We start from the raw sequence: 71,682 nt of genomic DNA on the forward strand, positions 1-71,682 counted from the left end.
TTTAGCGTTAAATTTGATAGATTTTCTAAGGGAGTCATTCACTTTAGCAAATGCATTAAACTGAATAGAGAATTTAGAATTCTTACCAGGAACAAAAGAAGCCCCATTGTTGAATGTTCTCCTCTCTTTTCCAGGTTGCACAAAGTTTATTTCATCAATCTCCTTGCCTTTCTCTTGCTTTTGCTGAGCTTCATCTTGCACACATTGTGCAATAAGTTCATCTATGTCCCAGCTTTTATCTTGCCTGTTGTAGGAGACTTTTAACTGACTATACTTTGTGGGAAGGGCCTAAAGAATCATATACATAAGCTGCTTCTCACTGATATTAACATCCATGAAGTTCAATTTCTTAGCAGCATCTGTTATCTTCATTGTGTGATCCCTTATGAAGCCAATGCTCTCAATTTTGTATGTAGTCAGCAAGGACATGTATTGGCTTACTTTTGCTTTCTCAGACTCCTTAAACTTCTTCTTAATTGCTTTTAAGTAATCCACTGCTAGTTTTAGTTTCTTGATTCCACCTCTGATTGTATCAATCATTCCACTTTCTAAGATAGAGAATGCTACTTTGTTGGCCCTTGTCCATCTTTCATGATCAGGCTTCTCAATCTTAGTGCTTTGATCATTAACCAAAGGTTTGAGACCATCAATTGCTATATCAAACTCATTAAGAGTCAACAACAAATTGATATCCCTTCTCCATTTTTTGTAGTTGCTGCCACCAATGAGGATTGTGATGTTTGCCAAATTTAAAGTCTTCATTGATATTGCAGACGCTGAAGAATCAAGAAAATCACAATATGAACTTTTAGAGTCCTGATTTCTTTCACACTTATCCACTTAATTATCGTCAATATATCAATATTTTGTCGATATTATCACGATAATATCGGAGACGATATTTTCAGCATTTTAATGCATATATTTGGGCAATATATTGCGATATATTTGGGCGATAATATCGCGAGATGAAACCCAAAAATACTTGAAAAATGCTGAAAAGTCTCAATCTTGCGAATAGAGGGATTCAAACCCTTCCCTTTGTCAACCACGCACCTGGGCCTTATCCAACTCGCTACAGATGTGTTTGTGATTACATATTCAGCCTGTAATATTTATATGGTCGTTAAGATAAGTGATTTAAATATCGATATTTTCGCCGATAATATCGTTTTTTTGAGAGGGCAGTATTTTCATACTTATCCACTTAATTATCGTCAATATATCGATATTTTGTCGATATTATCGCGATAATATCGGAGACGATATTTTTAGCATTTTAATGCATATATTTGGGCAATATATCACGATATTATCGATAATATCGCGAGATGAAACCCAATAATACTTGAAAAATGCTGAAAAGTCTTAATCTTACGCATAGAGGGATTCAAACCCCTACCTTTGTCAACCACGCACCTGGGCCTTATCCAACTCACTATAGATGTGTTTGTGATTACATATTCAGCTTGTAATATTTATATGGTCGTTAAGATGTCTGCAAGGCTTGCAAGCTAATATTTATTATCTAGGATAAATTTCTATACTTAAAAAAACACCAAGGGGATTCAAACCCCTCCCATTTTACTCCTTCAACACCTTGACCACCATATCACTTATGTTTTTGTGAAAATATGCTAAAATATTTATATATATGGTTTTGTTTTGAATTCTTTTTGCAAGAAACAAATTTGCACATGACAGTGAATCTTTGACAATTTCTTTTCAAGTATCTACTTTTGAACTACTCACCATGTTCACTCACCTAACTAATTAGTTGTAGTCATATTTCTATATATATATGGTTAGGTAGTTCTATTTCTATATATACAAATAAAATCAAATGGTCTCATGCTGTCCCTTATTCTCAACATCTCTCCAAAACAAAACATAATGCTCATGTTATTCTCAACATCTATCAACCTCAATTTCCCCCCAAGTTAAAAAAAAACTGAACTATAGTTTGTTATTCTCATTCATTATTGTTATTTAATTTGCATGTTTGTTATTATCTATTCCAAATTTTTGGTGGTATTATATTTTAAATTGTGTCAATTAATTACTTAGTCAATGGTGTGGTTTTTAATTTTTCTATTTTTTATTTGGTCACTTACATGTGTGTTTATTGTCTCTTAATTCGTTATTAAAGACTTTATATGTTTTCATCACATTTTGTTACATTTGTGTAATTATTATTTTATTGTTGGTCCATGCAGATTCTATTTGGCCTTTACACAAAGGGTTCCATATTTAAGGTAAGTTTACAAACTTATATTTATATTATTGTAATTTATACAACAACAAAAAAATTTGTGTGGACCTGTGCATGTGATCTAAGAACCAAATAATACTTGCATGTTAATTTTTTGAAGTAATTAAGTAATGTTGTATAATTATTCCCTACGATAATTTTAATATGTTTAATGTTATTTATTATTTTATTATCAAATTGGATTATTATTCATTAATATTAGGTTTTATTATTCCATATTATTTTTATAATTACTTAAATTCTTACAATCATTTTCTTTACTTCCTATTTAATTCTTCTGTAGAATAACTTTATTATTTAGGTTCTCTTATATAACCGTCACTACTATATTTTTTGGCCAAAAAATAATTGCCTAATTTCCATGAAAAATAAATATAGGTACGTTTAAGATGTCTAGTGGAGTTACTAAACGTGATCCAGCTTGGGAACATGGAGACCCAATAGACGGAAACAAACATGGCACAATTTGCAAATATTGTGGTCGGGTAATGAAGAGTGGCGGAGTGACATGACTTAAGTACCATCTTAGTGGATTAGATCCAGGAAATAATGTCCAACGATGCGATAATGTCCCCCCAGAAGCGAAGGCATTCATCACCACATTATTAAAAAATAAAAAACACCAGAAGGAAAAGAAAACACATGGAATGGAAAATATTTGAGCTGGGCTACGAGGAGAAGTCATTGGCCAAGTGGTTGACAGTGATGATGATGACGATGAGGACGAATGTGATGATGAAATGGGACCTGAAGAACGACGCAATTTCAAACAAGCATTACGTGCCTCCAAACAATCAGCATGGGAAAGAGAACACCTTCATAAAATTCCTAATAGAGCACAAGGTTCCGGGACAAGTGGTGGTGCACAAATGAGATAGGGAACAAGTGTTAGAGAATCACAACCAACACCACCAATAGCCCCAAGTTTATATAAGTTATCCAAAGCACGTCAAAAGAGTGTTTGGAGTTATTTCACTGGAGGTAATGTGAAGGAGGGAATGGGGCATCTAATTAGCAAGTTCTTTATGTATGAAAATGTCCCTACTAAGAAGGCATCATCACATCATTTCAAAAATATGGTATTAAGATGTCAATAGGCCGGTGTTGGAGTACAACCTCCCACTCCCTATGAGGTAAGAAACAAATATTTGAAAATGGAGTATAAAGACATTGGCGAGTATGTTAACAAGTTGAGGTCAAAGTGGGAAACTAATGGTTGCATAATCATGTGTGACGGATGGACCGGCCCGCCCAGATTTCTATCGTAAACTTCATGGTATACTCCAAGGGAAAGATAATTTTTTTGAAGTCCGTTGATGCTTCAGACCATATAAAGAACTACAAGTATATTTACAAATTATTGAGGGATGTAATCATGGAGGTGGGAGAGCATAATGTTGTCCAAGTGGTGAACAACAATGGTTCTGCATTTGTCAAAGCTAGAAAAAAGTTAATGAAGCATCATAATGTGGTTTGCACATCATGTGCAGCATATTGTATTGATCTCATGTTTGAGGCAATGGGGAAGAGAGAGAATATTGCTAATGTCGTAAAAAGAGCTAGAACGATCACAAATTATATTTACAATCACGGTTGGTTGTTGCAAAGATGCGTGAATTTTGCAAAGGAGAAATTATTTGTCCAGCTACCACTTGATTCGCCACCAACTATATTACATTAGACAACCTACTTAAGAAGAAAGTAGGGTTGAAGCAACTATTCACTAGTGACGATTGGGCCAACCACAATTTCAGCCGCTTAAATGCAGGTCGTATGGTGGAAAGTATAGTGTTTGATCATGCTTTTTGGACTCAATCAGAACATGTGTGCCAAGTGTTTGAACCTTTTTACAAAGTTTTACAGATCGTTGACACAGAAGTGTATCCTACTATGGGGGCAATAGATGAGTTGATGCGTGTAGTGAAGGATTTCTTGGAAAGAAAACATGGTGCAAGGTGGGTCATAAAGATAATTGATGACCGATGGTATAAAACATTATACCATGATTTGCATGCAGCAGGTATAAATTATGTCATAATTTGCAATTCATTTCTTTAGTTGCATAAGTATTATTTCTCTTATTAGAGTATGTGTTTCTTTGAATAGCATATTATTTGAATCCTTGATACCAATACAGACCCGGTGTTGGAGATGATGGTACCTTTATACGTGTTGTACATAATGTATACTCTAAATTAGACCCTGCATCACCAGCAGTTGGCCAATTTTGAAATAATGTGCACAATTACATAAATTATAATAATTACATTGTTGGATTAAACTAACACGATTTATTGAATTCAGCTAACATGGTTTAAAGATGCAAGAAGAACTTTTGGAGAACCAACATCAGTTGCTACTCGAACAAAAATGTCTCCTAGTGAGTGTAAACATATTTCACTATCAGTTTATAATAGAATTTGTTGGAGTTATTAGGCTTATCAACATTGTTTTTCATTATAGCTGAATGGTGGATCACGTATGGGACTGATGCACCAACTGTGAGAAAGTTAGCAATCAAAGTATTATCACAAACAGCTTCCTCATCTGCTTGTGAAAGAAATTGGAGTACATTTGCACTCATACACACAAAGCAAAGAAATAGGTTGGCTCATAGTAGGTTAGAAAAATTAGTTTATTGCTACTACAACATGAAGCTTCAAATTCGAGATAATGAAGCAGAAATAGATCATGTCGATCATGGTGACCCACTAGATGTGTTTGATATATTGCTGAAGATGATGAAACATATGGTAACCAACTTTATCAATGGATTATACCTCTTCATTTAGATGATCATGAAGGCAACCCAGCTCTAAGAGTTGCTAAAGAAGCACGTAATGAAGGGATAAATGTAGAAAAAGTATTAGAGGAGGAGGTGGGATCTAGCAGTGCTAACTCTTTGGAAGAACTTTTGCGCCTAAGACCAAGAAACACTGGAATTCCACCTTCTTCCAATCTTACACAACCACAAGATCCTGCTGATACTAATGATAGCTCTAGTACAAGATCAGGAGACTCACCTACCATCAGGGGTGGGAATGATGAAGGATATAGTGGAGCTGGAGGTAGTGGTGGATATGGAAACTATGTTGGACCACCTCTCGGATTTATGAGCCCCTTCACTGGTGAGGTAAACTTCACACATGCAACACAAGATGAGGACCATGGCAGTAGGCGGGCAGGACTAGGAATTGGTGCCATAGGGAAGGACTATACTCGTAAAGAAAGAGGTAAGGGGACTTTGTCAAGTCAAGAAGATGACTCATTATCTATAACTTCGGACTCTGTTGGAATGGGAAGTAGTAACTATGGTTATACTCATAACCAACCATTTCCCTACCCTTTATATCCCATTACTGTTGGGATGGAATCGAGCAACTTATGGAAAGAATCCGAGACTCAATCTTTAAATGGTTTTGCTTATGGACAACGTCAACCAATCTCGGATCCATATGGGTGGCATGTTAACAATTACATGCAAAACTATTTTGGGGATTTATCATTTGATGACTACTCTTGACAATACACTTACTCTACAAATACAGATGATGAAGATAGTGAAAATTTTGAACCTCATAGGAACTTTATGTGGTACTAAGTCACTTATGTATCTTACAATGCAATGTATAAAGTGTAAAATATTGTACTAATTCATTATATATAAATGATTATGGTGTGTTTAAACTTCTTTAATTAATTACTACATATTTTCTACACTCACAATGTTTGCCAGCTCGCTATATATAATCAACTTAAATCAGTTAAATCCATCATGCAATGCATTTCCTTCCAGTTTTTTGTGATAAACTAATAGATAATTGACTAAATAAACATCTTGCAAAGTTTCAATAAAAATTTCCAAGTTTTTCTTACAATTTCCGTGGTTTTTATTCAATTTTTATCGATATCGATAATATCCTGATATTTCCATCGAAATTTCCGTGTTTTTGGACTACCGATATTTCCGATATCATCGATATTTTAGACCTTGATTGCACATCATAAAATCATAACTATTATCCATATATATAATTTCAACAACTAATCAGTTGGTAAGCACATGTAGGATGAATGGTTTTACCAGAAAACTGAATATCATGTAATCATGAACAATCATCTTATTCGAAAGAAAATATTTGTTCCATACAAAACAGTCATTTAATTTAAGATCCCAAGATCTGAATTTTCCTTTTCCAGTTAATCAATATGCATGTTTATCAGATTTCAAATTAACAATTGTATTTTTTCTATTCTAATCCATTTTATCAAATAGGGAGATTCAAATAGAATTGAATTTGAATTTCATGCTTCTTCTCTGAGTTTCAAAATACATACCGTGAATGATGAATATCCATATTGTGCAACGGAAGCTTAAATTAATATGGATTTGTTTCTTAATTCCTAGATCCTTTCTCCAAACACGAAATTGAAGACACCAGAGAGAACAACCGAAAAGGTTCTCTTTCTCAAAAAAGCCCCAAAACAAATTCTAAAGAATTCGTAACGGTTGACAAAATTCAAATAATCATCTTTTACTGAAACGCACCGTTTTGTATAATTCAAATTTTTAATCCCAATGACCAAAACCAGTTTCGAAACGTAACAACCGAAACTTTCTCCTAATTTTATTATTAGTTTCTTTTATTCTTGTTGACTGAATATATATATATATATATATATATATATATATTCAATTCAGAATTCGTGTAGCCATCCAAATGTATGAAACAAATAAACGGTGGGAGTATTAAGTAACATGTTTATAATAAACTGTCTATTTATTTATTTGATGTACATATGGATGTTTAAACTATCTCTTATTAGAATGGTTTTTTGTACGAATAATCTCAAATGGAGTTTAAGATATTGAATTGTTATAATTATGAAATTTATACGATGAATACATGTTATTCGCAAATGGTGAGATATGTATCCCATTTTTAATAAAAGGAAAGTTTGAAAAACGCGTGCAATCAATGTATAGCTTAATTTATGTGATTTAAAGTTAGGAATCCAATTATGTAATAGAGTTAATCCCCTAAGATATTGAACAACAGTGCAGCATTAGATCCCAAAGATAGCAAGGTCTTTTCATTCTTACGAAGGAAGATATTTTTCAAAGATTCTATATCAATTTATATATGAAACCGAAATAATTACCTAATAACTATTGGCTCGGCGTAATTTGGCCTTGTTGGTACATTGAAGCGCCTTTTCTGCATTAGGTAATACCAATCCGCCCTAGAGATCCACTTGACACCTATTGTAATGATAAAAGGGTGGTGCCAAAACTCAAAATGACTAAACATCAGTTCCAAAGCCCACAACTAGGAAAGAAAATAGAGTAACCCACGTACACCAACTTTATACTTTATACAGCGCAACTCATAATAGTATTATTGATATTACGGTCAGGTATTTTTTTTTTTTTATTATTTGTAACTCATATGGGTAATGAGTTTAATATAAATCATGGTTGACTAATTGTGTGATTTTTAGTGTAAATATCGCTGTATAAAAAGAAAATATGACAATGATACAAGCCAAAGTTATTTTCAACGTAGGCCTCCAAAATAGCCAAAAGCATTCCAGGTAAATAAAAGTGTTTTTCATATTGTTCGTCATAAAAAGTTAAAAGAATTTTTGGGCCACCAGGGCAAGACACACTTGCATTTATAATGGTGGAGACTCTCTTAAAAGTAGAATTTTCATGGATTTTTGGTCACTTCATATTTTGTGTACATTATTTTATAATGTTGGTACGAAAATTAACTTTGAATTGTGAGGTGGCAGGGAGTTCATAAAAAGTCTCACTTTGAGAAAGTCTCATTAGCATTTCTCTTAAGAAAATATATGCATCCCCCATTCAGAGAATGCATTTATCTTACCTGTTGTGAATATTGTATCTTCACTAGATAAATTTTATATAACTTCTATTTATTTAAAAATCATCACAAATTTCAAACACGATATCATTTAATGATCCAAATGTATGGAACAAATGGACAGTTTGAGTATCAAGTAAATTTTTCATGATGAACTATTCATTTATTTAATATATTTGAATGACTAAATGATTTGTAATTCTTTTTTTTTTTATGAGGAATGATCTTCAAATAAAAATTAAGAAATTAAATGGTTCCGATTATGGAATATATACTGTCAAGATACATTATTCGCAAAACGGTAAGATATGCGCATTCGTCCCATTAGAGTTGACAGTATTATTCCATGTTTAATAAAAATTTTGACATACTTCTAATAAAAGTAATTCCAACTAAAGTGTTAGCAAGTACTTTTTACAAAAGCACTCTTAAACATGCCTTAACGTACACGGTGGCCCTTAAACATATGGGTGAAGTGTGATTAAGGAAGGTGTATCTAATTGATACAGTAAAGAATTTTGAGGGAATTTTAAATTCATGGATTTTGAGACAGTTTGTGAGATTTTAATGGACTGTCATAATTTTTTTAATGGCCTATTTAATAGACATTTTCACTAATTCAAATTTTCAATATTCGAAATAGTGGTGGATCATCATGTGTGATGTTGGTGGGGGATGGAGGCTGCAAAGGTGGTGGCATGGTGGTGGAAAGGATGGTGGTGTAAGTGATGGTGGTGATGATCATGACAAGGTGGTGTGGCGGTTATAATTGTGGCGGGGGTTATGGTATAGTGGAGAGGGCTTTGGTAGTAGTGGTGATGGTTGTGAAGGTAGTGGTAGTGGCGGCAATGTTGGTGGGGTGGTAGAAGTGGTGGATTGTATCATGTGAATATTAAAAGAAAAATTTATCAAAATCTTTGGGAGAGAGGAGAAATTTTGGGTTAAAATACATTATAAAATTCCTCTTTGAAATCCTTTAGGATAAAAGGTTTTTCCTAATACTACTAGACTTTTATAAAAACACAAATTTACTTCCCCTTCCCTAAATTGTTGTAATAATTTTGAATCATCTCCCCTCCTCTTAATAATAATAAATTTTTTAATAAAAAAAAAACTAGCATTTGACGAGTTTACCTCCACCATGGCATCCCGGTCCAATAATACATTGTTATGTAGGGAAAATTTTACACACAACAATGCATTATTGGAGAGGGATGTCATGTGGCAATGTACTCGTTCCATATGAGTACAACTTATACACCTGAATATTTGTGGACATTTATAAACTCATTTAAATTCTGCATGTATACACCTAAATTTACATATATTCTCTTAAAATCTTGAATGAATAACTAAATTTTTTTTTTAATTACTTCAAACTAAATACACCTAAAAGCATTATGAAGCGAGATGTAGTGCATATATGTTTACTATCTTCTTCCCGGAATGTGTCTACAACAACCCTGACTTTTGATTTTGCCTTCATCTACTATCATTACTTCAAATGGTTTGGTTGTTTGTAAAGACCACCCCAATTTCTTAGTGAACCTAGAATCAATAAAGTTGTGGGTACTACCTGAGTTGAGGAGGATTTGCACGGGTTGGCCCTTAACACTACCCAAAACCTTTATAGTTTGTAGGAAGCGCTTAGCATTCATGCCATAAAATGCACATTCACTCAGTGCCATTCCTTGCAACTCAGCATGCACAGCCTCGTCATTCTCCTCACACAATTCCCCATCATCACACACATCCAACAAAAGCAACTGTTTATGTGTGCATTTATGCCCCATTACCCATTTCTCAGGGCAAAACCAACATTCCCCCCGGTCTTTCTTTCTCTGTACTTCCTCAGCAGTGAGCTTACAATATGGTAAATTGGTAGTTTTAGGTCGAGGTGGCATAATGGGCAGTGGAGTGACCTTAGGTGCAGGAAGAGTTCTAAGATTGTGGCTACGCAACGTAGAAAGTTTAGCATCAACCTAAACAATTATAGAGATTGCATCATGAACGGACGCAGGCCTCAATAATTTGACATCATAAACCAATTCCTTTTTAAACCCCCAAGGAAACAACTCTTGAGGAGAGCAGGACCAACACCGAAAGCACGATTGGCAAGCCAAAGAAATTCAGTCACATATTCCTTCAGAGTACCAGTTTGGCGCAACTTAAATAATGACTCAGTACAATCCTCGAACTTAGAGGGTCCAAACTCCCTACAAAGTGCACTGGTAAATTCCTCCTAAGTAGGAGTAATGAGTAAGAGATTACGCCATTTGAACCACTGCATCACCTCATTTTCCAAGTAAAAGGAGCCTGTAAAGACCTTTTGTGGATCTGGAGTGTTGTAACAAGCAAAATATTGCTCAGCCTTGTAGATCCAAGTGATAGGATCATCACCATCGAAAAATCGGGGAAAATCCACCCGTTGCTGCCACGGAAGTTTAGGCGGCCCGCCCCCTGGCTCAAATTGATCATGACGAAGGTGTCTAGGAGTCTCCAACAGACGGAAATCAATATCATCCGTGACTAGAACTAGAGGTGGGATAGGATCGACGACGAAGGAAGCTGGATTGGAAGATCCAACACCACCGACAAAGGACTGTTCACGCCGGAATTGCTCAAAAGAGAAAGCTAACTTAGCATTGAAGTTAGTAGATATCGCGGCGACGATGGAGTTTCGAAGGAGGTTGGGGAGGTCCGCCAAGGTAGCTTCAACGGCAGTGAGACATGCATCCATGGTTGTTAAACGAGTCGTCGGAGCGTGACAGGGCATACAAGAGGGAATCGAGGATCGAGCAGGATGATACCAATTGTTATGATCCAAACTCAAAACCTTAACTCATACATGCAAGTATATGACAATGGCGGATGGAGGAATACAGAGAAGAGCTAGAGAAGTAGAAAGAAGAGTATTTTTTTCAATATATTTCTTTTATGAATATTCATACCCTTTTCCCTTTCACAAGTGACTACATATATGGTTCCCCAAAACTCTCAAAACCAGCTGGCATAACTAATTACAAAACAACTTAATCAAAAGGCTTATTTAATTGCTAAACTATGATTAAGATAATCATAGATATAACAAAGGGGTGGGGGGAAGCTGGTGAGGAGCTGGGTTTGGGATTTTTTTTTTTTTTTTTTTTTTTTGGGGGGGGGGAAGATGGCACCGGAGCTTTTCGTTTTTTGGGGGTTTTTTTTTTTTGTTATTTTATATTTTTAATAAATTTGTTAATTATTTATTTTGCTACTGTTTTCGTGTAGCTAATTGAATTTTATGAGCATATGTGGTTATCAAAATTAACCATTAACTAGCATTAATCAATAATCAAATAGGTTTCAATTGCGATTTATGTGAGTTAGTAAACAACTTTTATGTAATCAACACCATTTTTACTCCGATTCCAGATAATTTAGTAAACAGCTTCATCATGAATCCAATTCTGAATGTACTCCATTTCATCTCCTCCTCAATTCAATTCCTCATACTCTGATTACGGATTAATAAACGAGCCATAAGATCAGTGTCAAAGGAACCAAAGAATTCATCACACCATATTCCAAGGCCCACCACAATAACAAAAGGTAAAACTAGATAGATACAAACAGGCTCTCATGTTGTCCATGTAGAAGCCTTCTTTTGAATTCCCGGTATCCTATATTCGTATTTGCTAGTTCTAATCACGCTTCATTTCAAAAGTTTAATACAAGGACTGAGATAATTGAACAAATAATTGTAATTGACAGACAGTCATCAAATAACACGGGCACAATCACCGGTCTCGCATATCATAACTGCTGTGTCTTGGTTTAACTGACTAGCCAACTCAGGATGGACCTTGCTGTACTCTTCCCTGACAAATGATGCAGCTTCTTTGGCATGATCAGTATCTACAAGTGCAACACAACAACCCCTAAATCCAGCACCACTGAACCGTGCTCCATACACACCAGGAGCCCTTAGAAGGATCTCACGCAATTGTATCAGCGGTTCAGATCCTTAAACAATTACAACATCAAGTTAAAACCCCCTTGACCAAGTTACAAAATCCATTTCTTAAATTTGGCTAGCATTTGAGGTCAAATTTCAACATAATCGAGAAAAATTCATGAATTTTGCAGAGCAAGTTGAAAATGAAGCAACCGGTGGTAACATTTCAGATGCAAAAGATCGCAAAGCTAGCAAAGAAACAGCATTGTCAAAGCAGCGTAGCCCATTTCTAATGGTGATTTATATGGAAAAAATACCAGATAATCAGTTAAATGTGCATGTTAGTACAGATACCATCAGAAGCAAATCACCATGATCCTCTACTTTCATGGGCAGACAAGAGTTCAAGGATCAAAAGAAAATCAGTCAAATGATAAGGGTAATTAAATATAGTCCCGGTGCTGCCCAAACAGCAATATAAAACTAGGTTGTTTTAAGGCCATCATTGGTACTAGTGATTTGCCTTGACGATGCTTCATTCCTTTAATGATTTCAATTGGATATCCCTATCATTTTCTGTGCACTGTGATTAGGAATATTAAGGAGGATGCTTAAGAAAACAAACCAGTAGCTATGAACCAAGGAGAGTAATTAATACCGCATTCATAGTTCTCAATAGAACTTAGGCCAGATTCTGAAATGAGCATTCCAAAATCTTTGAACCTGCCTGAAGCCCAAGCTTTGAGTCCTGGAAAAAATCACAGTATGTTAAGTAGTTATAAATCATAAAGCAAAGAATAACATAGAAACTAAAAAGACATCATACTTTTGAAATTTAGATTATTGACCATGTAGATATGGTAATACCTTTGCTAACCCGCATATTCTCTGAGAAATAATGCTCTGCTCTCTTTGCTAGAGTAGGTTCTAATATGTGCTGCAAGAGAGTTATGGATAAGTCATCACGCCCTTGTATTTACATGCCGACCATTGAAATGTTAACGTGCGCATACAAATATTATTTTCTATTTATTCTTTGTTCATTTTTCTTTCATTAAATAATATATACTATTGTTAATGGCCAGCCAAACCTTTTCCTAATAACAGCATTTCAAAAGAATCAAAACAACATACAATGACAAATGGTCAGGTGTTGTAGACAAAGTTTCTTACCTTGTGAGTTTGATAAACTTCTGGGTCAACTGTTTGTAGGAGGAAAAAGGCAGTCGATCAATATCATTTTTCAAAAAATAGGAATGGATATTAAACTTGAGAAGGTGAGGTAAAGGTACTAGCCATTGGATAGGAGTGGCTCTGCTGCACCATCTCCGGATGCACTGGTTAAAGGACAAAAAAGTATGTCAGCCAGGGATCAATAGTCTGAAAGAGGAAGACAAATATGGAGTTGGATATCGCATTTAACAATAAGATGGAGTTGCATGAAAAATAAATGGATGATGGCATATGGATTCAACGCCAAACCACCGCCAACCAAAAATGACTAAAAGAAAAACATCATGGTCAAGATACTTGATTAAAATCAAGAAGGGTAAATTTGTTATCGGTTACAAGGGAAATGGATCTTACTTCAAAAGGACTGTTGCAGCTTCTTGACACTCTGCAACTCGGTGATTATATCCAGGATTTACGGTCAAATTATGCTTCAACCCTGAAAATGCCAATAATATTTTGTATGCTTCCTGCCACTCAGTATCGTGGTTCTCCCCCAGTTTTGGTGGGTGTATAAGATTATGTTCTTTAGTCTGCACATGCAATCTACATTGTGAGACACCGTGTTGCTAATACTCAAAATTAGAGCAGAATCTGATATATGTGGTTATAAACGGAAATAGATCAAGAAAATGAATAAGACGTATCAGATTACAATCTGTAGTATAGCAAAAGCAAAAACTTAAAAATAAAATTAAAAAAAGATTGCTTAAAAATAAAAGCACCCTACGGATAAGAACGGTACTATGCTTTGAGGTGCAGACAAATTCCCCCTTATAGTAATCTAAGTCTTAAGTGTTACTTTGTTTCAAAGTTCATATGGTTGAAGTTATAATAATAAGCTTACAGCTTTCCTTGGTACAATCTTTAGTTTCAAAGGAATCAGAAAGATTATATCACATTGAGAGTCCATCCATTTATAATCACAAATTAAACTTCTAACTCTGAAATCATATGCTTAGCCCTTTTATGTATAATATTAAAAATCGTTCAATCTATAAGAGTTAGTGTAATCTGAATCAGGCACAAGCAAATCTTTCTGGACGATCATTACAAAACAGCAGCCAGAATGTAACTTTTATAAGAAATCACCCATATATTCAAAATGCTAAAAGATTCAGTAATAGAAATCATGAAGATGACTGGATCATTCAAATTAGTGTAATTTAACAAATATACAGACTGCACTTGAAATGAATCCAGTAAATAGAATTTTTTTTATTAAAACATAAAACACAATTTTCACGCACTACCTTGCAGTTCATGCACAATAGACAACCATAGCTCGAAAGCAATATGGCTGATTGATCCAATATACCATTTCGTAAGCCCCAATATTCATTTTCAATCAGCCTACAATAACCAAAGTTCATTAAAAGGTTTGATATGGCAAAAGAAATATAGAAAAAGGGTACTTGTAAAGTTCTCTATTACTTTAAGTTGAGGACTGGATATATAAATCACTTGGAATCATAAACTAAATGTTAAAGAAAAAGGGAAGTTTTTTTAAATTTTTGTTAAAGAAACGAAACTTTTTCATAAAGAGAAGACAGTATAGATCGATTTCTGAATGCTGGGCGTTAAAGAAGGAGGACAAGCGAAATCAGTTGGAATCATAAACTAAATGTTAGAAGCAGTGTGGTAAACCAACAAATTGTTATGCAAAGAAGGTGATTCTCATTGCAAGTGCCTGTAATGTAACCTCCCAATAATGTCAGTTTGACGTGCTGGACCCTCTAGTACTAGAGAGAGGACTTCCTGTAAGGGGGGGTTTGTGTGTCGAAGTATAAACTAATTGTTGGTCCAAGTGTTGGACCCTCAAATGCTAAAGAAACCTACCGATCATACTCAATATTTTCTTCAGGAGACACTGTTAAATTGTTTGCAGTTTCCAAAGCCAGTAGGTAAGCTACACCGACCTGTCAAACATGTAAATGCAAGATTAACGGGTTGGATGTAGTGACTCTCCAAAATAAAGAAATGAAGCCCCACAAGATGAATACTACAAAAACAGTCTTTAATCAAGATCATTCTTCTGATAAAAATAACGGATGTGTGGCATATTAGTTCGTTTTACTTCAAAGTTCACTTCAATTCAAATTGTAAACTGATTCCAAACACCAACATTAAGTCTCAACTGATGCAGTCGTTGAATATAGCATGCCATATTTCTTAACTATAACCTAGCTCCAGTGTCCAAAAATAATGGTAGCTACTATTGGGATGGAATATCTACTAAATAGCTATCCTTTAATGTGAAAACTCATCCTTTTGGACAAACACGTCTACAGCTCTGCTTCATAGTTTCTTACATTCATATAAGTTTAGAAGTGTGCAATTGTACGAATGCAAAACTGGTTAACGTGTGGGTTTTTGGTTTGTGTTTGAATTTCTTTGCATGAAAGATATAATCAGTCAACTACGTTTGACCTCTTATATATAGGACTTATTTACTACTTTTGTCACCCATAAAGCAATATGAAATACATAATTCTTCTTTTTACACCAGCAAATATTCGAAAGAGAAAGATGCAAACCTAGTCCAAGGAAGGTATACAACACAAAATCCTGGAAACAATCAATCAAAATCTTTAGGTTTTACAAAGAATAACACATGGCACTTCCTGACACAACTCATATTTTTATGGCGTCTTAGTCGTAATGGGAATATTTTGTATACAATCATCTTTCATTGTCATGATTTAACAACAAAGGAAATCAACAAGGAAGACAACTTACAGCGGCAGAAGAGCTAAGGCCTGAACTGTCCATACCATCAGGACCACTTATATATCCGATGATACCCTACAACATGTGAAACAAATGATAACTATTTAATGAAAGATTTGTATGAATCATCAGACAAAGTATCATATGCAAAGAAAAATGCCACTCAAATAGTTGGTACCCAGGTTTTGCACACGAATCTTCAAGATGGATGGTTGTTAACTAATAAGCCTAACACCAAGTTTGTAATAAATTGAAGTCATGGATGGAAAAATGGAAGAAAAGTCTGTGGATGGTGGACGTGAATATTTCTTCGTAGCCAATTCATAATTATGCTTGAGGCAACATGGACAGTGCAACATCAAGAAGCAATCAAGATGTTTATTTGCACAGGATGTGGTGCTGCCTAAGATACCATAAATTTAGTTGTAATTCTTTAAGGTAGACCATCCCGAAATTGTACACCTTGTAAAGCCCAGATGGAGATAAAAGCTACCATGTTGAGGGCCCTTTGTCCAAGTTTGCTCATTGTTTATGTCCAACCAAGACATTTTAACAGGCAATGGTAGAACGGCAAATAGTATGTCTCAAAGAAAGGAATAGCAAAAGCTAGCTTAGGCAACCCCAAGTAGCATAACAGTTAGGTGCCAGAAAGAGCTGGCATCCTCTAGAGATCTGTTACATACTTGCTATACATTTATAATCATGTTTTTCAAATGTATGCAATCTCCCCAACTAACTAATCCAAGATATATAAAAGATATGATCATAAATCATACATCTGGAGCAAATCAAATGAATGTAACTGGAGGCAACCTTCCATTTATGAGGTTCCCAGTGCCTTGATACCAAATGGCTTACTTGAGTATCACTCAATTCATATCACTGAACACAAGCTACGAAATTGGCCATAGTTCTAAACTGTGCGCAAAAGTGCTCAGAAATGCCTGCATTAAAACTAATCTTGTGACTTTGTCAATTCCTGAAAATGTATACCGTGTCGAGCCCAGAAGGAGATAAAAGTGACCATATACTGAGGACCCTTTTGTCAAATTCTGCTACCCAACTGGCATATTTTTAACGTGCAAGGGTAGAAAGGTAAATCAAACAGAGGGGTGCGTCTTAAGAAGTTAAAGAAAGGAACAGCAACAGTAGCTTAAGGAGAGAGTTAGGCGACCCGAAGTAGCATGACAGTTAGGTGTTTGAATGAGCTGGCTTCACATACTTGCTTCAGAAACGATAGGGCCATAAATCATAAATCTGGAGCAAATCAAAATAATGTAACCGGAAAGAATCTTCTATGCATGGTCTGCCCAGTGCCTTGATACTCAAATGACCTACTTGATATTCAATTTAAGACAACTGAAAGCAAACTATGGAGTTCTGCCATAGTTATTCTTTTACCATAAGAAACCAAAACAGAGGTGAAAAAAATGCTCCCATGGGCCAATCAAGAAGTGCAGAGAAATAATATGTTCAGCAAATCAAAATAGTAATAAATAATTCAACTAATCAGAAGAAAAAAAAAAAAAAAAAAGAGAGGTCATTAAAGAATTATCTCTAACCTGGGCAAGGGAGATTTGTCTACTCTGTAATGCATATAAGGCTCCTTTTGCATAACTTCCCCAATTGCTTTCCTCATCTGTTTTGGAAGCAACAGTTGCACTCTTCCAAGGGAATTGAACTTCATCAACTCTATAAAAGCAACAGGAAATAATCAAGTTCACCAAATGCCACATGATTACAGATTGTAATCCAAGTAAGCTAAGGACTTACCATTTGAAGAAAGTTCATATAGAAATAGGAATACTCAAGAGACATAGATCAGTTGTTAAATCTATATCTTACTGAAGTAGATTCCTGTCAACTTCAGTAAAGTTACAATTAATAAAATACAAAAATCGTCTGCCTTTTCTTTCAGTGTTCACTTCCACAGAGCAGTGAATTATGTCTTCCTTTTCTTATCTATTTTGCATCTTGAATTCTTTCCTTCAATTAATTCCCTGAAACCCAAACTTGAAAAATTCTAACACCAAACGCTGCCCAGAATTCTCAGTTCTTTACATCAATCGGCACATCATGCTCTACGTACTTACCTAATCATTTATCATTTAACCCTAATTTTTCTGCAATTTACCATTTCATATGTGCCACTTTAGGTTGTTGTATCTGGAAACTTGAACTAACTGCTCTTGTTTCCTTTTGGGAAAAAAAACCCTGAACTTTGAGAATATAGTACTGGAGTAAATACATAAACGATCAGGCAAGAAAACAGGGTATCAGCACTGCTTTCTACAGGGACACCTCACTCTTAGATATTTTCTGTTATGTAACAGCTGTAAATTAGTTACATGTGTTTTGTTGTTAATCACAATGTTAGTGGATAATCTGGTGTCATTAGTTACTAAGCTTATTTAGCAAAGTGTATATAAAACCTCCTGTATTACTTCCTGATTAAGAAATGAAATACAGAAAGCATTCTTTCTATCTTGGTGTCAGAGCCAGGTTTTCAACATATACTTTAAAATTGACAAATACAGAGAAAACCTCAGATTTTTCCTTCAGAGGAAACAACCAAGTGTATTTAGTAAACTCATCTACAAAGAGCACATAGTATTTGTAGCCACTAACAGAGAGCACTGGAGCTGGCCCCCAAACATCACAGTGAATCAACTCAAGACTGGCAAATACAACACTAGTACTAGAAGAAAAGGGTAACTTGTGATGTTTGCCTATGGCACAATCTGTGCAAAAGAAATTTACAGACTTGTCACCACTGTGAGCAAGTGAACCTTTATTTAAAATCTTCCTAAACATTGCTATAGAAGGATGCCCAAGCCTCCTATGCCATGTCTGAAGTGTAGCTTTAGTACTGAAAAAGGCTGAGTGTGCAGAAGTGGAGGGAATGCCTTGGAGAGGATAGAAACCTTCTCTAACTGGTGGATTTCCTCGCAATAACAACTATTCTGGTGGTAAAAATCCTTGCCAAATCTGTCATTCCTTTGAGCTTGAAGCTATTGATTTTTATGAAAGGATGAATCACGCTTTTGCTGGTAAAATACCTCCTGCCAAATTAGCTGTTACGTGTGTGCATACCAATTCCAAAGTTACCTTCCCACTTCGACAGGTACCCCAACGTTGGTGTGACAATGTCTCTACCATTTCTTTGGCATCCAATCCCCTGTTTCATGCTTGAACGAAACATGTGGAGATTGATTACCATTATATAAGAGAACTTGTCTTAGCTAATCTGATTCAAGTTCAACATGTCAGTACTCATCATCAAATTGCAGATATTCACACCAAGGCACTTTCCAAGGCCAGATTCAAGTTGTTACAGTCCAAGCTTTCTCTCGGGTCTCCTCCGTTTAGCTTGAGGGAGGGTAAAGGGACACCTCACTCTTACATATTTTCTGTTATGTAACAGCTGTAAATTAGTTACATGTGTTTTGTTGTTAATCACAATGTTAGTGGTTAATCTGGTGTCATTAGTTACTAAGCTTATTTAGCAATGTGTATATAAACCCTCCTGTATTACTTCCTGATTAAGAAATGAAATACAGAAAGCATTCTTTCTATCTCTTTCCTCATCCATGACTCGACTCATTAGTGTCATAGGGGTCACCCTTTTCAAACAACCAAAGCCTACCTAAGGGTCCAAGCTTCTCCACATTTGTAAAACTACAGGCTCCTCAACTCAATTCCTTGCTAAGTGTTTGACAAGGCCTTGATGCCAACAGTTACAACATGTCCATCATGCACATAAACTTTTACCCGACCAAACCTTTTCAAGGCAACACTAATTCAATATCTTTATTGCATATAACCCAGTCATATGACCCCCAGTATCATCAGTGAGGTATATTACTGCATGATATATACATTCAGCCTTCCACACATGTGATGATTCAATCACTAGTATTTTTAAGGTGCAGCATTGTAACGGGTATATTTTTCTTTCAGCCATATTGTGTATAGTTTTGTTTCTGACAGAAACCTTTCAATTGACATTTGGCATTAGGAGAAGCAAACAGTTAATTGAATAGAAATTTCGTGCTTGATATGTACAAATCCTACACACTGCAAGTTTATGGTTTTATAAATTATTGAATAGAAATTTCTAACTAGACAGTCCTGGAAAACTGAATTTTCTTTTTTTTAATCAAAACTAGCAAAAGTTTACCCTCTCTTTTTAGGAATAACAGTTTTTGCTCAAAATTCTGAAGACCGCCTAAATTGAGTGCATAGGACGCCCCATACTGAAGGCCTATACACCCAACCGAAGGCCTATGCACCAAAATGAAGGCCGTAACACGTAATATTTGGCTATTCTTTAGTAAATTTAAAAACTGTTATTTTCTAAAAGGTGTAGATGTTTGCTAATTTTGATAAAACTTTAGAACTCGGTAAGCATGCTTTTGAAATAAATAAATGAAAGAATGCATAAAATTTAGAAATACCATGAGAAAAGACCCACACCTGAACCTACATTCACCTTTAAACTGTCCTGAACGCAGTATAACCTACAGCAAGAGTTCAATGGCTCAGCAGGCAGATGACAGTGGAAATAACAATCAAGAACAATTATGAGGGAAACTAACTTAAATGTTTAACTTTCATGGTTTAGTTTATAAGTTTCTGTAGTATAAGTTTTCAATCAATGCCTCATATATCCAAAACATTCGCAGAATTTTGAGATTTCGTTCTTCATGACAAACAATGATTCAGCTTCGGGTCTGAGCAAACAAATTCATGCTATGATGAGATACTCTATGAATCATTCATAGTCCCAAAGGATTCTAAAAGCTTTAGGAATGTATGCACAAATAGAACCTTTTACAAATCTGCAATCGCAAATGGAACTTTTTCACTCAAGGACCAGTAAACGGGTAATAAAACACGTTTTATGACCCCTTAGTGCTCCTTTATTGTCTGTTAGTGTCCCTTCATGACAAAGTTCTATCTTTCTATTGAAAATTTGTAAAAGGTTCTATTTGTCCATATTTCCTAAAATTTTAAGATTATGTTTTCTGATGTGACTGCATCTTAATTAAGTTACATTCCTAGAAATTACATGTCTTCTTAAAAGTTTCTTTATTCTTGGTTTTTCTATAACAGTGAAAAGAAAAACCATTGAACAGAGCTCTTTGCTTTGAAAGAAAATGATTAGTTGAACTCGCGCTATTACTTGTTGCTTGGATTCATGTTCTATAGTAAACACAATGTAAAGTAAAAACAACTAACACCAGAACTGGATCTCTAGTCTCGTAAGGTTAAAAATAGTATATTCTGTGTTTACCTGAGTATCACCAGAAGGAACAAAACCTAAAAGTATCCCCTTGTTAATTGCCATAGCTGATACAGTCCCGCCCTGCAACCATTTAAAATAAATGGATATACTTTTTTCGTGTTATCCAAAAGTAAATTTAATGAACACAATAAAGTATGGTATCTCACAGACAGCTTGATAAATTAAGCAATCAACTATAACAAGCGCAATTGTTACATATGATTCTATGAACAGAGACTTGGTAATCACAAGGTAATGAATAACAAAGCCTATGGACACAAATTATTCTTTTATATGAAAAAAAAAGTCAATTTTGAAATCCTACTGAAAACGAGAGCATCAAAGGTCGACAAGCACATAATGAAAAAAGAGCTACCTAACACTAACCTGATGATCAATATGAGCTCCCAATGGACAAATCCGATAAGGAGAAACAACAACCCGAACTTCTTTCCTACCTGTCCCAGCCATTTCTGAAACTATCTGTCTAAGTCCATTTAACTGTAGCATACAAAAGAACATGTACATTAATATCATTACCATACAAAATAACATTAACGATCACGGAAACATTGCAAAATGATAATACAGAGGCCAAAGATGCAATCCAAAGAATTCCACCCACAGTGAAGAACAATTCCAAGGCAAAGTCTAATAAGCATTCAAAAAATTGGTCCATGCTTTTAAATGACCAATGCCAACCCAATTCTTGCTTCGAAAAGCTAGAATATTTCAGCTAACCAGTCGTTATGTATCAGATTGGACACAATTAAACAAGCGACTTCAATTCAATAAACCAAATGCTCCAATTTTATGAGTTAAGCAAAGCAGTGAGCTAAGCAATATTACTACTATAAGCCATGCTAAGGTTTGAACCCGAAACAGGGTTGACGAGGAACACCAATCCACCACTCCGCAAAGCGGTCAGCTTTAAGTTTTTACGGTTGCCATTGTGTTTTTTCCGTAAAAGATGACAACAACGCTGGCTGCTTCCTCCCAAAAAACTAGAATGTGGATAAAAAATGCATGAACCCTAATGAAATCATAGAGGATCAAAGAGTACCTGAGTTTCAGAAGGCCAAGACGATCCAGCCATCTTCACAAATGATCTCTCAGAACTGAGCAATCCAATCCAATCGACCCTTAAAATGCAAATGCAGGATCGGTTTATGGTGCAGATTTAGCATAAGATATTTTTGGATCTCAGGGTGGGGCAGAGACCAGAGATTATGTGAAATTCAAGGAAAATCATTGTTGGACAGACTGTAGTGAGTTAGGCCTATCCGCGGTTTAAACGTCATATCATCTGTTTTCCGGTTGAGTAATGTAAATCACATAAAATGTGTCACCAGATGATATTAAAATATACATTAATTAACATTTAAATAATAATTCAATCATCAATAATTATATTTTTTTTTGTTTACAAATATGATTTTAAAAATCTGATTTCTCTAACATTATTCTTATTTAAAAGTGTTTGTAACCTTGTCAGAAAACAGTTTTAGAGTTGATTCTAGAGTGTGCTTATGTAAAAAAAACAATTTTGTACTCTATTTAAAAGTGGTTAAGTTAGCAATACTTTTACGGGTAAAAAAGAAAAGTTGAAAGGGTACCCTCAAGGTCAAATAATAAAGTCGGTGGAGATCCATAAGGTATCATTTTAATGTCTTGAATGATTGTCTTGAACCTCCAAGGTGTAAAGCACTTTGTCAAAGATGGCACCAGTCTTTACGTTCAAAGTATACTACCTTTTTGCAGGGCGCAGAGCTTCTCGAAAAGAAGAGTAGCACCACCAAATTTTGGTGCATCTAGGGTGGGCACGGTGCAATTCGGTGCGGTTTCATCCCTAAACTGAAATCGGAATTGAAAAATATCAACAATTCAGTTCGGTGTAATTCTGCTTAAATTTATTACTAGAATCGTACAGTTCGATCTGCTCCGATTCTGGTTCGGTTCTTACCGGTTTACGGTTCTAAGTGTAAATGAAGACAATATAACATTTGTTAGTAGCCTTGCTCAATTATTGAAATTGAGTTGGAAGATAGATACCAAAGAACAAATATAACAGTAAAACTGATTAAGTGGGAACAAAGAAGCAGCAAAACCAAAATATGTAAAAAATCTCAATTATAAAAGTAAGGAGCATGTCAATAAAACATAAAAACCCAAGGCATACACATGGAAGAAGCATTGCACCTCATTTCAGCAATTATTTGTATCAATAAACCCAAATGATATAAGCTAAGGAGCGTGCCAACTATAGATTAAAAAAAAACCACATAAGCTATTAACTATCTGCCAATTTGTTTGAAATGGCAGAGAACTCCCAAACTCCTCCTTTAACAGGTTATTCCCTGAAGTTTGTTGTTCAAGAGGAACTCCAACATAGCTAACTTGGTGAAACTAATTTTTCAACCTATTATACCATGTCATGTGTGTATATATATAATTAATATATACGGTTCAGTTCGGTTCCGGCCGATTCTTGTTCATTTAAAACCGGAAACTAAACCAGTTTGAACGGCCCAGTTCAATTTTTGACTCAAAGTTGACTTTTCCGATCAACACGGTTCTTTTCGATTTTTTTTCATACTGTTCGATGCGGTTTTACGGTTTAGCAGTTTTTATGCTCACCCCTAGGTGCATTGACAATAATCAGTTACGATTCTCGTCACAAATAACAAAATCACCAACAGCTTCATTATTAATAATAGACCCGTTGAAATTGATCTTCAAGTTTTGGTGCAGGTGGAATCCAATTGATAGGTCTATGTTTGGATGAGGAAATTCAAGGTTTTCTAAAAATTACAAAATGATGGAAATTAAAATGATGAAAATTTATATTTTAGGATTTGTCAATTTTCTTGTTTGGCTAACCTAAAAGAAATAAGAAAATTTAAATACAGAATTTAACGTGCATCTAGAGTCATTGATATATATATGTTAGAGATAATAGATAGAAAATGTACTAGTGGAAGCAGTGATGGTGGCAACGGAGATGGTGATGACGTTGGTGGGTGGTGGCGGCGGCAATGTTGGTGATGATAATAGATGGTGATGGTCGTGGCAACAATGATGATGGTTGGTGGAGGTGGCAGCAACAATAATGATGGTAGGTGGCGATGTCGGTAGTGGTGGCAACGACAGTGTTGATGGTGGTTGGAGGTGGCGGGGGTGACAGTTTTGATAGTGTTAATAGGTGGTGCTGGCAGCGATGGTGATGATGGTTGGTGATGGTGGCAATGAAGGTTGCGCTAGGGATGGTGGGTGTTGTCAGCTATGGTTGTGGCGGCAATGATTAAGGTAGGTTGGCATCAGTGATGGGAGCAAGAATGATGGCAACTCATAGTTGATTTTTTTTTATTTATTATTATTTTTTAAGCTTTTACTTAAGTCAAAAATGAAAACTATTTACATAGAATTTTAAACTTGGGATTTGAGTTAAGCTACACAATATCACTTATGTCTGCTACCCACACGATGAGCGAATCATCACTCTTCAATTGAAGGCGTGTGAAAACCAATACTTTGGTTCCAGCTCTGAATTCATATCTTGATTTGCCGGTGTTGAAATTTTATTCTACCTAGCCCTGGGTGGTGGATGAAGTGTAAGATTTGCCTTTTCTTCTCTATTGATAGGTTAATTGCTGGTAATTTTGAGTTTTGTAGCTAGTTAATTGCTGGTAAATACTACAATTGCTCATGTTATGTTTGCATGAGTGGTGTCTAATTTGTATAAAAAAAAAAAAAAAATTCATGGCTTATTGTAAGTAAGCATCCTTGTCCATTTAGACTTTGTCATATGAAATAATCAGCCATTACAAAAAATGAAATTTGTTTCATAAACAACTAACCAAATCATAGTCCATTGGGCTTTAAAAATTTCCGCACATGCTAAAGAACAACACACGTCATAAAAAACAATCAAAAGTAAAAGCATTTAAAAGAAAATTAAATATTTAGCCAGTGGAATTTAAAGTCCGAAGCTATTAAATATTTAGCTATTAATCAAATCGATAAAGATAATTGAAAAGGGAAAATTAGTCAATTTCCAATTCACAGACTCCATTTCCACTTAAAAACTGATTGTATTAATTTCCACTTCCTGTCTCTCCCAAATCCATCCAAGCCTTCGTCTGTCCCGCTCTCTCCTACGCTCTGCGACAATGGCAACTGCCATGAAGAAGGTCGAGAAGATCCGTCAAATAGTGCGCCTCAAGCAGCTCGTGATGCGCTGGAAGTTCATGAGCCTCCGTCGCTCTGTCGTCTCCTACGACAACTCCATCGCCCTCCCTCCTCTCGGATTAAACCGGCGCATTCCCTCCGGTTTCTTGGCGGTCTACGTAGGGCCGGAAAGAATCCGGTTTGTGATCCCTGCCCGATTCGTGAACCTCCCAGTCTTCGTCGGATTGCTGAAGAAGGCCGAGGAGGAGTTGGGATTCCAGAGCAATGGAGGGTTGGTCTTGCCTTGCGAGGTTGTGTTTTTCAAGGAGATGTTGCGGTTTCTGGAGAAAGATGAGAGTAGGTTTGGACGGTTGGGATTGGACGAGTTGTTGAAGGTGGTATCTGAAGTAGGTTTTGTTGATTCGTGCAAGGACTCGGCGAGGAATGCTGGTGCGAAGAATTCGGGTTGCCATGCCTTCACTCCTCTCCTGCAGAGATAGTAAAGTTTTTTTCTAGATCTCATTAGAACTAAATCTAAATGTCTCTAATGCCTTTGGTTTTTTTGGGAAAAGGTTTTTTAGTGATTAGGAGAATTGTAAATGGAGATTGGTAGGGATGCCAATGCGATGTGTTTTGATTGTTTTTTTTTTATTTTTTAATTTTTTTTGTTAGGGATTTTTGTTTCAATGACATCCTTGAAAGCCCTGGTTTGATGGGATTTCAATGAGATGTAGTTGTTGAACTCGTCAACTTTTTTAGGATTTCTTGTCTTTTTTCATGCATCAAGTTGTTTGAATGATGGTGTTGGTTGATAAGGCATCAAGTTGTTTCAGTGATGGTGCTAGTTGATGAAGATGATGATGAAATCTTAGAAGTTATGTTTAGTCCGAGCAATATTCTAATCTAAACGTAAAAGTTACAATGATTTGGCATTCGACTCAATTCAATTGCTTTCAATCCGGCCTCAAGTTAGTAAATTAAAGAGTGTAGTTTATCATGATTCATGTTTGGAGTGAACTTCTCTTCCTAAATTAAATTCATTAAAATGGGATGTAGATCGACATGTAAAGTTCATAGCAGCTTGTTGTGGAAGGATTCTGAAAAATATTATATAGTCTAAATTATATAATAATCAATAATCCCATTGGAACTATCTCACTTGTAAAAATAATTACTATTTCTCATCAGAATAATCTCCAGTTGGATATAAAAATAAATAATTATTCAGGTTTCTTATCACAAGAATCTCCAGTTGAATAGGGATAAGGTTTAATCAAATTGGTCATGAGGACTCGGCGTAAAATTTGGTGATTCACCATAATATTCTCTTGTAAGAAAAAACCTTCAACAAAATTAAATTGGGCATGAAATGCGAAATTCAGTTAAACATAACTTCTATCAAACATGGCCCCTAAAACAAGGGCAGATACAAAAGTAAAACAGAAGAGTGCAAAATTCGTCACTGTGTTAGAACTTCAACTAGAATATAATTAAAATAAATTTCTTTGGAACATAAACATAAAACAAGGGCATATATAAAAGTAAAACAGAAAAGTGCGACAACCATCATTGTATTAGAAATTTAAGTAAATCAGAGTTTTACCAGAAAATTAGAAGTCGAGATTAAATTCTAAAGATAGTTTTTCGACTATTTAGAAAATTAGAAAAAGCAAAATTTCAAACCATCTTCCAACGATTGTATATTATCCTGCCCACTCCCCTACCTCAAAACACATAATGAAATTACTTGTTATGACGTAGCTAAGTTGTTTAGAATAATGATAATATTAGAAAGACCAAAGAAAATATAAAGAACGGTTTACTTTTCTATTTAAGCTGAGTTCGAACTAGAGGAAGTATGAACAACGGTGGACAAAAAGATGTTCTCTTTAGACTGTTTGGAAGCCATTTTGAAAACTGAAAACAAAAAACTTAAAATTGAAAGCCAAATTTTGGAGTAGTTTTCACCTTTTAATCTTTAATTTAAAAAATAAAAAATAAAAAAACGAAATAATTATTAAATAGCACTTTAGTAGTTTAGATGAAAAGTTACACTGCAACTACAAATCACATGATACAAGTTGGCCTAGTAAACAATCTCATTTTCTTAATTATTGTTATCAGTAGTTATTTTTAAAATTTGAAGTCATAAACTTTCTCTAAAAAACCTAAGGGCTCGTTTGAAAAGTACTTTTAAATTACTAAAAACTTTTTTTTTTTTAAGAAACAATATTATCTGCATCAAGCAAGGATTGAAATATCGGCCGATATATCGATATTTTCAACTGTCGATACCGATACTGGGGGGTAAGGTCATATCTTCCCCTATATCGACGATATATCCCCGATAAGTGCGATATCTTTGATATTTTGCCGATATTCTCGATATTTCCCGATACCTATAACAAAACCCAAAAAAATTCAAAAGTTTTGAAACAAATTGAAACCCAAAAGATTTTTTGGAGGTATGTGGGTAGGGATTAGATATGTGTGAAGGCTTTTGGCAATATCCAATTCAAAAGATTTTTTGAAGTATCCATTAATTATTACTATAAAGAATCTATGCACAATGAATTGAGAGGAAATACGTGTCTTATCTGAAGAGAAAGAAATACACAAATCCAAATATTAAATTTCTGGTCAAATATATCTTTAATACCCGCAAGAAAATGATGCACATGTGTCTGAGCTTCTTGTCAAACTCTTTATCATTTAATATTTGTTTTGTTTTTTGGTTGTTTCTTTTTCACTTTTTAAAGTCAGGCAATTGGCAATATGCAATGCACTGCCCATATACCTACAAAAAAATCTGACTACCTTTATTTCCATCAAAGCCAGAAAATCATCCAAATGGAATCCATAAAATAAAGTCTGCAAAGGCCATATACCATTGTCCCCCAACCCCCAAAACTTCCCATTGTTATCATGAGAGAAGCCCTCTTTAAATCAGAGGCTATTTTACTTTTTTTGGGGCACCAAATCTTCACTTCTCTTCTTTCTCTGTGAGCTTTTCAATTTTTATTTAATCTGTGAGCTTCTTTCCTTGTTTGCAAGTTCTCTTTGACTGCTGTTTTAGGTATGTGGCTCTCCCTCATGGTCTGTATTATTTTTGTGATAGATTTGATATTGTAAGTTAATTTAATATATTTAAGTGTGATAGATTAAAAATGGCAAGTAGTAGTAGACCGAGTGGAGCTAGTGTGCCTGGTGGTCTTGATGTGGCATGGAAATATGCTCTTCCAATAGAAGGCAATAAATATGGCACAATATGCACGTTTTGTGAATCCATATTTCAAAGTGGTGGAATTACACAGTTAAAGTATCATTTGGCCGGATTTGATCCACATAAAAGTGTAAAGAAGTACCACCAGATATTAAGAATGAGGTAATTACATGGATAAAGGATAAAGAGTCTAGCAAACAACATAAGAAATCTATTGAAGAAAACATAAGATCTATAACAAGAGGGGGATACATAGGCAATAAAAGTAGCAATCTTGTTGATGATGATGATGATGAGGATGGATATGCATATCCTCCAGACATGCACCCTGCGGAGAAAGAAGATTACCTTGCTGCCATTAAAGCGTCGAAGGAAGAAGAATGGTTTAGACAAGGAGGAGTTTAAGGAATGGGAAGCAAACGATTTGCAAGGGGAGCAAGTGGTAGTAGTCAACTGCAATACTGTCGCACTCAAAGCCTTCGAGACCCACTCCAATCTCCTCCGGTACCAATGCCACACAAGAACACTAGAGTAAATAGAGAACAATCAAAGGCATGATTAGAAACTCAGCAGAGGTACTTGGAAGATACTGTAGCAAATTCTTCATACTTGAGAATGTGGCTCCTCAAAAAGCAAGTTCCCCTCGTTTCAAGAACACGATTGCTGCAGCCCAACAAGCAAGTTTTGCTTTATTCCTTATGACTTTCCTTTCTTGAACTTAAATATTCTAAACACACCAATTGCTAATATGAGTTCAATTATATTAGGTCAAGGCGTAGCCACACCATCGCCGTATGAAATAAAGCATAAATACTTAGATATGGAACACACAGACATGCAAGCCTATGTGGAAAAGGTAAAGAAAGATTGGGGCGTGTATGGATGCACCATCATGAGTGATGGATGGACTGGCTTGATGAGGTTGTCCATAATAAATTTCATGGTCTACTCAAATGGGAAAACAATTTTTTTGAAATCAGTGGATGCTTCAAATAAAACCAAGGATGCAAAGTACATCGCCAAATTGTTGAAGGATGTCATAAAAGAGGTTGGTCCGTCGAATGTTGTTCATATTGTCACCGACAATGGTTCAGCCTTCGTTAAGGCTAGAGAAATAATGATGGAGCGGTATCCTATTTATTGGACTCCTTGTGCTACACATTGCATTGATCTAATATTTGAAGATATTGGGAAGCAAGAGTCGGTGGCTAATGTTATAAATAAAGCTAGGAAATTAACCAACTACATTTACAATCATGGTTGGCTATTGGCTCAAATGAGGATCTTCTGTCAAGGAGATTTGGTCGACCTGGTGCAACTTGGTTTGCGACAAACTACATCACCATCAATAACATCTTAAATAAGAAACCTAGGCTGAGGCAACTTTTTACAAGTGAGGAATGGTATAATAGTCGATTCAGTGAATCAGAAGAAGGGAAGAGAATTGAAAGTTGAGGCCTTGATCATAGATTCTGGGATGCTATGGAATGAGTACAATCCATCTATGAGCCTTTGTATAGCATCCTGCGAATTGTTGACACAGAGGTAGTTCCTACAATGCCTATCTTATATAATATGTTTCACATAATGAAAGAGAAGATTTCTAAGTTGAAGGGAAAAAAAATGGATTATCAAAATCATCAATCGGAGATGGGATGTCACATTATCTCGTCCATTACATCAAGCTGGTATGTTTTAATCTCTTAGTAAAAACGTGCATCAATTTTTAAATTTATACAACAGGCATTAACTAATCTTCATATTTGTAGCCCACTACTTGAACCCTAGATATCAATATGAAACAGGGGTTGGCCATAATAAAGAGTTACTTTCAGGACTCTAACGCATATTTGAGAGGTTGAATCCAACTGGAGATAGAGGTTTGCAAGCATTTGGGGCCAAGGTAAGTGAACACAAAACAATGTCTTCCTCATTAAGTTTAGTTTTATGCATACTGAACACAAAACATTGTGAATCCAGGTGATAAATTTTAGAGACTATAGAAAGACATTTCACACTGAGATGACCGTCAAATCAAGAAAATCGATCCCCCCAACAAAATGGTGGAATCTTCATGGTGATTCTGCACCGAACTTGCAAAAAATTGCTATGCGTATATTGTCACAGACAACATCATCATTGGCATGTGAGCGAAATTGGAGTACATTTGCTCTTATTCACACGAAACAAAGGAACCATCTCGCATATACTAGGTTGGAAAAGATTGTTTTTTGCTATTATAATATGAAACTTAAGCTACGTGATGAAGAGGCCGAAATGAACAAGGTTGCAGAAAATGACTACATAGACCTTCTTGACATTGCAAGGCAACCATCTGATGATGATAATAATCCAATTCAACAATGGATTATGACAGCTCACTTGGATGATGAACAAGGCAACACTGATGCCGTTATAGCACAACATGCTGCCCAAGAAGGAGTTGATGTTGATAGAGTCATATCCGAAGATGTTAGGAGTGGAGATACTTCATCATTTGAAAGGGATATGATTGGCACTCGGCAAGGTCAAAGACGTCCCTTGAGAGACGATGCTAGTACTAGTAAAAAGGAAAGTTCATCCAATTCGTCAAATAATGATGGATGAAGTAATGTTGGATCAGGAGGTAATGAAGAAAGAAGACAATATAGGCCATTTACTATCGAGGCTGATTTTACTCATGCCACCCAAGATGAGGATCATGGATGCAAAGAAGCTGGACCAGGCATTGGCGCAATTGGGAAGCAATACTCAGGGAAAAGAAGCCAACCAATCAATCCATCTGAAGATGAAATGGCGATCAGTTTTGGATCTATGAGCATAGAAACTAGACCTAGTACTAACTCAAATGAATCTTATGATGGCTATGGGTATGTCATGTCTGATTATAATGGAACTAGTTATGGAGCTCAAGATGATGAAACAGACTATGGACCTACTAGTTGGGTTAATCCTAAGTATCCCATGTATGGGAGGATAGTAGGGAGCTCAAGAAAGACATATGTGCACCATGTTCAAACATGGCTTACAAACTGCTCGGGTTACATGACTTGGTATGACTATTGTATGAATCTAGATGGTTGTTCCTCTTTGTTTGAACCTCATAATAGCTCTTCATTTATGTAGTTGGACACTTATCTAAATTGTAATCTAATGTTTAAACAAACTATGAATTTATGCATGGTTTATTCATTCTAATAAACATTTTATTAGAAAACTTTTTGCTAACGCGCATTACATACCACTTATATTTCATCATATGTGTATCTTATTATTAGTAAATTTTGAGTTTTATTTGTTCAATACATTCATTGATAATGTACATAACATCTATGAAAGTTTTAGACCAAAATTATGTGTTTCAATGCCTATATCTGTCATTTTTGTTGATTTTTTCCTGATACCTAAAACGATAACAATATATCCCCCGAAATATCAGTAAATTGGAGGCCCGATATTATCTGCACGGCTGATATTTTAATCCTTGACACTAAAGGAGAGAGAGATGGACTTAACCTCACAATAAGTCAGCAATAATGTAGTTCAAATTCACCTTTTGCGAAAATCTAACTTAGGACCTCTCACTTACATGTGAAGATGAACACCACTAGACTATAGTACTAAGTGGCGACTAAAAACACTTTTAGAGAAAATATTTCTTTGAACAATCCTTAGTTAAATGCAAGTTAATAATGTAAAAGCACTTGAAGTGCTTCCTTTTGATACTCAAAAATATTTTTCTAATATTTTTTTAATTATTTAAAAATACTTTCCAAATCAACCTTAAAGACTAACACCGTTAACCAATAGATGATCATGTGGTCCTCAACCAACATAACCCTTCAAAACTAATTAAAACTACCAAACAAAGTTTGACCACATAGGGAGGGGGGGGTGTGTTGGTTTAGGCTTTAGTGCATATAATTGCTGTGAAAATTTAAAATCTTTAATATTATAATGGTATTTAGACTTAAGTGCATATAATTGTTGTGAAAATTCAAAATCTTCAATATTATAATGGTATTTATAGTAATCACTAGAAACATTGACACACCCCGACCCGGAATGTCTACTAGGACCCCGAATCGAGCCGTGTTGACCGACACCTGGAAGGTGACGAAGCCATAAAGTGTGATAATGTATAAAATGTGAATAAATTAAAATCTAAAAGTGCTTAAGTACATGAGTGCGCGGTGAGCGAGTTTGGACCCATTTCACGAGTGATACAGAGTATAGGTATAGTACAGTAAGGTAAGATAATGATTATACCATCATAAGAAAACATCTGTACTGAAAAGTGCCACTGATCCTCGTTGATACAGAACTTTGCTGCTAGAACCTGGAGGGGTGCAAAAATAGAAAATGTGAGTGAGTGAAACGAAACTTTTCAAACCAATTTCAATTACCAAAGGCAGTAGCCCCTTGCCGTAACACCTGTATAATTTCCAGAAAATTATACTATGTAGAAGTATGAAATCAAATGTATACTAACAGTAAATCCAGAAATATACCACTATTCAGCATCTCATTAGCAATATAAATAATCATGTGCTTAATAACCCATTCTAGCACGCAAGTCGGAATCACCTATGGTGCCCTGTATGACTGCACCTATATCTCATCAACCAATGCTAGCATATAAGTTGGAGTCACCTATAGTGACCTGTATGACTTATCTATATCTCAGCAACCAATGCTAGCACATAAGTCGGAGTCAACTATAGTGACCTGTACGACTTATCCATATCTCATCAATCAATGCTAGCACATAAGTCGAAGTCACCTATAGTGACCTATATGACTTATCAATAGCTCAATAAGTATACCTGCACACAAGTCGAAACCACCTAAAGTGGTCTGTACGACAGGACTGGGTGTAAATAAATACGCTCAAGTCCTACGATCACGTGAAGACTGTGCGAATAATCGCGGGTCACCTACGAGTCGGAACCACCTATTGTGGTCTATACGACAGGACTGTGCACCTACCTTGGATCCAAGGTGACGGTAAGGTGCAGGAGATGAACATCACGTGAAGGACTATGCCCTGGCCACGGGCAGGAGCACTAACACCGGGGTGCAGGTTTATGAGCTCTTAATGCATGTCAACATAACATGTACAACTCATGGGCAACCTGTATGACAGTGTCGGAGTTGCCTATGATTGCAACCTGTACGACAATGTCGGAGTTGCCTAGAACATAAATATAGTCATTCTATAACTTGATCATTTTGAGTAACACTATAAACTCACCTGAACTTACCTGTGCATCCTGTGTTCCTTTTCGCACTTTAAAGCATTTATAGTAATTATGTGCAGATAATATACATATGGATATATCATGATGCAATCTAAAACTCAACCATAACGTAGTGTTTCCAAATATATAAATATAACATGGCGTGAAAAGCATAATCTGTAATGCCCCACTTCCAAACTATTTATTTTCGGGAATAATTATAGGTGATAATCCCAACTAGACACTAGTTTAATTAACTATCATTACTTACGTTTCCTTACTTCAATTTCTTGATTCTTCACACATTGATTTATGACCAACATTTAACCACCAAATCATAGGGTTAAATCTCACATTTTCCACCAATGTCCCTCACGTTGCTCAATTTCCCAAACAAGGCTATTGTCTCAATTATTTAGTCTCATTTATTATATGGCTGCATCTAACGTCTCGTTAGACTGCCTATGTACTCTAAACAGGGATCAAGTCATTCGTAGTTTGTACTAGTCCTCCAAAGCATTCACAGAAATCATATGAAATATTCAATTTATAAAAGTTTGTGGAGATGTCAATCTTACATACACACACACACACACACACACACACGATAGAAGGGAAAAGACCCACTCACCTTAGGTCTACGCTACAACTCCTAAGCACGAATATCGAGACGTCACGAACGATCCTCACCTAGAACAATTATTCAGTCACGTCTAAGAACTCTTATCCATAGAACTCGTAATTTACATAAAACACATCCCAATGACGTTATAAAATGATTTGAGATCCATTGACCAAAAGTCAACCTTCAGTCAAAGATCAACGGTAAGGTCCACAACCCTACGTAACTCAATCCGAAAGATCCGCATCTTGGATTTCCGATCCTAAACTTCTAAAGATCCACATTATACTTCTAGAACATAGTACTAAAGTTTCATTATGATTCAACGGTTGGATCTCCACCAATTGCCAATTCAAGTGGCAGTCAACGTTTTATTTTACGAGCTTACAAATCCAATTTGGAAAGATTTGTACGTCAGATTTCCAATCTGTAAGTTTCTAATATCCTCAAATATTACATACCATAATGTATTAAAATTTGGTGACAATCCAACGGCTGGATTGTCAATTCATACAAAGACCTCTTAATGGCCAACTAGGTGGTCAACTATGAAACTATATTAAACATCATAAATTCACTAAATGGATGTCAAATATGGAATCGGGGCTTCAAAATTAGCCTCGAAAGGTCAGATGGAGTCTCGACCCACGAGCCGCCGCGGTTCGCTGGAAAATTCCACTATTTCTAAAAATTCTCAAATTTCACAGAAATGAAGATCTCAAAGAGAGGAACAACTTTCATACCTGCCACGAAATCCAAAAGTGGACAAAAGATGGGCAATTTTGCCCACAAAGCCAGCGGGTGCTTAAAGCTTCCCAGCGTCGATTTGTCGTCTACGGTGGTCCAACGGGGTCAAGGTTGGTTAAGATTTTCTCCTAGGATGATGGGCTACAAAGCCCAAGTGGTGGCATTGGCCATTGTTTTGCGGATTCGCCGGAAAATTGAAAAGAGTGACCGGACATGGTTTTAACGCGTCGGATTTAGTGGCTTCGCCCCGCTACACGTGGTGGTTTATAAAGGTGGTTCTTGGTTGGGTTTCGTAGAGGGGAATGAGAGCTTCAAGATGGTGGTGGTGGCGTCGAAAAACTCCATTGAAGTTCGCCGAAATTGGCCTTAGAAAATGGAAGGTTGCGAAGGTGGTTTTGGGTTATGCACGGGAAGGAGAAGCTGGGAGCTTCTCTCCCATTCTCTGATTGGCTGCTGCCCTTTTTTTTTTTTTTCCTTCCATTATGATTGGTCACTCGCTCCTTTATCTAATTAGTCATTTTTACTAACACAAATCTGATTGGGCCACCTTCCCACAAGGTGGGAATTCAAATAATTTATAACTAAACTTTAAATAACCATTTTCAAACGTCCATAACTATACCGTTATAATCCAGACTCACAAACGGCTTTCACCTATGCGTTCGGACCAACAAGTACTACGAGGATACGCTAAAAAAATAAGTCCCACATCTCTCAAACCCCTGGTCAATGGAAGTCAAAGTCCTTACCTCTAGGGCATTTTCGTAAATTCATGCTTTTAAAATTAATAAAAACGTAAAATTAGAGACGGGTTGTCACAAACTTCAACCCATGCACTGATGTGAGATTGAAAATTGTATGGAAGATTATGTTTGAAAGATATGGAAGATTGTGTCATAGAAAATTAATCTATTTACAAAATTGTGAAAATGAGCTTTCCAACCCATCTGATATTCAAATTGAAAATTTTGAGTGATAAGAGAACAATCCATCAATTGTACAATAGAAAACGTAGCATTAGAACATATCCAACAAAGGAAAAAAAAGTACAACAAACCTTCATTAATTGTGTATGGAAACTAACAACAAATATTTCCTTTGTTTTGAAATCATTACCAAAGATTTTCAAACTCACGACCATTAAGCAGGGGATCATCTGGAAGAAGAAGGAGCAGTCGTCATTCTGAGTCTCATAAGATGTGCCCACTACAATAGGTGTCCCTGAAGCAGCACATAATTATGTAAGCAAAAAAGAAAAAAAAAATCCTAAAAGACCAGTGAAATCAATTTTCAAAATACAAACATCTAAGAAGCTTAAACCTGAATCAAATGTCACTATTCGATAAAAATAAACTCAATATTTACTAAATGAATGTAGAACTTGTATTCCATAATATGCCTACTTCATATAATTGCTAATAAAAGGAACAATTCCTTATCTATATGGATATTAAAGGGAACATCAATTCCATAGTGTGTCCATTGCTTTCAGTGGAGCACATAATACAAATAAACCAACGAAGGATTCAACTCTTAAGTGAACTCAAAAATACAGAATTGTCTTCAATTTTTTTTCTCAATTCTTTATACAACCAATCATAGCAAAAGAAGGAAGAGGATGATGCTTACCTGCTTCTTGTTGATCACATGCGTGACGTGAATGCTACTTACGCCATCCATGACCAGAGCATCGAATGTAGTTTCTCCGTTCTCATCTGAACTCCCACTAAGCCCAATTGTTCCAATAACATCATATATTATTATTTCTTATAGTAGCTATCAAACCCATCAACATTCCAAATGAGAAACAACAAAATCAATTACATAATTCAAGAGAAAGTTTTAGCATACAAAGAAAACAAAACTTACTTTTGGTTATGATTACATCCTTTAAAAGCTCAATTCATTAGGATCATACAATTTAAAAACTCAATTCTTACGTACATTCTAATATCATTTGAGGTTTCCACTCCCATAAGAAATGATACTGAAATAAGCTACATACTACGATTGCCATTGGTAAGAAACTATTTGTCCTGATTTTTCAAGCACACCAAGAACTAAGATCCTAACAATTAGACCACGGTTGGTAATTCATTAATTCCTTTATATCATAAATTTCGTGGCGAAGCCGAGAAGCAACAATTTTTTTGCCATCTTCATCTTCTGTACCATGAACCTTCGACTCAAAAAAATTATCTTCTTCCCTGCTTAATGTGTAATTCCAATGCACACAAATGCTAACCAACCAATCAATTCATATAGATAATGCAAACATCAATTTCCTAGTAACATTGTTCTTATACGAAGATAAAATCAACAAAATCCCACAATCCAAGAACTAACTGTACCTGTACCATCACATCTGAGCTCCTCGCAAGTCAGGCAATCCTCAACAACAGAATCCATGATGGAGAACCCATTATCCACAGCCCGCCAAGATGCTCTGACTGCCTCTACGAAGGGTACTGCCTTGAATTCGAAGCTTTGTAGCCTATGACCTGATAACCCATCAATAAAAATGCGATCTTTAATAAAATAATACCACCCAATCATGCATGTAATGAAAGAACCAACTTTTTCCTCTTTAAATCAGAAAAATTAAAATAAAATTATGCTCAATTTCTAGGTTTCCTTGCTTTTTAATTATTTTTCCGAGGAAACAAGTAGAAAGTAGGAAAATGATGAGATACAGAAATGAAGAAAACAAAAAACACATCTTTGCCAAAAAAAAAAAAAAAAAAAAAAAAGACTCCCAGATGTAGGATTCAAAGAACTTACCAGAAAACATTAGCCTTTTTGGCTACAAATCAGAAGAAGCTTAAACTACTTCAGTTTTAGTTTTGAAATTTTTACAAACTAGGTTCAATTACCGCACAGAAAATTCAACATTACAAAAACATTCATACATTTAACGCCAAGAAAACCTCATTATATGAGAGTTCAAGTTAATCTGCAACACAATAAATTGACCACATCAATCATAAGTAGATATAATCAAATCAAATTAGACTGTTGATGAAGAAGAAATGAAAATAAGAGGGTTACCCTGCTATGCTTTCAGGATCTTCCTGGAATCAAAACCCCAAAAGACAAAAACGAAATTTGCATTGAAAACCTATTTGGAATCCAAATTTACAACCCTGAATTAGTTGGAGCAATTCAATTGATAAACACCCAGAACACAGTAACCCGAAAATAAAATATACAAACACAGAAAAATAAAAACAATCTAAAAAAAATTCAATTAAAAGAAAGGATTTGAGATATGAGAGATATACATACCTTGCAGGTAGGCAGCGATAGTTGATGGGTAGAGGTTGGCTGCGTTGATTCCTTCTGGGAGAAAACGGGAAGAAGGATATGCGAGAGAGTAAAGATTATGTTGTATTTATATGTGGTAATTGGTAAAAGCAAGAGGGATGTGAGGAAAAATAGAGATGAAAAAAATACATAGGAGAAGGAGCAGAGGAGAAGCTGGCCAACGGAGGAGGAGGATGGAGGGAGGAGCCTAGAGGGGAGATGTTGTCTGAAGGAGGAAGAAGGATGAGATGTTGTCGAACGGAGTGGTTCGCGATTCTAAGAGACAACTAAGAGATTCTTTGGGAAACCAAAGGAAAAGCCGAGAGCTTTTCCCTTTCTAACAATGACCAACACGTGTACATCAAGGGCTGTGGAACGCACAGAAAAAGACTGAATGTGAGTAGCATAGGCAAAACCGAGAATTCACTATGCTAAAAAGCCAAATAGAATGGTAAAGCATGAAGTAGGCGAGGGCTTTTCTGACATTTCACTGTTCACGGACAATGAAAAACATTGCCAATGGAATTGGGTTTTAGTATATGTATAATTTAAAAAACAAGCCATAAAGTTAGGATCATTTGATAAACAACCCATGATTTTCTTAACTTGTAGTTGAACAAATTAAATATTGTTTTCACCTCAAAACCAGATATTGTTTTTAAAGAGAAAATATAGTAAAAAACAGAACCTAGGGCAACAGTACAAAAGTTATCATTCCTCGCACAAGTAGGAAAAGAATTGAGTGACTTAGATTAGCTAGAATGTCAGCAAACTGGTCCGCAAGAGCTTTAACATCCCTCAACAAAATTTGCAAACTCCAAGGAATAGTGAAGAAGGATTTTCCAGTGTGTTAGAGAAACGGCTCAGAAGCAGTTTAACTAAGTGTAATAATACAATTGGTTAAACACTTGAACAAAAACTTTAACCAATTAGATTTGTTATTACACTTCGTGTATCGGGTCGTGTTCTTAGCACCCTGAAAATTTTCTCGCAGTGCTAGTCCCTTAGATGCACTAAATGATAAGCTTTGAGTCTTTTTTAGCCAAATGTGTGAATTATGGCCCGCACGAAGAGCATGAGAAAGACTCCTACGCAAGGTAATGGCTTCTGCAACCAAGGCATTGCAAGAGCCCCAACGACTTAGCCCTTGTAATCAAAGGCGAACTAGAAGGAGATATAATGATAAAACCCGCAACAACCCTACTATTAATGGCTAAACCATCAAAGTTTAATTTGAAGAAAGGAGGGGAATGAGAGATCTAAACGAATGTAATCTATACTATTAAAAGGTAATGTTTGTCATGTGTTGAGCATAGATTAAACTCAAATGAGAACTTAAACACCATACACAAAATTTTAACATGATGAAGATTGGCATTTCGAAAAATAAGTTGGTTCCTCAAATCCCAAATCTGCAAACACAGTGTCAAAACCTTGGTTAAGGACTTAGTAATCGACGGAGAGGGATCCCAAGACAAAAAAATGAACCAACCAGTCTAATAGGGAAGAGTTAGGGTGGTTTAGGACAATTGCTTACATGAGACTAGATAGCAGAGGCAAAAAGACAAGCAGAGAAGAGGTGATCAATATTGTTCTGTTGCTACAGTTCTCACTCCACGTCGCTCTAGTTTCAAGAGGAAAACATACCCTTTCAAATTGCACCAAAGTAGACTTGTCAATTTGACTGTTTTTATCGTTAGATGTACTAGACAACTGATTTCAACACATCCGCTAAAAGAACTCAGTTGGGGTTCATGAATTATTTGCAACATTTAAAGAATAAAGAAACCTATATAAACAAGTGTGTGCAGAAAAATAAAACAGATATACGAAAATAACTTTTTTTTGACGAATTATGCGTAGGATATATGTAACGACCCGAAATTTCTAATTCGGAAGCAAATTACTTAGATGGGCCCCAAATCAATTTCTAACTCAGATGGGCCATTTGTAGTTCACAAATTCAATTTCTAACTCATTTCTGAAAATCATTTAAGTGACTAACAATCAGTAACTAGGTTCAACAAGTGAATCACACCAAATGCATATCAAATATGGTTTCAAAATATTGAAATTTTCTTTAAAAGATGGCATCGGCTCACTGGCCACACGCCGCTGCACGCGCCACCGCGCGTGGCGGTTGGCCACCCCAAGTCGTCGAAAAATTTCAACTATTTCTAAAAATTCTCAAATGTTATAGAAATGAAGATCTTAAAGAGTAGAGCAAACTTTATACCTGCGGCCAAGTCCAATTTGGCCGGGAAAAACTCCAATTCCTCTCACACATGTCAGAAAACCCTAGCATTGGTGTTTGTCAATTCACCACATCTGGTGCTCTGCCACCCCTACAACTTATTGGGCTTTGTTCTAGGCCTCATGGGACTCTAATGGTGGTTGTAATTCGTGGAAATAGCTTTAGGATTTTAGGATTTTTCGCACGACTCGTCGCAACAACCAACGGTTCTCCACCTGTGTACAATAAATTTTCTTCTAGATCGAGGGTGGAAAAGGTAGAGGAATGGGCTAGATGATGTTTGGGAGTGGTGGCTTGGTCCAATTCATGGGAAATCCAATGAAAAACCATCGGAAACCATGAAGGAACTGGTCGAAGGTGCGGGTCGAAGGGAAACCCGGTTTTCCCTCATTCTTCCCCCTTCTCTCCTTTCCCTCCTTCCTTCTTTCTAATTGGGCAATGCCCATCTTCCTTCCCCCCACAGCCCTCTACGTGGCACCTCAAAATTATTTGGAGAAATCCAGATTAGGTCAAATGACCATTTCATCCCTAACTTTGCTTGTTTATAACTTCTTCGTTATAACTCAGTTTCACGAACGGTTTTCGCTTACATGCTCGTAGGATTAAACTCTATCCATATATGTCAAGAAATACGATAAAATATACAAGGATAAAATACATCCTCGTAAAATTACGTTTAATCAACGAGGGGCAATTATCAATAATTTTTCTACATTTTCATACATTTTAAATTTTCTAGGGTATTACAATATGTATATATATATATATATATATATATATTATCGTTTTGTTTTATAACAATACTACAAACTACTTGCTAGGAAATTGTTGAACTTTCTTTTTGACTATCCAAATGAAACTAATTAGGTCATCTCCAATGATTGGGTATATCACTCATTGGAAGCAAGTCTGATGGAGAACAATCTATATCAAGTGCATATCGAATTCTAGCCCAAAATTGGGTATTTCGATTTCTAAAGGTGGCACTCTAGCCAAGGCAAGATAATACCTAGGCAAGCTCGAAGGCAAAACTAAACATTTCCCAACCTAGGCAGCATGTACACTACAATGAATTGCAAAATAAATAAATAGAGCTACAACACTTCAAAATTTTATTCTTCCCTCCAAGAACAAATGGCCGCGTGGAAAAATCCTTAATAGTTGTAACTCTTGATGGAAGAAGAACCTCATGTTTGCATGAAAAAATAGTGAGATATGAAATGCACACCATTTATTGAAATGTAAAGCTGAAGACACGAAGTACCACGTAAAAACTTTAATTGTTATTTCTCTTCCATACTAAAGTGCAGAATTTAGCTACAATACTTATAAATGCGTAGTACTATCATTTTGACCTCTAAATGTGTGTAATAATACCTAAAAAATAAATATGAGAAGTGAGATGACGATGGTACAAAACACACAAAGAATTTAATAATCTAAGAATCACGCTTCGTAATAATAATATCAATATGTGACAATCTTATAGATATTATCTACTAAAATTAGCAAAATAATCCACAATTCGATGTTAAATAATCTCAAAAGCCGATAGAAAGGATATAGTTGAAACACATCAAATTTATTTGGGCTAGATTTGTCCCTTGCCTAACTCTCCTTGTCTTGCCTATCGGGCAAAGTTTGGTGCTTGGTCTTCTGCAATATACGTTTGTAATTAGTTTGAATAGTGCCTTTGTGGGGCCTTTGTTAGGCCTTGAGGCTCACAATCAAAATTAATATAAGTATGAGCGTGACACTATTCTTTTTGTTTAACAGATTGTTTTCTTGGTTGTTTAATTAATTGTTTACTTGAGCCACAAGTCACTTTGACTCCTTGGTTTATCTAGATTGTTCACAGATAGGTTAAGTCTGTACTAAATTCTTTTCTTGCCTTTTGATCAAGGACTTTTATTTATAATATCATATGTTCGTTTATAAAGGAGTTCGAGGTCATTCAAGTTAATTTCTTAGTTATTAGTTTACATTGAATGAAACAAGAGTAATTAGTTTGACAAGATTAAGCATAGATAAAACTTGAATGAAAGTAGTTGAAAATGACATAGGATATAATGAAAGATGCAGAAACAACATATCTACTTTATGTAAGTACAAATAAAGGAGATACGGGCAAGATTACAACCTTGGTGGGCGGTTCATCTTTTTGTAGAAGGTTTTCTAAAGGGATTCGATACTACAACAAAAGGATGGTAGCAAAGCTTCTAAAAACTGACAAAAGATAGCTTTCTATGGTGGACCTGCAACTAGAAAAAAAAAAAGTAAAGGGTGAACAAACTAAAGCTTTTTGGTTTTTGTTGTTGAGTGCAGTGTTGAGTGTTGCTTGATTGATTGGTTGAGAGAGTTTTATGCTCGCATCCTTTACTGCTTTTATATACTTCTTAGCCTGAGTGTCCAAGCCTTCCCTTTTGGTGATGGCTTCCAGAGAACGGTAAGTCATCATTTGCTTTGTTAATTACCTACCTATGCCATTGAAAAATGATTTTTGTTGAGGGTGAGCTGCCCTCTATCACCTGTCACTTCTCACATAAGCTTGTTGCCTATTAGTTGCCAGAAATGGCTTTTAAATTCATCATGGGCTGCCACCCTTCCCAACCTAATTCCTTTTTGATTTTTGCACGCCTAAGCCTTCAATTGCATTGAGCCCAATATTAAATAGGGTCATTTTGATTTCGGTCCCTAATCAGCCTAATTGTTAAACTGAAACCTTATTTGTTTAAATATTTTGATTGAGGTCCTTAGCATCATTTAAGAGATTTAACTTATGTATTTATGCATTTGATGTCCCACAAGTTAAGAAATTTAAACAAATTCAAATAATATTTTAAAATACAATAAATACTTAAAAATCAATAAGAGTAATGTTGTTCTTCACAAAATTATAGCAAAAAAAAAAAAAAATGTAGCCACATAATTATTAACATATTTTTGAAAATAATTATTGATATATTTTAAAACATAAAATAAATACATATAATTAGCATGGGTACATTTAGCAAAATTAAAAATGGGTACAAATAAATTAAAAATATGGGCACAAAATGAAATTAATATATGGGTACAAATTAAAACTAAAAATAAAATTGGTACAAATTAAAAAGGGTTTGCAAATTAAAAATGGGTACAAACTAAAAATGTAAATATATGATTAAAATTTTAGTCATAAATGTAAATATACCATATGTAACATTTCTTACAATAAATGAATATATTTAGAAATAAAAAATATTTTGTTATTGAAATAATTGATGACGTTTATTAAAAGGAAAAATTGCACTTAGAGTATACTTTCAATACTTAATTATATTTGAGACTACACTTTTTGAACATTTCAAGGAATGACATATTTTAAATGCGTGCAAGATGAAATCATGTCCCAGTTTTTCGTTAGAAACAGAGTTACGTATTTGCCCTTCAATTTTCTATTAAACGTGATCGGTGGTGATTGACAAAATTTGTGCAGCATCAGTTTTTATTGATTATTATAAGATTTTCAAAATTTGTGCAGCATCAGTTTTTATTGATAGAATTTGTGCAGCATCAGTTTTTATTGACAGAATTTGTGCAACATCAGTTTTTATTGATTATTATATTTACATTTTAAAATGCATATATATGTCTAATTATTCCTGTGCAGTATCAGTTTAACTTTATGTTTTGTTTTTGGTGTAAATCATGTCCGTTGTTAAAGTGTGTATATGAAAATTGTGTAGTTGTGCCGCTTTATTCACATACTAGTTATAAGGATTTGTGTGGACAATTAACTTTTAGGTTTCCAAGTTTGTCATCATGAGGCTTTTTGTTAAAATACTCATTATACGGAGACGAACCAAACTGTTTATTAGAATGCAATGAAGATATTCAAACCCTTCTATTGGTGAATAAATTGATTTCAAATCCAGTTGTTGATGTTTATGTTCATACTAAGAATGAGATGTCTATTGTTTCTACTAGTAGTGTGTTGTCTTGTTGCCTAAGTGAAGCTAATAATATTGGAGATGAGAACCAATATTTGGGTAAGTATGGCTCTTATGGGCCTCACCATTATGCAACAAATGAGTGGCAGAGTTATATTTCTTACGAGGATCATGAAGATGGTATAGTTGAGTTTCCTAGAAAACTTACACAATACTCTATTGAGGTTGATTTTGATTTCAAGATCACTAGGAATGATTGTAAAATTTTCTTACATTGGTGTTTTTTCCCATAAAAGGTTAATGGCTTTTTTGTCCATTGTGTTTAGAAGAAAGTATGCTGGATGGCCTTTCCACTTATTTGATTATCTTGTTTTCTCCATGACAATGTAACAGAAATGCATATCCTTTTTTTTTTCTTCTGGCTTTTTGCTTGATGCATATGACCATTGTTCGAGTTTGAGGTTGAATAGGTGTTTGAGATTCTGTTGATACTTTTTCTAAAGTTTGCAGAACTTGTTTTGATTGGATATCTACCCCTTGATCAGAAGCAATTACGATTTTGTTCCCAGTTTTAATAGCTCTGCTTTCAGTAGCAGAATCAGTAGCAGAATCTTGATGAACATGTTTCTTAGTTTTCTTTTCTTTTTCTGTTTCAACCTCGTTGATGAAATCCAAGGTCTTGTTTGGCTTAGAAATTTCTTCTTGTTGCTTCTTCACCAATTCTTCTAGAGATATATTCTCAGCATTTAGAACTTGAAAATTTTCTTTTATTTTCTCCATTTTTTCCTTGTTTATTGCATTTAGTTCACACTACTTCTTGTAGGACTTTTCTTGCTGCCATTCAAGGTCATTCTTCTCTTTCCGTAGTCCCTTACTATTTTCTTGTAATTCATTCTTTTCTTCTTCCCATTTTTTATTTTGTTACCCTAACGCAATGCTCTTCTCCAGTTCACTTTTATGTTTTTCCAATTCTTTCTTCTCTTTTTTCAACTTCTTATTTTGTTTTTGCAAGTCCTTATTGTCCTTTTACAAAGCATCTTTCTCTTCAACAATTTTCTCAATTATAAAATTCTTGAAGTGACATATGTTGATAGTATTATTCAACATCTAAGGCCAAAGTTTTGCCCTCATTTTCTAATACACTGCAGGATCTGTTTGGTTTTGAGAGAGCTCTTCTTGTGTTAATTCCTCTTCTGAAGTTTCACATTCTCATTTTTCTTCAGCCGTAAGTGAAGCAAGAAGCCATTCATAGAATGTTTACTACTTCCTTGTCTTGATAGCCGACTCTTCGGGTTGAACTGGTAGTTGAGGAACATATATTGCATTTCTTTGTTGTTCCTTAGCTTGAACTGGCAGCGGAGTGATTGATTTTGCATTTTTTTATTGTCCATATGGGTGAACTGAGATTTGAGGAACTGAGGTGCTTGGAGCCACTTTTTTCACTGCCTCTTCTTGCACTACAAGAACTGATTCTTAAATTGAAGTACTTAAATGCTCTTTTTGCACTGCTACTTCTTGCACTAGAGGAATTGATTCTTCAATTGATGTACTTGGAGCCTCTTTTTGTATTATCTCTTCCATATGGAAATTGATCACATTACTGATCACCGTATCAATTTCAGTTACGTCAATGTCTATGATGTTCACATTTCTTTCTTCATTTTCAGCAGTTGGATAGGCAGAATCATATGCAATATTTTGGTCATATTGGACTTGCTCATTTGGAATTTTGGTGCCAAAGATACTCTAACTATCAACCAATGTTCTAAAAATCTGCCTAGGCGCTACCTAGGCAATTGGTGGTGGAGTCCCTACCCGATTTAGGCTAAGGCGTTCAGGTGAGGCGGGGAGAATTTAGGCGGCCACATAGGCGCTCAAGGCGGTCTAGGCGGCACTAGGCTGTGGCCTAGGCGGCAGTCAAAGCAACTCCCAATCTCGCTGCAAATCTTGTCTCACATTCGCACGATCCACCACCGACAACCCAAATCTTCAAACCAACACTTCTACACCCAACATCAATCGATAAACCCACTGAAATTATAAAAAAGAAAAAAAAAAGAAAAAAAAAATTGAAGAACAAAACTAGAATTCACGACGCCTTAAGTAGATTGAGAAGATGATGGGTTTTGTTGCAGAGAAAAGGGGATCTGCTACAGAGAAGAGAAGAGAGAGAGAGAGTCGAAAGAAAAATGAGGAAAAAAAATGTATAAATGCTAGAGCCACTTTTCCACTAACCAAATGATGGTTGGGAACTTGGGAGTCGGGCCTGGGCCTTGGAGAAAGCTGTGGAGAAGGAATCTAGGTGGTTTAATTAAAAAATCGGCTTTTCTTTCAAGTTAGATCCATTTTGATTTAAAACTAAGCCCACTATTCTTTATAATAAATATTTTTTTATGTATTTTTTTTAATTTACATTTTTTTCTTCTAATTTCTCTATACAAGTATGGTTTTTCTAAGTGTGAATATATGTATATTTATATGTTAATATGTTATATAATAAATTTATTTAAAAAAAATACAAATCCGCCTAGATCGCCTAGGCCCGCCTAGCCGCTAGGCCCCTGCCTGTCACCCAACTAGCACCTAGCGATTTTTAGAACCTTACTATTAACCAGTGTGTCAAGGTGATCTTCATTTTCATTTTGTTCTCCTCCCTCTTCATCCTGATAGTATTCAAAATCAAGAATTAGTATGGATTATTACTTATATAAAGATTTAGTATGCAACATCAATTATGGATTATAATGACAAAGCTTCAGTTTTATGGCATAATAATTATGTAGCATCAGTTATGGATTATAATCACAAAACTTCAGTTTATAGTAGAATAATCATGCAGCATCAGTTATAGGAGGATCAAGAATATGAATCAAATTTTATTATTCATTATTTTAGTTATACAAGAATTAGTATGCAACATTGCTTTTATATTTTTTTTTAGTGTGCATCATTGCTTATATAAGTTTTTAGCATGTATTATTACTTATACAAGAATTAGTATTCAGCATCAGTGAAAAAAAATTAGTATGCAACACCAGTCATATCAGAATTAATATGCAGCACCAGTTATACCAGAATTATTAAGTTGATGACATTTTAATAATTTTTATGGCAAACTTATGATCTTATATAAAATATAAATACAAAATTTAAGCAAAATTAGCTTGTTTTTGGATTTACCATTTTGTCTGCTGGGTTATTGTCTTTATTTTTTAGCTTATCTTGGCTTTGTGTTTTTATCTCTTATGCAACCAATGTCATTTGTATATCTTCATCATCTGTTTGATCATCCCCTTTGTCAAGCACATCTGAAATTGTTCTTTCATCATCATCCTCTTCTTGCTGGTGAACGTCATCCATCTCATCATCAGCATCATCTTTTGCCATTCCATATGATATTGTTCTTTCATCATTTTTTTTCCAGTAACTTGATCATCTTGTGGAGGTTGTGTAGGTTCATGTTCAAGTACCAATTTTTTTGCTGGTTTATCTTTCTTTGCTTTTGCATCCTTCTTGTCTACTTGCTTAGGTCCCACTATGGTATCATCTTTTCAGGATCTTCATCTTCAAGCACCAATTTTTTTGCTACTTTAGCTTTCTTGGCTTTTGGTTCTTTCTTAACTACTTGCTTTTCCTTTTCCTCTTTTTTTGATGCAGATGAAGGATCGACAAAGTCGTCATCATCATTTTCTGAACGTTGTTCAAATGACTCCTCAATTGGTTTTGCATTGTCCATCTGTGAAAGGTTTAAGAGTTATGTTTTTTGGTACCTAGAAAACAACACACAACAGACACATGCAAAATATTTTTTCACACAAAGTACATGTAGAATCATGTTTTACATAAAAGTATATGTAGTATTAGCTTTACCACCAAATTTTCATTTGCTTCTTTATAGATTTTTTCATGCAGAACTACCAAATCCCACTTCACTGCTGTTGGTAAGCATTTCTGCTTTATTTCTGTTGGCTTGATTGGGGTGTGATCACAAAGCCAATAATGTAGACAAAATAAAAGTTAAGAGATTTTGTATATTTTTGTAAAATAAGACAAGAACTGATTTTTTTTATTAGTTTTTGTTTGCTTACCAGTAAAAGCACAACAGTGCCACTGGCGGTTGGTTGTTTGTTTCTTTTCCTCTTCTATGTTCTATCAATTGATTCCATCAAGTATCTTGTTGTTTCCTTAGCCCAATTGTATTGATTTATGTTATTGATAAAGTTACAATTCTTGGCCAAACTCCAAGGGAGTTTCCCTGTTGAGCTTTTAAACAAATTTGTGTTGAGTAAATATAGAATTATAAGGCAGGCTGCATCTTGATTCCCGCTTTTAAAAAAATTTGTGTTGAGTAAATATAGAATTATAAGGCAGGCTGCATCTTGATTCCCTTCTGTTGTCCTAGTATCAAATGCAACTTGAATTGCGTGTGCAATTTCTCTTATACCGATTATTGTCATTTATGAGAAGTATTTATTAACAAATCTGTTTTCTTTCGGCTTTGGAATTCTTGAGTCTCTTGTTGACTGAGGGGCTTCTTTGCCTCGGTTTTGAATTTGAACATCCCTTTTTCAATGTCATACTAGTTCGCTATATGTATGACATCATAGTCTGATTTCTTCATTTGTAATTCACTTTTTACGTAAGCTTTCATAAGTGTGCCAAAAGGTGACTTATATATGAATGCCAAGACTTCTCGTTTTTCATTAAGTTTTGGCTTGAGCTTTTGTAATAGTTCTGCAAAGGCCATGAGATTCAGTCTTATTTGAACATAGTTATCATATGTCGCTCGACGCTTTATGGCGTGAGGTTTTTGAGGTGATTTCTTTTTGGTTGCAAAATGTTTTACTTTTGGCAACATTTTCATAAAAAAAAATGAAACGATCATGAGTATAATAAATAAAAAAAAATAATATGAAATCATATAAATGACAAACTAGATGCAAAGGGCAAATGCTTAACACACAAGCTCGATGCAGCATCACTTAGTGTACAAGTTATATGCAGCATTAATTAGCAAAAGTATAGATGCAACATCAACTAGTAAACAAGGTATATGCATAATTGGTTGTTAACACACAATGTAGATGCATAATTGTTTTTAACACAAGCTTGATGCAGATTCTTTTTTTGCTTTTTCTACAACATATTTATGTGCAGAACCAATTTACAAATAGAAAGTAGAACCGAAATTAATTTACAAAGTGCAACATCAGTACAAAGTATATCATCATTACAAAGTACAACATAAAGCTAGACAATTAATGTTTTTACTTACAAAATTTAGAAGCATATTCATTTTTTTTTATTTCAAATGTTGTTGAAAAATCAGTATACATATAAACTAAAAAAGTATCTTTTGCATGATAGTGTTTGAAATGATAGGTTTGGGGAAGATGAAACCGTCAGTTCGCGGTGATGAATAAGGGGAACCGGTTTGTTTTTATGATTTTTTGTCATGTAGTGGTTAACGTGTCCGTTTATTAATGGTTATAGTCGAGGGGCACGGACCGTAATTTAGTCGGTCCTATTTTTTTGGGTTGGACTTGGGTTTCTGTTATTGAGTTTTTTGTCACTTCTTAAAATGTTTTAAAAGTTATGGAGTTGTTTGAAACATGATATATATTTTTGCCTCTATATATAAAACTTCCATATTAAAACATAAGAACTTTGATAAAAAATTAAAAAAAAACCAAGATTGAAAAAGTAAAATGATAACCTAATTTCTCCTATTAAATATCCACCCAAACAAAACGTGGCTCCGAAGCCTCAAACAAATCCCAGACTCTGAGAAATGATAGAGATGAAAGTATCACCTCTCTAAGATCCATTCCAATCCAAACCAAACAAACAGGAGGAGGAGGAGGACCAAGACTCTCTCTCTCTCACTGATGAGCCAATGGCGCAACAGCAGCTAACCAAGTGCAGCACCTGGCCCACCGCTCCCAATCTCCGTCTTCCCCGCCAAAACCCCCAGCGCTTTGCCTTTCCCAATGCCGGGCACCGGAATCCCAATCAGAAGAGTTTGAATTGGCTGATGCGAGGGTTTGGCGGTGATGCTCCGGCGGTGGCGGTGAAGGCGAGTAATGGCGGGGCAGGGACTGAGCTGTCGGAGACTGCGGTGGTGGTCGACAGGCCGAAACTGCATCGTTTTCAGGTGTCCGATGGGTATCCGAGTCCGTTCGGTGCCACGGCGCGTGATGGCGGGGTTAACTTCGCCGTCTATTCCGGCAATGCGGTTTCCGTCACTCTCTGTTTGATCGCTCTCTCCGATTTAGAGGAGGTAAATCATAAAGTGAACATTTTGTTGCCGATTTCTCGTGCTGCTGTTATATTTTTCTTGTGAGGATTTGCTTTGTCGGTGCCGAAAGCCTGAAAGATTGCTTCTTTTAGTGGCAGTGCACTTTTGTATTAGTTCTACTTAACTGAACTTAAATTGATACTCAGTTGGTTAAGAGCATTTTCCCTTGCATTCGAGGTCCCGAGTTTGAATAGCCCCTCCCCAATTTGATTGTTTATAAAAAGATTGAAACTTGTGGAGTTTATTAACTTGTGCTACGTAAATAATTGATTAACTAATCATTGATATGCATTTGATGTAGGATAAAGTTTCTGAGCAGATTCCGCTTGATCCTTCGACCAACAAGTCCGGAAATGTGTGGCATGTACTTCTCAAGGGAGATTTCAAAGATACTCTTTATGGTTACAAATTTGATGGGAAGTTTTCGCCCGAAGAGGGACACTACTATGACTCTTCTAGAGTTGTATTGGATCCTTATGCAAAGGTTATTAACCTCAATGAGCGGCAACACTTCTTTTATTTATTGTTTCATTGAATTGTGCGGTTTCTTATCCGTATCATAAAATAACGAACATGGTTTGCTTCTATAGATGAGTCATATAATTCATGCATTGGTTTTAATAACTTGTTTTTGGTTTTAAATTTAATGTGCGGGGGGACTCATATTATTTTAATTTTAAATTTGTCTAGGCAGTTATCCGCAGAGGAGAATTCCGCAAGCTAGGTCCTGATGGTAACTGCTGGCCTCAAATGGCTGGAACGGTACCTTCTTTTGATGATCAGGTACTTTATCCACAAATACTGTCGTAATTTGAAATTGGTAACAATTCATCACACCTGCTTTCAGATGTTATCTCTTTGCTTCAGATTTTCCACCTTTTGACTTGGAATTGTTTATTTTTCCTTTGTTCTGTTAGAAGGACTTAATACTTTTGATTTCAGTAGCAAAATAATTTGAATATGATGAGAAGAGAGAAATAAAGTATCTCTTTGATCTCTGTGCTTTCCCTTATTCTTATGTGTCAGTTAAGGTTGCATATGTGAATTTTTATATATCATCATGTAAATTTTATAGTTTAAGTTTAGTTAAAATTTGAATTCAGTTCTTTTGAGTTGGATCTGGCAGTAGATGTTGATCATTTAATTTGGAAAACCTCATGAAAAATTTATGTTTAAGTTTCATAGAATTCAATTGGATGTCTAATTGGGGAAGGGCTAATGGATTGTGTATTAAATGAATTCCATGACTTTAAAACTTTTGTTCTAAACAAGCAGATTCATTGGAAGTTAAATACACTGATGAATTCATCTCAATTTAAATGAATTCTTGGTCTCTTCTCAAATATAGGGTAATTTAAATATATGGGGGAGCCTCTATGCCTGCCCTGTCATAGGCCTCAGATGCCTGAAAATATTCTGATCAAGTTGCATTTTCCAGTTTTTCTTGGTTGGGGGTGGGATGAGGAGATTATAATTTAGATTATATTTGCATTCTTAGATGTAAAAAAAGAGAAAACCCTAACTTTCCCTTTTCAAAGCTTGTAGTTTTCAGGTAAAAGTTACAAATTTGGTATCATTCCCATGATTATTAAAAAAATTTTGTTTTTCCTTAGATGAACCTATAGCTGGCCTCTTATTTTTAGTTTCTCTAATCTTTTCATCGCAATATTTAAATAACAATGCCAAAATAAACCTGTAACTTCTATTTTCCACTCTCATGGAAATCTTTTTAGGAAAGTCAGTTCAACAGAATTAATTGTAAACAACACTAAATTTGCGATAATATTTTGAATTTGTTTTCTATGATCCGGAATATTTTCCAACACTGGTTCTTCCCTTTGATTTCAGTTTGACTGGGAAGGAGATTTACCACTGAAGTATCCACAAAAAGACCTTATCATATATGAAATGCATGTACGTGGGTTCACAAGGCATGAATCAAGTGCGACTGAGTTTCCCGGTACATACCTTGGTTTGGTGGACAAGCTTGATCATTTAAAGGTCAGTTCACAGAAATTTTAGGAAAATTCTGAAAAATGCTTCCTAGGGAAGTTTATTTCACTATGTAGGGTGGTATATATTTTTATTTCTATTATATTGTAATTTGTAAACAATCTAGTGTTGTGAGCATGTATGGTGCATTGGAAGCCCATTGGACATATGACGACCGCAGTTAGGAACTTTGGTCATGTTGAAGCCAATGCCTTTTTGTTGGCACGTATTAACCTAACTTTGATTAGAGCTGAGATTGGGCAATGCGAAAATGATCAGAAGTTCCGAACTTTTCTCTGTCCCTCATGAAAAATATGCCATTGTTAATTACTAATATAAGGTTGTCTTATTTGGAGCATATGACTAGTATTCACTTTCCCACAAGCCATCAACCAAACAAAAGGGTTCCACTTTTATGTTTTAGTTGGGAAACAAAATGTTTTTATTTGAACATACTAGAACAAAATGACATGATAGTATCTCTTTAATGACTTTGTAGTGCATTCCCAAATAAAGAAGAATCATCATTTCATTTATATAAAAGATAAGAGGAATAATCTTTCTTTAATCACGTAAATGTTGTTTTAATTGTTTATCTACTACATAAGTGTTTAGCATGACAATCATAAAATAATGTGATCATACATGTTAGTGTGTTCTTACTAGGTTTTCTTTGTTTTGCAGGAGCTCGGGATCAACTGTTTAGAGTTAATGCCATGTCATGAGTTCAATGAATTGGAGTACTTCAGCTACAATTCTGTCTTGGGTGACTATAAGTACAATACTTCTTTCTTCTATGCACATTGTATTTTGAAATTGTTTAAGAATGGGAACAACAAACAAACTCCAGAAATGCAAGAAAGTAAGCCAGAATATAAAAAATACTAAGAATGAACACGGTTCAGATATGTGCTTACGTAATCATGGCACCAAAGAAAAAATCCCAACTATATAAATAATGGGTACAACAAAATTTATCATCAAGCCTCTAGGTTGAAGGCTTGATGAACAAAAAGAAAGAACAGGAAAACAAAAGAACACTCTCATCTCATTTCTTCTCTTTCACACACCTTGCCTTTCAATATTCTCTCACTCTAACTCCTGAGGTGGTATTCTGAACATTGTTCTCTTGCTTACTGATAAAGGTAAATGGGTGCGGTGACTCTTTTTATATAGCTGTGGTAATGGCTTCATCAATTAGGAAATCTAATCCATTAGAGTCTACTCCATTTGGGATCTAATCCATTAGGAAATCTACTCCATGTGGGAATAGGATTATCCTCATAGATGATTAGTTCTAATGAGTTAAGGAGACTCATCATGGGATGGACAACCCAACACATTGTTTTCTTTAGGTGTATGCAAGATAGCAATCTAGATTGTAACCTGAAACAAATCTTTTAAATAAAAATCTATAAGACGCTAATTCTGGAGTATAATCGACTCATGGATGCTTTTTACTATAAGATTACATGCACCGTCCTGTGAAAAACCTTCACAATGGGGCTGAAATTTTCAACCTTTTTTTTAAGTCTGAAATTTTTAACCTTTGACTTCCTAGAATCCTGAGGAAAAGATTTTGGTTCCTTCAGCCATATATTTTGTAAAAATCAATTTTTATTTTTCTTCAGGGTAAATTTTTGGGGATACTCGACTGTCAATTACTTTTCACCAATGATAAGATATTCATCTGCTGGCATACGTAATTGTGGCCGTGATGCAATAAATGAAGTCAAGTTTCTTATTAGAGAAGCACATAAACGTGGAATTGAGGTGATATGCAATAGTAATATTATTCAGAATTTTTTATGTGATATTTTGTTTGAAGTTTTCTAAAATAGTTCTTTAAAAGTAGGTGATCATGGACGTCGTCTTCAATCACACAGCTGAAGGGAATGAAAATGGTCCCATTTTGTCTTTTAGAGGTGCTGATAATAGTGTCTATTACATGCTTGCGCCTAAGGTATAGCTCTGAAATTAGTAATGTTTTCTGTGTTCTTTGGCTTCATACTCTCTTTGAAAACATTATTTTCCTCAGGTTGGAAATCATATGCTTCTCATATTTATGGTTTTCTCCTTTGCTGAATCTCGTTCAAAACTTTAAATGTTATGGTCCTTGAATCTAGTTGAGGACAATTTTAATGCTTTGAACATGGCGGGTTTATGTGCTATTACTATTTCTGTGGTTCCATGGTAATTGGATCTTTGCTATAATCTTATGTGCTTCTATTGTGTGCTTTGTTTTGCTGAAGAAGAGCATGCTTTTGTATGATGCAAGTAGCTGCTTTCCTCTCAGGGTGAAGTTTCCTAATTCGTAGTGAATTTGGTAGTAGAGCAGCTAGGTTTTGTCCTCTATGTATGTCTATCAAGTATCAACCTTATTCAGCACAAAGGAAAGAAAGTTTACAATCTTTTCAAATTTCTTCGTATTTAATAAAATTTAGTTTATATTTCTTTTATGCAGAATGAAAAACAGCACAAACTGAAGGAAAAAAGAGAGAGACATATTTTCCAAGTTTTTCTTAAGGGAATGATGTGCACCCTACTGCTTGATGTAAATTTGTTTAAAACACAAGTATTTTACCAGTCTCACAGTCTTGTGTTGGACCAATTTGGCACCTCTGTCCATAGTAGCTCGTTTAGTTTTTCATTCCAGAGATTTCTTCTTTCTATGAGTACATTTTTCATGAATTACATAGTTGTTATGTGGTCAATCTGAAATGAAGCAGCAGAACATTATAGTGCTGTTATATTTTGTTTGCCTATGGATATTGATCTTTAAACATATACCTTATATGCGGTATTGAATTGGAAGACCATAACAAGGTCAGGTTTGCGTTGCATGCCCCAGACCTAGAGTCCCATTTGTGTCGTAAACTGAAGAATTCTGTGACATTTTTCTCGTGCCATCTTTTTTGATTTGACGTCTCTTCATTCATACACTGTGAACTCGATCTATTGTCCCTTTTTTTTTTTTAACAGGGAGAGTTCTATAATTATTCGGGATGTGGTAACACATTCAATTGCAACCATCCTGTTGTGCGCCAGTTTATTGTAGACTGCTTGAGGTAGAATTTCCTGACTGTTCAGTCTCAATTTTATCAGATAGAATTTCTTATCATTTGAAATATGCATTGGTGAATTTGATGTGGAACCTATTTATAGCTCCCTGAGATAATCTGCATTGCATAATTACATTTTGAGCTCTGAGATCTAAAGTTGTGTAATAGTCATGGAATAGTGTCATTCCATAACCTAAGTGTGCTTCTGAATCATGTCATTGTCTCTATATGACAATCTCCCTCTGTAATTAATAATTATTATGGAAAGGAACTAGCAAATTGCTGTTCTTATAAGCTCAGTTATTCCATGTTTCTGAAAGAGAAAAAATTTGTTCATAGTTGAAAACTCATATGCTAGTTGGCTATATATTCCTTTTACATTTTATAAGTGCTTTGATAAGATATTGGGCACCAGGTCAGTGTGATGTCTTGCCACTTCTATATCTGAATGAATCTTGCCAACTTTTTTTCTTCTGGTTGTTTGTTTTCTATCTTCACTTCTATCATTTTTCTGAAAAACTGCAACTCTGTCCTTTGGTTTTTTTTTTTTTTATCACTTTTTGATAATTTTGGTATCATATCTATGATCATCCTCTCCTACTTCTTTACTCCAAATGGTAGAAAGGTCATTTTTTTGCTTTTCTGTGCAACAGATATTGGGTAACAGAGATGCATGTGGATGGGTTCCGCTTTGATCTTGCTTCTATTATGACTAGGGGTAGCAGGTTTTCTGCCAGATGCTCTGTTCTGAATCAGTTTATACTGGACACTGGTGTTCATTTCAGTCCTTTTATCTTTGCTTCTTTGTCCACAGTCTCTGGGATGCAATTAATGTATATGGGAGTGCAATAGAAGGTGACTTGTTGACAACGGGAACCCCTCTTGCTACCCCACCATTGGTTGACATGATAAGTAATGACCCAATACTTCATGGAGTGAAGGTTCTTACGTTAAACCTGTCTTAAATATAAATACACATTTGCTATCAGTATTTCTAAGATTTCCAAGGGTCGTCATTTGAAAATGATTTAGCCTCTTTGATACTTTAAAATTTCGTGCTGAGAAAAAATTAGACATCTCCAACTGCATCAACATCCCTATTTCTACATTCTAGAACATAGAAACTCCAAATACAGTTGGGTTTTTAGGGGTGACCCGCTATTAGAATCAACGCCTTGGAAGATATATGAGACGTAACTCACCTTGGTCAAGTTTTCAGAAACCCATTTAGTTCATTCTGTTCTTAATCAGTTTGGAATGGTTATTTCATCAAGTTTATCTCTCCATGCCATGAGTTGTCAATTTAACAGTAAATTTAAAAGGGCTACACTTAGTTTTGTTCTTATTAATCATCAATCTGCCATAAAATAGTTAATAGACATTTATAAGTCAAGTGTAAGTTTTCTTCTTCTCTTAGAAAAGGGACTAGCCAAACATGGCCACGCCATAGCAAGGTGCTGCTTTAAAATTATATAACATATCTTACATTACCTTTGTGCTTCCTGGAGTATCCCTTTTCCTTTGTTTTACTGAAGTTGTTTTGAATTTTCCGTAATAATTCCTTGTCATTTTTGTATTCTTGTTTCTAGAATTTTCTTGAGCTATTGTGATCCGCACAAAAATTTAGCTTAGTGGTTTCCATGAGTTGATCCTGCATATGAATTTAAATTTTGTTAGTTTCTCCAGCTTATTGGAAATTACTATTACTAGTGTGCTACTATAAAGGTTAAGTGACCAGGCTTTCTTTGCCTATTTTTTGGTTCCCAAACAGCTTATAGCTGAAGCATGGGATGCAGGAGGCCTGTACCAAGTTGGCATGTTTCCTCACTGGGGTAATTGGTCAGAATGGAATGGGAAGGTGTGTTAATACATTATACTGTTACAGTCATCATTTCAATTAACCCAAAGTGACCGAGATAAAGAACATTATAACAGAATCAAAAACATCCACTTGTTCTTCAGGTAAGAAGGTCCTAATAGACCTGATCTTCTTTTCCACACTTTCATCATAACTATGTCTTATTATTCTATTATTTGGGCACTGGCATCTCATACTTTTGGCCAGTTGATGTCTCACTAAAGTCTAACCAACATTACAAGTGCATTAATGTGTTCGAGACAGAAACATTTGGCTTTACTTAAAAACCTTTTTTGTTGTCTGGTGTTATAACTCATGACCTTATTCTCCAGCATCTTTGAGTCCTGAAACCTGCTGATAGGACTGTGGTCTATTTTATAGATTAGTCATAAAGCCAGTTATGCAATGATATTGTTTGACCTTGATATTTTAGTTTGATACAATTTGTAAATTCCTGTAACTTTCAGTATCGTGACACAGTGCGGCAGTTTATCAAGGGTACAGATGGCTTTTCTGGGGCTTTGGCTGAATGCCTTTGTGGGAGCCCCAACTTATATCAGGTAATTCAAGTTTTTCCTGTCTCTTTTGACAATGACTAATAAACCTTCTTTGAGAATCCTATCCTGGTATGTTGAACATTGTGTAGGCACCTCTCTCTCTCTCTCTCTCTCTCTCTCTCTCTCTCTCTCTCTCTATGACACATTATTTCTTTGGACCAGGAAGGGGGGAGGCCATGGAGTAGTGTCAATTTTGTTTGTGCACACGATGGTTTTACTTTAGCTGATTTAGTAACCTATAACAACAAACATAACCTGGCAAATGGAGAAGACAACAATGACGGAGAGAGTCATAATAATAGCTGGAACTGTGGACAGGTGAATATTGATAAATATATATTCTGTGATGGTTGGATTTAACCTTTGTTTGATGCTGATGGCAGTCTCTGTGATAAGGTTACCACAGCTGTAATCCTTATGATCAGGCATGCTAAACTCTTAAGGTCTAAAATGTCTCATCTGGCTCTATGATGACATATATCCTGCACTTGTCTTAATAGTTTTCTTTCCACTCATATTCTACCTCCTTTTCTCTTACTTTTTTATTTTCTCGTTTATCCTTTAGGTGGCGAATCGATTATTCTTGCTTTTAGAAGGTTGATTACCCCTAAAAAGGGAAAGATGTTTATCATGTGTTTATGGGACATAAACTTCACATCACATCTGTGGTGTTTTTTTCTGTCTTATCCCATTGAACAATTAAAGGGGTTATCTTAAAAACTAGACCCTTGGCCAGCCCTACAGGAAATGGATACCTTTTGTGCATGTATCTTAGATTTGTACTTCATGGTTGTGTTACTACGCGTTTAGACACTAGTTGTCATTCTGTTGGGCTTTTCACATATAAGCCTCTCATAACATCACAATCTAGAGAAAAACACTACAAACCTTATTATTTAGCAATGTTTTAGAAGGCTCACCTCAGGGCGCGCCTAGGCGTCCTCTGAGGCTGGGCGTAAGGGTTGCCGCCTCTGTTTTGAGGGAGTGGGTGGAATGCATCGCCGGAGCCGCCTAGGCACGCCTTAGGGCTTCTTTTTTTTTTTTTTTTTATAATTTTTATAATTTTTAATTTTAATTTTTAATTTTTAATTTTTTCTCCCAAACCCAAATTTTGGGTAGGGTTTTAATTGTCTTATACCTCTTCCTTGCACTATCGTCTCTCTGCCTTTTTTTTCTGATTTTTATTTTTTTATATAATGGATGTGTGTGCTATCTGCGTGCATTGTTATATGTGTGCTCATTGTGCTTTTCATCCTCTATTATATATATATATATATATAAATGTATGTATGTATGTATGTATATATATATATAATATAATATAATATAATATATGTATATATATGTGTGTGCTCAGGGTGATTATTGATTAATAATCTTCTTCTTTTTTAATATAATATATGTGTACGCTCAGTGTATATAACTATATATTAAAAAAATTTAGGTCCTGTGAGGCTTCGCCTCACACCTCACGCCTAGGCCGGGCTATCCCTCGGACGCCTCGCCCACGCCTCACGCTTTTAATCTGTTGTTATTTAGAGAAAAACCTTACTTACTTTGTAACACCAATGGATAGATGAGGGCTTTTTCTCGGATTGAGCTCTTGAAGTGTTTTTGTTATAAATTTTAATGGTGGGGGGGTGTTTTTTCCAATTTACTATTATTTAGGAGGGAGAGTTTGCAAGCATTTCAGTGAAGAAATTGAGGAAGCGACAAATGCGGAATTTTTTTGTCTGCCTCATGGTCTCCCAAGTAAGATGCTGTTCTTATTACTATTTTATTGAAACGAGGTTCAGTAATAGTTCATTTTATACTATGACTCTTAATTAGGACTACTATGACTCTTCCTTATTATAGCATGTGTGTTGGCCTTGATTTCTTGTAAAGCGAGTCTGAGTTTTATTTTTTATTATATCTTTTAGTTTCTTAAAGATTTCTGGACAACATTTTCAATTAACTGGGAAGGGTCATGTGCATCCATGAAGTTCATGGACACCAAAATAGTAGGGCATGATAATTGGTGTGTTTTCAGTGCAAGGAAATAAAGGAGAAATAGAAATTAGTGCTATACAGCTAACTTGGTTTTCTATTGAATGGTGTTGATCTTTACTTTCGTACGACCCTACCAGTATCGAATGGATCCTGCTGAATTCTCATTCTAAAAATAAAAGAAGAGCCTGAATTTGTACATTAACTTGATTTTGCATCTTGTAGTTTTTGGAGCAGAATTGTATATTGCCCTGCAGATATTCTTTAAATGCAGGCACTTTCTAGGTAGATTGTGCTGAGGATGTCGCATACTTTTTTGTCTGCTTACTGACTACATTAATTCAATTTTTACTTCTATTTATCAGGGTGTCCCAATGCTGTGTATGGGTGATGAATATGGCCATACAAAGGGAGGAAACAACAACACATATTGCCATGACAATTATGTATTTTTCTACTCCTTGTCAACACTCTTTCTGTCATACCCTATTTTTATTTTATTTTATTCATTTTTTTATGGTTGTTTCTGTGCTGTAGATTAATTACTTTCGATGGGATAAGAAAGAAGAGTCCTCATCAGACTTTTTCAGATTTTGCTGCCTCATGACCAAATTCCGCCAGTATGTATCTACATTATTGGTTGGAGGTAATTATACTTTGCTTTCTGATTGATGTCTTGTATCTCCTCACTGCGAATTATGCAGGGAATGCGAGTCACTTGGGTTAAATGACTTCCCAACGGCAGAGAGGCTGCAGTGGCATGGTCATGCTCCAGGGGTGCCAGACTGGTCTGACACAAGCCGCTTTGTTGCCTTTACTTTGGTATTAACCACCCTGACTAATGCAGTTTAAAATCAAATTTTAATTCTCGTACCTTGTTTATTGAAATGGGGATAAGTGGAAGATTTCCATGTTCCAACTTTCAGTGGCCTTATGCCCTTGTGTTACATAAAAGTCTCAACTTGCAAGGAAGTACCCCATCAGACATATCATGTAACTGGTTTATCCTGGGTTCTTCTGAATGCTCCCATTGTCAAATACATACCAAATACTCTTCCAAGTGGTCTGCCTGTTTTCCAACATGTAGAAATCAAGGCTTGAGCCCCAAAAGGAGCCTTGGCACACGTTTTTGTAGGTCTCTAGATTAAGGAGCCATCGACCTTGATCACATAGGGCGTTTGACCACGAGTGCGTTCCCTTATAATTTGGAGACCAACTTTATTGATCTTTAGAATAGACTCAAACCTAAAGGAGAATACCTGTGTTTGTATGATACAAGTGTACTGATGCTTGTGTAAAAGTATGAACAGGTCAGACCAGGGTTAGAAGAATTGCAATGAAAAAGTTTGTATAGAAATAAAAAAAAGTAACAAAAGTGCAACGATAAGTTATTTTTTAGAATTTTATCATAGTTTTTTTCATGTATTTGTGCCGGACCACACCCAATTTGCAGGTTGGATATATAGTGGCAATCTAATAAATCAATAATCCTCAACTTATGTCTTCATTAGATGGCCATAGATATATAGCTTGGCAGATAAGATGAATTCTTGTTTGAATGTATGGTCAAGGTTGACAGTCTAAGAACACTTTTGCATAGGCTGGATGACAAAAAGTGTTTGTCCTAGCATGCACACCTCTCAGAAAGTGCCACCTTTAGCAGCATCGTAGGAGTAACCAATTTTCTGTTATTGTTGGGGTTAATAGTTTCTCTTTTGTATCTTATTGGGTTGTTTTAATTGTCAATGTCTGCTACTACCTGGTCCGTGACTCTTAAGTGTGAATCCAGGTGGACTCCGTGAAGAGAGAGCTGTATATTGCTTTCAATGCCAGCCACTTAGCCGTGACCATTTCTCTGCCAGAGAGGCCTGGATACAGATGGGAGCCCTTGGTCGACACCAGCAAGTGCACACCATTTGACTTCCTTTCTAGTGACATCCCAGAAAGAGATACCGCAGTTAAGCAGTATGCTCACTTTCTCGACGCCAATTTATATCCCATGCTAAGTTATTCTTCAATCATCCTATTACTCTCTCCCGTTGAAGATTCTTAGCTTAATAAAAGCATCGGTGCAGAATCCATATGCCTTGCAGATTTTATGATGAGAGCAACTGGTGCATGTTTAAATGCTTGTATTATCAAGTGGGAGTCTGAAACAAATTATAGAAATGCAGCAAATAGTAGAGTTTGCAAGTAGTAGAGATTTAGTGGAAATAGTTTGGAGAGATCATGTTCTGGTTTCTGTGCGACGGCTCAAATATGAAGGGAATGTGTACTGTTTTTACGTTATTCCTGTCGAATATGTTTGCCTTGTGAATAAAGTTATCGGAGAAGTTGGTAATTACTTGGTGTTCGCTATGACTTGCATAACATTTTTGATGAATCGGTATTTTGGGTCATGAGGAACTTGTACTTCACTTTCTTTTTCTTTTGCCGGTGTAGATGATCATATTCTTAAAGCAATTCAAGAAAGGATAAAACAAATTGACAAATAAAAAAGCATAAAAATTAATGAATACTTCCAACGTTGAAAAAGGTTATCCCATCGTCATTTTTTTCTCCCTTGACGAAAACCGGGAAAGCAAAAATAGAAAAAGAGAGATATCTTTGCAATTTGCAATTTTTCAGTGTATACGAATCACTTTTAGTGTCAAATCTTGTTAAGGCTTAGTCTGACGTTGTTGTGTTGTGAAAATAATCATTGTTGATAGTAGTGTGAGATTATATGTTGCGAGAAAAAAAAAAGGCGATTTGTAAACTGTATTTGTTTTTTATTTTATTTTTAAAAACGATAGTATCTATATTAAGGGAGTGGTGGAGTGGGTTAAGTGTTATAATGGACTGCTTACCATAATAATATGGTTCAACTCGCTTTTAGCAAAAATTGAACCTAATACTTCTCAATTACAAGTGAAAAAAAATATCATTAGACGGTCAGATTTTAGTAGTAAGTAAACTAAATTCATTGAACGTTTCCGTCTCTTCCGATTTTGATATGCGCATAAACTGAAGTGAAAGCACCACCCCAACTGCTTTATAAGTTTAGCTTGAAACAACTTTATCACACACACCTTTAACAAACATCGTAGCAATTAAAAAACTTTTGAAAAAGGTTATTCCAAAAAAGTAACCCCAAATTGGCACTAAGTTTTGACTGTCTGAGGTGTAGCTTTGGGATTTGCTAAGCCTTTTGAGGTCCAATAATTCTGTTGACTACCTCATTTGTTGAGGATGTGAGTGTAAGCTTTATTTTCCGTTTACAAGTAAAAAAGAATTTCATTCAATTGAGTTCGTCTAATTTAAATATATTAATATTACAATTACTAGTTAGTAGTTATATTTTTTTTTTTTTTTAATTACCATTGTCTTTATGATTCAATTCTTAAATAAAAAAAAATGCTTTAAAATGTTTTTGTTTATTGATTGCATTTTGATTTTCATCCAATCTTTCGAGAAACAATGGAGAACCAAACAAAATTTGTAATAGTTGAATTAGAATTTCGACAACCAACATTTCTTTTTGAGCCAAGCGGTAGCATTAGTAAGTTAGATGTTAGTTAGACATCGATAAAATTTGAACTTACGCCGTCATGCATGGGCACAACACCTTTTTACTACTGTGATAAAGAGTCACTTGCTTCATCAACCAACATTTAGTCAACCTTATTACTAATTTTGGATGAGAATTCTAAGTAGCAGCATAATATACGATAAACAAATAGGATATAAGATTCTCAAATATCATCGCAAAGAGAATTCGGATGGGAATCCAAATCCCTAATTTTCCAGTTCTAATAATTGTTATTTACCATGGCCCATGGGCCACACTACAGGTGCCCATAACTAGCCAATGAAATCCAGACACCCCATGGATTCACTTTTCAATTTTGTCTTCTGGAGAAATCTAGACATCCGCAGAAACCTACCCCTCTCTCTCTCTCTATCTCTCTCTTTTTTACAGGTACTGCAAATTGACTCTTCAATGGAGTCTTAAAGTTCCAGACTTTCAGGTTGTCTCTGCAAATCAAATCCAAAATTCCAATCAAATCCTCAACAATCACACAGTTCAACAATAACCCAAATCTCCATTTCTGCAGAATCAGAAGCAGAGTGGCAGAAATCTCTCACATGGAGGACTACTTTGTCTCAGACGGAATGCTGATGAAAACGATGAAGAAAAAGAGGAAGGAGGTGGAGGAGCTTGACCAAGTCAACGAAGACTTGTCCGACTTCTCTCTTTCTTCTCCCGCCAGAAAGATTCGCCGCCTGGTATGTAAAAACCCCATCTTTTTGTTTGCTTTCTTCACTTCAATTTTCGACCCAATTCTGTTGAATGTTTCAAATTTTCTGACTCAATGTGTTGTATGTGTGAAAATTTGGTAACTTAGGATGCTCATTTGCCGCCGATAATGGAGGAGGAGGAGGCGGAGTTTGCGGTGGCTCCGAATCAGGTGAAATTAGATGCTCCAGTTATGGAGGAGTTGCCGTCAGAAAACCATGAGAAGGCCATTGTGCTCTTCAAGCCTGTCAGTTGCCCTCCCGTCTTCTCTCTTCGTTCCGATTTGATTTCCGGCTTCAAGGGTACGCATTTCAACTACCCATTTGGATTTCCTGACGATTTCTGTCTCAAAATTTCGGAAATTTGATGTTGTGGGTTTTCTCCAGACCAATTTCTGCGCTCCAGCCATTATAATCTGAGACAATCAGCTGAGGAAGATGACGAGACGGTGCAATACAACGCGAATCGATGTAAAGCTGTTGTTCCATGGGTTCCAAGCCAGCTTCCGCCTGTGCCATCAATGGAGGTTTTGCAGCAATCTGTGGCCCCGGGAGAGCTGATGGAGGCTGAAGGGATGGGAACAGCAACAATGGAGATTGAAGAGGAGAGCACAGAAGGACAAGGCATGGCTAACATGTATGGCGGCGGTATGTGGACGAGTAATGAAGGGTTTCCTGAGTGGCAGCAGCAGCAGCATTGTATGATCCCACAGCCTCCACAAAACACCACCACACCTATCACTTGGTTCCGATGAAGACCGGAAGGCGTTGGGGTTTTTCTGGTTGGAATTCGGGTAGTGCCTCATTTTTTTGTTTGCAGATTTCGACTAGGTTATATGATATGTATGGTAACAAGGAGGAGAATGTTCCTTGTTTTAGAAAATTTATTGGGAGGTGTTTTGCTGTGTGAGTAAACACCAGAACCAGAAGGTAGTGTTGTAATGTTAATAGCAGAAGAGCAGTGAAGGAAAATGATTTGTATGTTAATTATGGCTTTAATCCATTTCAGCTTATAATCTCAAACAACATGCACATCACTTGAGTTTTAACACAATTTGAATTTGATACAAACAATAACGGGTGGGGGTGAATTCGAACATAAGAACTCGGGTGAAGGCGTGAGCACTCCCTTGTTAGGGGTGGGGTGAATTCGAACATAAGACCTCGGGTGAAGGCGTGAATTCGAACATAAGACCTCGGGTGAAGGCGTGAGCACTCCCTTGTTGGGGGTGGGGTGAATTCGAACATAAGACCTCGGGTGAAGGCGTGAATTCGAACATAAGACCTCGGGTGAAGGCGTGAGCACTCCCTTGTTGGGGGTGGGGTGAATTCGAACATAAGACCTCGGGTGAAGGCGTGAGCATCAGTTTAACTCTCCCTTAATGGAAGATGCACATAATTGCACATCAGTTTAACACAATTTGATATGATTTATAATCGGGTGGGGCGAATTTGAACATAAGACCTTCGGCTGGGTGAAGGAGTGAGAACTCCTTTACGGCGGTGGGAAAAGAATAGTCAATGACTATTTGATCTAGTGACAATCAGTCTTGACGTCTCTAGAAGATGGTTGTAATAAAGAAGAAAGGTAACGCAGATTAACTTTATGAATCAAAACTATGAGAAGAATGGCATAAAAGAGGGGAGTATAAACACCCTAACAAATTTTGGTTACAAATATGCACAGGAGGTTTTGACGAGGTTAATATATTGTTGATTCTCATCTATATTCTGGCAGAGATACATTGAATGGAAAAAAAAAAATGCTCTACATAAAAGTCTGATGACATCATGACGATATAATCTTCCATGTCGTTCCCCTCTATTCTCGTCCTTCTATCAAAATGGCAATCTTCTATGGCCTCCACAACACACGGCTCTTCAATAAGTACCGATCAACTTTACTAGTTAATTCATACGGGCTAGTCTCCTGAGACATACGTCTTCTGTGCATAGTACTTCTTTTCACTCTCCTTCTTTTTGGCATTGCGTCTCTGCATCAAAGACATCAGGGGCACAACTTTATCAGCACTCTCAAGCAGAAATTTTGCACGTGCAGAACATCATACGAGAAAATACCTTCTTTTTATTCTACGAACATCCAACGTGAAACTTATGGTTGCGATGTGTGGAGAGAGGAATTGTTCAAAGAGATGAATATAAACACGACACAGGATTTTATCCAACAAATAATGATGGCCAGTTTACTTGTATAGAAGTTATTAAACATGGTTTTCAATCGACAATGGTACTAGTGCATATAAGCAAAGAGGTAGACAAGGATTTCGGAGGTACCAAGTAAGCATCATGATTTGCAATTATCCTCTGGGATACTGATGATGTTGTTATACTTTTTGGGCTTTCGAGTAATTTGAAAATCCCCATGCTCTTGGGAAGAGAATAAGGATCGCTCTCACCCTGCAAGGTACAAATCACCCCATTCAATAACCCAATTTTCAGCTTGCAGAGAACAAAGTTTACAGTGATCAAATTTAAAGAAAAATCCATCAACTTACAGTAAACGAGGAGTTGTACTCGGAAACTGTCCCATGCACAACTGATGAAATGTTGAAAGTTGTTATCTGTCAATGCAAGAATATAGAACTCAGATACAGTGATTAACACATTTAATCAGACTGCATCATAAGGATTCCACTATTCTGAATAAAGTACAGTGAGTATAAAATGTGGACGAGAAAGGTATAATTTATTGTCCGAACCATTTTTATCTAGAAATAGGTTCAATTTGTTGTCCTTCGAATTGATAAAACTTATTGCCTATAGCATGCTATATCACACACATGCCAGCACGTATTGGTTCCATGGACTCCACCACACATGTAAGGTATGCTTATCTAAAGTAATGAAGACAAGTGGCAAGCATGTCACGAATCTATGCACATTCCCAAACAGCAATAATGTTGGAAATTTTATCGTTCAAGCCAAGGTAGAATCATGATTACTATGACGACACTTACATGTTATAGTCCCATTCAAGGCCATGAAGAAACATCATGAACATGTTGACTGTAGAAACAGTACGCAAATAAAATCATGAACATGTTGATTGAAGAAACATCATGAACATGTTGATTGAAGAAACATCATGAACAAGTTGATTGGTATAAAATGCAATAGGAAGATAAGTTGATTCATTTACTCACCATGTCCAGGGTAACTTCCCAGGGAGCACCAATGATGACTTCATCAACATAACGGCAACCCAATACACTAAGACTACGTTCATGTAAATGCATTATTGGATGCTTCCCTCTGTGTTCACTGCAAGTAGCAAAATTTTATTAGCTTAGTTTTTGGTCTTTTTACATGTTTACCCTTGTTGACTAAAGTAGACAGCAAAATAAACACATTTTTATGTTTAGCTTCCAAATATAAAGATAGTAAGAGAAGGAAACTTCATGGCACCATAATTATACCAATGAATGAATTGATGTCAAATGAAGTGAAAAGGGAATTACCTGACAGTCTCATCATTGTGGATGCCAACTAGTAGAAAGTCTCCGAGCTGCCTAGCCTTCTTCAAGATCTAAACAAGCACCCAAAAAAGAGAAACAGCTTTCATATGATGAAATGATGAGAAAAATATTTGATAACCGTTCATACAGAAAGGGAAGATGCTCTAATCAATCTCCACGGCTAAGAATTGCCAAAAGGAGGGGTGTGAACATCACATGACAACATTCAGTTGTTTACATAGACCATACTGCTTACGTTGGCAGAAGGTCAAGCCTTAACCCAAGGCTTCAATGGGTAGCCTTACAACTAATGATTAGCAGAGAACTGTCACAACTGACAACGGCATTTTGTATATTAATGCAGTGGTGGGATCCATTTCTCTCTTAAAGTAATGGAACTAATGCATATACCAGACTTAAAATACAGATGAGTCATGCTAAAGTGCATTATGGCAAAACGCCATCATGAAGGCTATTTAGAAATTGCTCCAAGCTTTTATTGAAGTTAGAGAACATCTAGGATGAGGTAGAAAAATGCCATTTCAAGATGCACCTCAGACTTTGAAACTTGATATCAAATAGGCAAATGCACTACAAAGATCCAACTTAACACAAAGATATAATTATACCTCAACATGTCCTGCATGAAAGAGATCAAATGCCCCATCAATGTACACAACACGAGCATTTGGTCCAGGTCCCTGAGAATATAGATGGTGTTATCATGGAGGATCAGAAAATAAATTATGCATTAAAAAGAAACAAAAAACTAAATTTCCACTACCGCCCCATTTTATCTCTATGGTTTGAAATAAATATGAAAAGATATGAAGCCTCAAATACCAGGCTACTGTGCAAAATGGTTTACTGTGTTACTCACACACAGATCAATTGGCCAATGCTTTGCTCTTTAAATTAAATAGTAAATAATCAATCAAGGATTGTGTTACCACATAATTGGGAAGGTTTTTCATTTACTGGTCTTTTCTCTTCATGATTTTATACATTGTAAAAGTTTTGACAAGTTAGAGTAGGAAGTGGCTTCATCAGAGTCATGTATGGTACCCATGGTGACTTCTTGGTCTTGATATGTACCAAAAAGTGGTCTGTGTGTTCATTTCCAATTGTATTTATTCTCGCATCTCACTAGATGCACTAGATCCTAAAGAGAGCTCAGTCTGTAGTGTATGAAATACTAATAACTTATAATAAAAATAAATGAAAAAGTTCAAGTTAAAACTGCCAAGATAGTAAGTGACACCCACCTTTCCATTAGAGAATTGCACAATACGTCGGGATGTTGGCAGAAATTGAGATAAATGGGTACTCTTGGGTTGACTTTCTGGGGATTTTTGCAAGGAAGTACCATTTTGATCTTTACCATCTGTCTCCTTTAGAGAAGCAAGTATCCTCCCTACATATGATTACTATTAGACTGATTGAAAATAAGAAAATGTTTTCAATATGCAACAGTTTATCCATCTAGGCAGATCATTCATCAAATCTCTTCACTTCTAGATTGCTTGACCACAAGAAGTCACAAGTGGATTTGAAAAATAAGTACTGGGGTCATTTTAAACAAAAGGAGAAACCTCTGAGGGAGATGAAGAGAATCATAGTACCTACAATATCTGTGCTGGAGACACCTTCAGTGCGTTTAATTTGCTTGTAGCGACTAGCTTTTTTTGCCAAGGCGTAAGCATCAGTTCCATCTGGCAGCAGGCAAGGGTCATCACCATGTATGATATAGTCAATCTTATGCTCGTTGAAGAGTCTGCCCATGAATTGCTCAGTAATTTCATAAGGAGCATTGGGTATGACTTCATCCACCCACTTCAAACCACTTACGAGAGCCAGTCTGGAAAGAAACTTCAAATTAGACAGAAATAAGTAGTTACATAATGTATATAGATAATACATCGATCTTAGGCCCCAGGAGATTATACAACAGAACAGTTACAAGAATTTCTCTCTGAACAATAAAGGTATGGGTGGACCAAACAGCGTATTCTAATTCCAATGATTGCTGAACAACTATTATTACGAAATCTGAAGTCGCAAACTCTGTGGATAAAGTACTTGTATGCATGTAACATATTCTGTAACTTGAGTTGGTGGCTAAGTAACAAAAGTTACAACTTGAACTCACATAGGAATGTTTTCGGCATTCCAACATAAATGTGTGTTCTTGAGAAATGAGCATGTTAACGTGCTCATTTCTAATTCCATAGGAATGTTTTCGGCATTCCAACATAAATGCGTGTTCTTGAGAAATGAGCAAGTTAATGTGCATATTTATGCGCATAAACACTAACCTCTCTTCCATGGATAAAACAGGTGGACCTTTATTGGCAATAATCTCCTCGTCGCTAACTACGCCCACCACCAACTCATCTCCCAAAGCCTTGGCTTGCCTCAAGGCATTCGCATGACCATAATGCATGAGATCAAAGCAACCATCCATGTAAACCCGAATGCGCTTCTTATCACATTTCTTCTTGTGGAAGATCCCAGATTCAGACCATAAATAAGGCAACTGGGGAACTGTAATTCCACCAAAATAGCTCGTGGACAAGCCAAGCAAGGCGGCTGTCAGCATTAGACCGCCAAATACATGTGGGTGGTTGTACATTCCATCCCAAATCCAGTTGTTAGTTTCATATTCCATAGTGCCACCCTTTTTCTTCTGCCTTATATTCTCCTCTGATCTCTCTGCTTAGTAGGAGGAGACACAAAACCTGAATCCACAATACACAAAGCTATTCAGTAAACAACATTAGTCTTCTTCTTTAAATTAGATTTAAAGATCACACGAACACAAAAAAAAACCATGAAAATACTAAACAAATCTAGAGCTTGAAAATACCAAATTACACCAAAATGTAAGGAAAAAAAATCAGATGTTAAGAGAGAATTTTGGGCGTGGATTAATTGTCAATTGTGAAGAGATGCAAATTCTAAGCCCATGGAGAAATTAATGATGCCAAAGATTCAAGAGAATTATTGAACAAATTCAAATTACAAAATTTATTTCTGAATCTAAACCAAAAACCCACCTGAAATTCACCAAGAATTAAAAGAAAAAAAAATTGGGAATAGCTGTGCATTAATGGAGAAACGAAAAATCGGAAGAAAGCCATGGAAATGACAATTCCAGAAAAAAACAAATGGAAAAATATAAGAAATGAGCATTAATCATGGTGACCCAGATCTAGAAAACTGGTTGTTTTACCAGAAAATTGGAAAAGATTTTACCTTTTGTGTGATTGAGCTTTGTGTCTCCTTTCTTCTTATGCTTTCTCTCCCTCCTGGTTTTTTGGTGGCTTGAAGAAACTGCAATGGG

At 35.7% G+C, this 71,682-nt stretch overlaps 5 protein-coding genes across 13 annotated transcripts in view; 3 read left to right on the forward strand and 2 right to left on the reverse strand.

Moving 5' to 3' along the window:
- Positions 1 to 11,684: 11,684 nt before the first annotated feature.
- Positions 11,685 to 22,652, reverse strand: LOC103939519 (galacturonokinase-like). 2 transcript variants are annotated; one of them, XM_048567808.1, is made up of 14 exons: positions 22,405 to 22,650; positions 21,729 to 21,842; positions 21,351 to 21,422; positions 20,531 to 20,574; positions 17,617 to 17,746; positions 16,064 to 16,129; positions 15,164 to 15,243; positions 14,578 to 14,677; positions 13,682 to 13,857; positions 13,391 to 13,431; positions 13,268 to 13,296; positions 12,962 to 13,031; positions 12,753 to 12,842; positions 11,685 to 12,162 (listed from the first exon to the last, which is right to left on the reverse strand). In XM_048567808.1, the coding sequence occupies exons 1-14, from the start codon at positions 22,435 to 22,437 to the stop codon at positions 11,918 to 11,920; spliced, it is 1,290 nt and encodes a 429-aa protein (XP_048423765.1). In that variant the 5' UTR covers positions 22,438 to 22,650; the 3' UTR covers positions 11,685 to 11,917. The 2 variants fall into 2 exon arrangements, with proteins under 2 accessions (XP_048423765.1, XP_048423766.1); XM_048567809.1 differs by lacking the exon at positions 21,351 to 21,422 and having other exon boundaries at positions 22,405 to 22,652.
- Positions 22,653 to 25,510: 2,858 nt separating this feature from the next.
- LOC103939528 (auxin-responsive protein SAUR50-like) lies at positions 25,511 to 26,008 on the forward strand. The gene has a single exon (XM_009343468.2). The coding sequence runs from the start codon at positions 25,511 to 25,513 to the stop codon at positions 26,006 to 26,008; it is 498 nt and encodes a 165-aa protein (XP_009341743.2).
- A 24,563-nt stretch (positions 26,009 to 50,571) lies between these two features.
- LOC103933774 (isoamylase 1, chloroplastic) lies at positions 50,572 to 62,924 on the forward strand. Of its 3 annotated transcripts, XM_048567745.1 has the most exons (19): positions 50,573 to 51,109; positions 51,429 to 51,611; positions 51,818 to 51,910; positions 52,976 to 53,128; positions 53,804 to 53,895; positions 54,751 to 54,892; positions 54,975 to 55,082; positions 55,584 to 55,673; positions 56,102 to 56,187; positions 56,835 to 56,906; positions 56,996 to 57,122; positions 57,953 to 58,039; positions 58,507 to 58,599; positions 58,759 to 58,914; positions 60,265 to 60,348; positions 60,951 to 61,031; positions 61,123 to 61,205; positions 61,290 to 61,407; positions 62,375 to 62,924. In XM_048567745.1, the coding sequence occupies exons 1-19, from the start codon at positions 50,726 to 50,728 to the stop codon at positions 62,636 to 62,638; spliced, it is 2,496 nt and encodes an 831-aa protein (XP_048423702.1). In that variant the 5' UTR covers positions 50,573 to 50,725; the 3' UTR covers positions 62,639 to 62,924. The 3 variants fall into 3 exon arrangements, with proteins under 3 accessions (XP_048423703.1, XP_048423702.1, XP_009341737.2); XM_048567746.1 differs by lacking the exon at positions 60,265 to 60,348 and having other exon boundaries at positions 50,572 to 51,109; XM_009343462.3 differs by lacking the exon at positions 55,584 to 55,673.
- Positions 62,925 to 64,451: 1,527 nt separating this feature from the next.
- LOC103933773 lies at positions 64,452 to 65,850 on the forward strand. 2 transcript variants are annotated; one of them, XM_048567796.1, is made up of 4 exons: positions 64,452 to 64,595; positions 64,683 to 64,854; positions 64,974 to 65,166; positions 65,251 to 65,850. In XM_048567796.1, exons 2-4 carry the CDS (start codon positions 64,714 to 64,716, stop codon positions 65,616 to 65,618), a joined length of 702 nt encoding a protein of 233 aa, XP_048423753.1. In that variant the 5' UTR covers positions 64,452 to 64,595; positions 64,683 to 64,713; the 3' UTR covers positions 65,619 to 65,850. The 2 variants fall into 2 exon arrangements, with proteins under 2 accessions (XP_048423753.1, XP_009341735.2); XM_009343460.3 differs by having other exon boundaries at positions 64,473 to 64,854.
- A 642-nt stretch (positions 65,851 to 66,492) lies between these two features.
- The window catches only part of LOC103933772 (ethanolamine-phosphate cytidylyltransferase), a 5,259-nt gene continuing 69 nt past the window's right edge, over positions 66,493 to 71,682 (reverse strand). The window contains exons 1-10 of one of the 5 annotated variants that reach the window (XM_009343458.3): positions 71,595 to 71,682; positions 70,655 to 71,077; positions 69,962 to 70,197; positions 69,605 to 69,753; positions 68,969 to 69,040; positions 68,343 to 68,410; positions 68,028 to 68,145; positions 67,380 to 67,445; positions 67,159 to 67,281; positions 66,493 to 66,857 (exon numbers count right to left, since the gene is read on the reverse strand). The exon at positions 71,595 to 71,682 is cut by the window's right edge and continues 69 nt beyond it. In XM_009343458.3, the coding sequence (XP_009341733.1) occupies positions 66,786 to 66,857; positions 67,159 to 67,281; positions 67,380 to 67,445; positions 68,028 to 68,145; positions 68,343 to 68,410; positions 68,969 to 69,040; positions 69,605 to 69,753; positions 69,962 to 70,197; positions 70,655 to 71,007 (1,257 nt within the window). In that variant the 5' untranslated portion in view covers positions 71,008 to 71,077; positions 71,595 to 71,682 and the 3' untranslated portion in view covers positions 66,493 to 66,785. Of the gene's footprint in view, positions 66,858 to 67,158; positions 67,282 to 67,379; positions 67,446 to 67,841; positions 67,891 to 67,931; positions 67,957 to 68,027; positions 68,146 to 68,342; positions 68,411 to 68,968; positions 69,041 to 69,604; positions 69,754 to 69,961; positions 70,198 to 70,654; positions 71,099 to 71,395; positions 71,554 to 71,594 lie in introns of those variants that run through there. The other 4 variants (XM_009343457.3, XM_048567794.1, XR_007252104.1 and 1 more) reach the window with 4 other exon arrangements.

Source organism: the organism of the source record quoted next, unplaced genomic scaffold, assembly GCF_019419815.1.
Source record: "Pyrus x bretschneideri cultivar Hongxiangsu unplaced genomic scaffold, Pyrus_bretschneideri_v1 Contig46, whole genome shotgun sequence".
Classification (NCBI taxonomy): Eukaryota; Viridiplantae; Streptophyta; class Magnoliopsida; order Rosales; family Rosaceae; genus Pyrus; species Pyrus x bretschneideri.

Bases quoted from the DNA above. Each gene is read 5' to 3' on its own strand.
- LOC103939519 (XM_048567808.1), bottom strand. From the start codon at position 22,437: ATGGCTGGATCGTCTTGGCCTTCTGAAACTCAG. The intron at 17,747-20,530 runs GTGTGGGTCTTT...TTGCTTTTATAG, and splicing joins AAAGGTGAATGTAGGTTCAG to AGTTGATGAAGTTCAATTCC. The intron at 13,032-13,267 runs GTAAGAAACTTT...ACTCTCTTGCAG, and splicing joins AAGTTTATCAAACTCACAAG to CACATATTAGAACCTACTCT.
- LOC103939528 (XM_009343468.2), top strand. From the start codon at position 25,511: ATGGCAACTGCCATGAAGAAGGTCGAGAAGATCCGTCAAATAGTGCGC.
- LOC103933774 (XM_048567745.1), top strand. From the start codon at position 50,726: ATGGCGCAACAGCAGCTAACCAAGTGCAGCACCTGGCCCACCGCTCCC. The intron at 55,674-56,101 runs GTAAATTTGTTT...TTTTTTTAACAG, and splicing joins TGTGCACCCTACTGCTTGAT to GGAGAGTTCTATAATTATTC. The intron at 56,907-56,995 runs GTTTTCTGCCAG...CTTTGTCCACAG, and splicing joins ATTATGACTAGGGGTAGCAG to TCTCTGGGATGCAATTAATG.
- LOC103933773 (XM_048567796.1), top strand. From the start codon at position 64,714: ATGGAGGACTACTTTGTCTCAGACGGAATGCTGATGAAAACGATGAAG. The intron at 64,855-64,973 runs GTATGTAAAAAC...TTGGTAACTTAG, and splicing joins CCAGAAAGATTCGCCGCCTG to GATGCTCATTTGCCGCCGAT. The intron at 65,167-65,250 runs GTACGCATTTCA...GGTTTTCTCCAG, and splicing joins TTTGATTTCCGGCTTCAAGG to ACCAATTTCTGCGCTCCAGC.